This window comes from Urocampus carinirostris, chromosome 3, assembly GCF_059441175.1.
Source record: "Urocampus carinirostris isolate Australia breed hairy pipefish chromosome 3, RoL_Ucar_1.0, whole genome shotgun sequence".
Lineage (NCBI taxonomy): Eukaryota > Metazoa > Chordata > Actinopteri > Syngnathiformes > Syngnathidae > Urocampus > Urocampus carinirostris.
In genome coordinates, this window is record NC_142351.1 from 40,463,820 (window position 1) to 40,535,297 (window position 71,478).

Consider the following 71,478-nt stretch of genomic DNA (forward strand, 5'->3'; position numbering starts at 1 on the left):
CAGGGAAAACATATTCAAATCAAAGCCATAACATAGCACCATTACCAATAGGGGAAAATCTGAAAAACTAACAAATGACATTTCAAAATTACAATTTGAACACAGGACAAAATACCAACAATGGTAAGAGAACAGACATACTGTACATCACGGAGCTAACTAAGACCCTTACAGTACATACTGTGACCGGACTGTTTGTAGAGTAGTTTAAACCCGTGGATTTCTTTGCAGTGTTTCTGTTGTAAACTCAGACTGTTCAAGAGTTTCACACTATGTATAGACACACAAAACCTTCACATGTTGTTTGAATTCTAAGTATTTCAAATTCTCCATGATCTTGCAAATTACAAGCTAACAATGTACACTACTCAATGGCAATAAAGACTATTTTTCTATTCTTGTCTATGAGAGTAAGAGGAAACCAAAGCTAAACAAGACACAGGCAACAACCACACTGCACCACATCAAGAAAAGTCAACTGAGGAATACGCTCTAATACTCAAATCACACTTTTGTTGGGTTTTTTTGTTTTATGTATTAACATACCCTTAATTACTGTGGTAGGATGTGAGGGTTCTGTTGCCCACTTGCGTTGTGGTATGGAACGAGCCATTTCAGTTTGGGGCACAAAATATGGGCATATAGACCGCTACACATGTTTTAGGGAGGAATCCTTCGTAGCATTGCCTGCAAACGGTCAGCTATTAGTCTTGTTGTTCGAATGTAAGTGCAAGTATTGTGTTCTTAATCTTGTATGGGTGCCTATGTGGTAGGGCTGCACGATTTGGAGCAAAACATCATTGTAATTTTTCAGACCAGTATTGTGATTTTTATTGAGATTTTTTATTATAAAAGTTCATTTTCTGTGCTAGTTTGTTTTTTTGTAACTACTACTTAACCCTAGGAAGACCAGTATATACACTCTTCCACGAGTAAAAATACCAAAGGCACAATGTAATAAACATGTTTTCTGAGGAATTATCTTTGAATTGTGTCAATTGTCAGAATTGTCAGAAAAAGATAAGACCAAAGACAAACATTATAAAAAGGCAAAAAAGAAAATAATTTAAACGTGGTGTTTAGAAAAAATAGCAGAAGAAACTGCTTGAGTTATAATAATAATTCAATAAAACAAGAATAGTGCATTGTAACAATATTGGAATAACTATAAGTACAATAACATTTAGCATCAGCAATTAAAAAAAACAATATAATTCCCGAGATATATATATTCAAAGTTTCATGCAATTCTTTTTTTAGTTTCATCTAGCAGCAATAAAAAAAGAAAAACGTAAAAAAGAAAGAGGTAGCAGGTCTTGCAGTTATTTTTTCAGTTGGCGATAAAACTACTTTTGCTACTTATTAGCGCAAATAGAACCTAGTTTGATTAGCATTTCGAAAATAAACACTTATATTGTACTACTTACTATCTTGTTACTAGGTTATTACCAGGTCAACTATTGCAAGTGCAACAAAGAGAAAGAAAAAGAGTGACAGAAAGAGAGAGGGAGAGGGAGAGCGAGAAAGAGAGTAAGAGGAAAGAGAGAGAAAAAGTAACACATAGTAAGAGAGAAAAGAAAGAAAAAGAAATAATAAGATGAAAAGAGAGAGATAAAGGAAAAAGAAAGAGAAACAAAGAATGGAAAGAAGATGAAAGAAAGGAGTGAGATAGAAAAGATAGACAAGAAAAATAGCGAGTAAGAAAGGAAAATGAGAGAGAATTAAGACACCAGGCTGTACTTGCCCAAGACACACCACAACCTACAATCCGTGTGGTTAAGGGATCCAACCAAACAACCAATACATGAACATGAGGGAGGTGCTTTTATTTTTTGATGTAAGTAAAACTTGGTTACAAAATGATTGATCCTAATTGATAGAATTTCATTATGAACAAAATTTGTAATAACGTTTTTATAAACAATTTCAATGATGTTATACTTTTGCTCTCTAGCTTGAAGTATATTAATAAGTATAACAAATGATATGCCCAAATGTTTTATTGCTGTCATATATTCTGTGTAGCATTTCAACCGAAGCTCATTTTTTTATTGATGTATAGAATTGGAAGGGACGTCGACATGCTCCAGTCTACACCAAGAGATATTTCCACAGGGAGAAATTTCATTATAGCAGAAAGTGTATCTCTAACTATGCTTCTTAGCACATTTTTTTAACATAATGAGTCGATACCTTAAATCCGATGAGAAAGTGATAAAGATCATTTCGATGACGTCAGATCAACTCAAGAATTCTTTATAAAATAAATCAATAAATAATAACATGATCAAGTTTTCCCGAATATTGACATACATATTGATTCAAATTACTACAATAGCGTTGATTGCCGCGGTCAAGTATAAACATGATTGGAAGTTAAATCCCCTTATGATTTATAGCCCTTTTAAACCGGAATCACCGGTTGTGTACACGGTGATAAACATCAAGTAGTTTGCTTCACATCATCAGGGCTCCTGTGAAAGGTTTTTGGTTTTGTTTGCTCTCTCTGTTTGCCGACCAGCTAAACCAGTTTTTTCCCCAATGTTTTTACACGAGTAAGATGTGCTGAGGAGGATGCTTTCGTCAGGTTACTCCAAGTCAGTCAGAAAATAGGAAATAACAGAATAAAATAGAATAGTCTTTGTTGCATGGTTATAACGTAATTTACCACAGGATTAGTCATAGGATAAAGATGTAATAGAAGACCTAAAGGGACAGTTTGTGATTTTTAGTGCCTCCAAGTGGTACAAAATCTTTCATTTAGTTAAAAAAAATCATTGGTTTGAAAAGTAGGCAAAAATACATGAACTGTCATACAAATGTTAATTTTTATTCAAATAAAAATCATAGGTCGATAAATTTGTATTTTTTACACAGTAGAGACCCCACTAAAGTATACGTCATGTTTGTGTGGTCGCCACGCTATTCACTATGGCATCGGCCATCAATTGTATCTGGCAACACAGTGGCATGTAGAGGTCAAATATTACACACTGTGGCTTTGAAAAATAAAAAATCCAACGATTAGTAGGTTGGTTAAAGTTTATTTTCATATGTGTTAGCCATAGTACAAAATAAAAGATTTGAGACAAAGGGAAACCAGTTGTGTAGCCTTTGAGGAGCAGACCATTTTAGACCCGTTTGACTCCAAGAGGGAGGGTACCTTGAAATCAAAAACTGATGTTGGGGGACAACCCACAGAAGAGGATGGTGTTCTTATCAATATACAGTAAGTTCTGGGGGATATCTATTTCCGATACACATGAGCTGAGTCAACGAAGCCTTCTTTCATCTCCACCCAACTTGTTAATTTCCTTCCAGATGACATCTGATAAACTTTTGCTATAACTCACGACGTATATACTTCAATATGTATACAGGGTTGTGGTTGTAGACTGGCTAAAACGTATGTGGTTCAGAAAACAAAAGAAAAACAGTGGAATAATATTATCAGCAACTTTGTGCAAAACAAGAATATGTTTGTATGAAAATGTTTCTACATAGGCAAGATATTTTTTTCTCATAGTCTTGTACGCTTGTATAGGTTGGTGATGGCTCTGGGAAAGAAACGGTCTCTGAGTCAGTTAGCCCTTGTGTAGAGGGACTTGTAGCGTATACCAGTAGGCAGCAGGTCACAAAGGTGGGTGGTTCCAATGAGAAAAGTCATTTATAATGTTTTGGCTCTGCTGTGGGAGTGCGAGCCGTCAATGTTACTGCATAGAGAGCAGCCGGTTATTTTCTGGGGTGTGTTGATGACTCCAGAAAACCGTTTGTAGACACGGCATTAGTCGATCAACAATGCAAAAAAACGTTAGGAGAGCCCTGACAGCTTTGGCAAACGCTGCTGGAGATGGGAAAGTAATGACTCAGCCACAGCTCTGTACGGTGTAGTAAAGTGGTTTGGAAAAATCCCATACATTTTAGCATCCCCAAGATAGAGGAAAATAGACCAAAAAGAGACACGATCAGCTAGTTCAGGGGTCAGGAACAATATTGCACTAATGCAAGTATTTCCTGTAGTGTTCCAAATCCGTTAAAAGCAGAATCGAGATTGGAGCGTGCATGACCAACATTGCGCTAAAACTAACTTTGTTCCGGAGCAATATATAAAGGGCACAGTCCTGACTTTGGTTTACAGTTACGGTGTTACACCAGCAAACCCCGTTTTGGCTATACAGTGGAACCTCGGTTCTCGACCATAATCCGTTCCAGAACCCTGTTCGAAAACAGATTTGTTCAATCACCGAAATCCTTTTTTCCAATAAAAGTAATGTAAATTCGTTTTAATCAGTTCCAACACCCTGAATGTTTACCATGAACGTAAACATGAAGCTAACCCAGGCTAATCGTACGTTCGCGTTAGCGTAATCTTCCGTACGAAAGATTACGCTAACATGAACGTGTAAAAATAAAAAAAAGGATTAGGAATAGGATTTCTTAACTTTGTGGTGAACGGTGGGGAGAGAAAAATCATCAAAAGTTTTTCAACCTCTTCCAAAACTTGCGGCAGTTGCTTGCTTATAGCGCTAACTTCCTTAGCCGCATCACTCGATTTCACAGCCTTCTAATTCTTCACTATCGTACTGATAGTAGATTTAGCCATGCTGTATTCACTAGCAAGACCGGAAATTCGTACATCTTTCATATTTAGCTATTATGTCTTTCTTAAAGGCAATAGTTGTACGAACAACTTGTTTTTTTTTAACCTGTCCTGCTTGCACGACCTTCTTCGGAGGCACAATTAGGGGCTAAAACACCCGTACGCCGCTCAGCATCGCACCCTAGCGTACCGGCGTTCGAACTATGAATTTTTGACCGAACAGCGAAGCAAGAATGTCTCGAAATTTTTGGTCGAACACCGATTTGTCCGAACTGAGAGGCGTTCGAAAACCGAGGTTCCACTGTACGTAGCTAAAGAATCCTTCAATTGCAAGGTTATTGATCAATGTATGTTCACTGTTGTGACACTTTTTGATGAAAACCTACGCAACAAACTTTAAACACCAGCCAATTACACCGAGCAAATTGATAAGTTAAGCAGTAGAAGTGGGCGGAGCCATGCACACAGCGCCGTCTGCATCAAAGGTAATTATGCCAGTATTGTTTGCAGTATTTTGTGACATTTTCATAATATCTCTGCTTGCACTTTTTGGGGAAACCATTTTTTATGAAAAAAAAAAAACTAGTCAAAAAGGGCCAAAACAGTCTTAAGTTAACTGCAGGTTAACTTAACTGCAGGTAGGAGACAAGTTTAAAATGGTATTTTTTATATCAAATCTTCTAACGTCACAGTCCAATAAAATGCGCTGAAAAATTTGATTTGGTCTAGAGAGCGGTTTTGCTGAATTTTGTCTTAAAATATACGGTATGGCTCTCAAAAAAAAGCTATTATGGCTCTTTGGGTCAGGAAAGTTTCCCGACCGCTGAGCAAGCTGGATAGAATTTCAAAACCATTTTTTGTTACTGATTTGTGCAAAAGACTAACTGTTAGCTATTTCTAAAATAACACATTTTCATGTTACTACTACATTATATTATTACCAGGTTGCTATTACAGTAATCTCTCGGTTATCGCGGTTAATGGGGACCAAAGCCGCACGCGAAAAGTGAAAATCAGCTAAGTAGCGACGCCCCTTCAAAAATGCTTAAAATTGTTTTTTTTTAAATTATTTTGTTTCATTATTATTTTTTAAACCCAGTTAATGGGGACCAAAACCACCCGCGAAAAGTGAAATCCGCGAAGTAACGACGTCCCTTCAAAAATGCAAAAAAAAAATAATAAAATAAAAAAATAAATATATATATATATATATATATATATATATATTTGAATTATTTTATTTATTTATCATTATTTTTTAGACCCGCGAAGCTCTGAAGCCGCGAAAATGGAACCGCGAAGTAGCGAGGTCCCACTGTATTAGAAGTACAAAATAAGCTAAACCACTAGAAACGGGGGTCTCCAACGTGGTAACCCCTAAGGACAGCTGAGGTGCCTGCGACTTGTTCTGAAAATAGCTCATTAATGCTGGGTCATTGTTATTTACTAGTAAAAATATTTTTTGTTTTTGTTGACACAGTGTACAGAACCCAGCTACCAATAATTAATCTGGTAATAACATATTTTAAAAAGGCATATCAAGTGGGTGGCATTTGAGCTAATTATTAACAAAAAAGTAGCTCTCAGTTTGAAAAAGGTTGACGATCCCTGCACTATAACATCTCCCTTGTAAAAAGGGCAATGAGTGATTCACATACCGGTATATATTTGAGTCATTTTGGAAGAATTGATCATGTATTTAAAGACACGGATCATGTCAAAGATTTCTCATTCCAGTTGGAAATCACATTTCCTAGAAAATCACAATGGCCCCTCATTGGTGGGTTATTTTCAGAACTGATCCACGGGTTAGGTATCACGCCAGTGACCCCCGGTTTAGTGCGAAAAGGATTAATATTGCAAGATGTGTATTTTGAGCCCTTTTTCATTAAGGGCTATAGAAATACATTACGTTGCATGAAATATTTTAATGGTTCATATGTTGAGATGAAACTATTTTTCCTGGCAACCTGGTGTATTATGATTTTCAGGGTAGCGCCTGCAATGAAGTGGCGGAATGTAGTCTATATAAATCGTCTCATTGTGAAAAAAACAACCGGAAGTAGAAGTGATGCTACTACTGTATGCTAAGGGTGATGGGAATGGTGCTCAGGTGAATCAAACGAGTATTGGGTTGCTGCACCTGGTGTCGCATGAATCCTTAAACCCAACAACACGACAAATTGTTTTCTTCAGATTAGATTTCTTCACACGCAAACACTCAGATTGCATTTGCTTTTAATTATTTCCCACATTATACTCGAGTCTTGTGGGTTTTAAAATGAAGATAACAAGGGAGAGTAACAAATCTTTTTTTTGGAGCGAGAGAGAGAGACCAGCTGTCCATAAAAAAGGGTAGAAGAAGAACAAGTTGATAATTCACCAACAGTCTAAATACTCAAGTTTTCTCTTGGAGGGATTTCGAGACGGGTTTTTGGTGGAGGGTCCTGTTCCTTCAGAAGCGTCCTGAGCGTTCTCGATCTCTCGACCGCCGTCTTTCGCGGTCTCGTCGCCGGTCCTTGGAGCGAGAACGTCTGTCCCGGGAGCGTGAACGCGCTCTGTCGCCAGCGAGAGAACCGAATGTTTTAAGGAACGCGAGCGAAAGCAAAACCCTAATCGACAAGTGGTTATCCAAACCTTTTTCGACGGCGACCGTACAGCTCTCGGCGGAGTTCCCTCGATATAGGTTTCAGATGCATGAAGTTGCAAAAGCCCCCTCGGGTGCACTCTCTGAAAGACAGTGTATTTATCACATCAAAGTACATAGTCTCAGGTTAAGGTTGTGTAGTCCAGAATCATCAAAAAATCTAAACGAGGCACGAAGCAAGACATTTAGGTTTAATTTTTGTGGGATTACAGATTGCCTGTCCAACGAATCACAGTAGACCTGCCTAAAATGATATGTAATGTTTTGGCCGTGATCCATTATTCCCAGTCCAGTTTTGTAGAAAGAACAAATTTGTTCATGCGTAGCAGCACTTTCCCTCCTGTTCATTCAACTTAAAAGCAACAGCACCCGTGCAGCAGGAATCATCCTTCCTCCTCACAAATAAAATGTGAAAATACTGATTTCCTTTGGGCTCGGTCCCTTAAATCAAGTTGGGCTCGGGTTGGTCCAGGCTTTTATACCCGCAGGCCTGGTCGGGCTGGCATAGGGTCTCTTATTTCTCCCGTTCATTTCAGCTAAAATTAACAGCACTCGAGAGGCCCGCAATGCATCTTTGGTCCACTATTGATGAAAGAAGTGGCAAGCAGAGCGATTTTTTTCAGTACAGCCCGCTGAATCCTGCCATTGGTACCTGCCTTAAATAAAATGCACTGATTTAAAAGTGATCTATTATCCCTAGTCGACTGTTGTGAATGCAGGAGCCGAGAGAGAAAATATGTTCATGCGTGGAGTTTCCCTCCCCTGTTTTTGGATAAAATGAATGGCACACATGCAGCCACAATCCATTATCCCCAGTTGACAGTTTCTGACAGCAGGGGTGGAGAGAGCAAATTTGTTACAAACTCGCGGCTTTCTCCCCGTTTTTTCGGCCTGAAAGGAACAGCACTTGTGTGGCTGCAATCCATTATCCCCAAATGAATGTTGCTGCAAGGGGGTCTGATAGAGCGCATGTAAGTAATAGGGATGAAGGGAGCCTATTTGTCTGTTTATCTCATATGGTGGAAGTTTTGTCTCCCATTAACCACGATAATCGAGGAATTACAGCATTGCTCTCAAATAGTCAAGAAAATGAAAAGGGTGCTGAAATCTAGCACCTTCAACAAAGGAATGGTATTTTTTCAAATAAAACAAAACCAATTCAAGGCAAATTATCACTCAAAACTTTCCGTACCCCATTTCATACTGGCGGCAGCAAGCTTCCCTGAAGTCCGTGACGGGGGAGAGCTCAGCGTGGACAGGTTGTGCGTTAAACCAGCGGTTGTTCAAGTCCATGACCGCTTTTTCTGCGTCTTCTTCGCGACGGAACTGCGGAAAAAAAATATATCAAGGAATAACGTGACCAATTTTTTTGACAACACTAACAGTCATTCTCCATTTACCTTGACGTAGACGTTGCCCACAAGATGGTCACCCAAGTTGTCGCAGACATTCATCTCCTCCACTTCTCCGTACTTCTCCTCCATCTCGGTGAAGACTTCCTGTGTGAATATATTAGGGTTTCTGCCCTGCTTTCAAATTTTGACACTGCGTGAAGGATGCAAACAGACGATAACTCACCTCAAAAAACTCGTCATAATGCTCCTGCATTTCCACATCGCTTACGGGACCTACAGTGACAAGCCACCATCGTCATGATCCGCAACTTGGAACATAAAATAACAGCAGCTTTGCACATTTATGCTTTTATAGAGAAGACCAAGAAAATAGCCAGGTTGGCTTTCTCCTGGCAAAACATTATTACACATAGACACCAGTCAAGTTCATGATGCACTCACTCCAAACAGAATCTGAGGTCATTGACCCACTTCTGTGGACCGGACATTGTGTGCTCAGTGCAAGACCAGTGCAAAGAAAGAAAGTGTGGAAAGATTGGGCGAAAATTGTGAACTTGGGTAAGCTTTTAGGCATGAATAATCCGTGGAGAGTTTAATATTTGCACATCCTGAGCAACTAAACCAGAGGAAAACCAACCAAAAACAGAAGCTGCTGGGGTCCGACTACAGAGCCACCGTGGAGAGCATACTGGCATGCAGCATCATGCTGTGGTATGCTCGGATCATTGTACCAGAGAGGAGTAACTTATAGACCACTGGTTCTCAACTGGTCTAAGTTGAGGACCCATCATCACACCCTTTTTACGTACATGCCGCAACCCAAATCAAAATTATTTATTGAATGAAATAATTGTAGAGTTTAAACTAAAGATAGGGGAATATAATGAGTTTTTAAATGAGTATGGCCTTTCGTTTGTTTTTTTCTTGCTGCGTGGGGCGGTAGTTTTGCCTGGTGGAGCATTGGGGCTACCGGGTCTGATTTCGGCATTTCCGCGTTTTTGCAACGGCCACTGCCAACGCAGCTTCCGATTGTTCTCCGGTTTGCCTGTTAGCAAACCAGCTAGCGTGGAGGCTACCGTGTCTTATCCCCACCAGCCCTGCGTTGTCACAAAGGCCAATGCCAACGCTGTTTCCAATTATTCCACGGTTTGCCTGCCATCAGGCTAAGTGTTTTTTGTCCGTCTAGTTTCCCATTACATGGAGGCTACAATGTCTAATCCCGGCCGACCATGCGTTGTTGCGACCGCTAGTTGTTTCCCATTTTCCCGCAGTTTGCCTGCTTGGAGGCCGGGTATTTTTTGTTCGACTATCTTCCTGTCAGCTCCGAGGCTACTGCGCCTAATCCTTGTCAGCCCAGCGCTGTCGCTTGGCCGATGCAGGTGCTGTTTCCGTTTATTTTCCGAGTTTCCTGTCTGCAAGCCAGGTGTTTTTTTGTTACAGCCTTCTTCAGGCTTCTGTGTCAGTGTGTGGTTCCGGCCGGCACTACATTGACACTGTGGCTGGGGCTGATGCGGTTTTGTTCACTTCCAGCCGGGCTTGCATTTTCCAGCTGTGGCGGTTGCCCGCTTTTGTTTCTCCGGGTGGGCTTGCTAGCTCGCCGTGTTTACTATTTGGTCAGCTAGCCCTCATCGGCTTAGGGGCTGCCGTGTCCATGTTTTTTTTTCCTGGCCGGCGTCGTGTTGTTGCAATGGCCGCCGCTGTTATGGGGATTTACTGGTAGGCCTGCTTGCTGGGCATGGCTGCTGCCTTCTACTGGTCATTAAGGTTGGTGTCTATTCCCGGCCCCTCCTGGTGGTCGCCGTTCGGGCGCGCGAGTAGCAGTCTTCCATTCCGGCCCGTGGGTGGCGTTTGTCTCGCATTGCCTCGGCTTACTGCGTTTTCATCCTGTTTTGCTATTTGCACTGGAAGCATCCTTCTGCTGTGTTAGCTTGAGCATGTGCCCTGCAGGCAGTTTGGTGGCTTCCAGTGTCTCTTGCCCTGGTGGATGGCTAGTTGCACGTCAGGTCAAGGTGGTGAGGCCTTTTTTGCCTCTGGGACAACGACCCACCATTTTTCGTTGGTCCCTCGCTCGTGGTGGTGGAGCGTCCTTCGGGCCTGGTTGCGCTGTGTCGACCAGCTTGGGCAAGCCATTCTTCCCACTGGGGTGCTGCTATCTGCTCGGTCAGGGGCACTCGGCGGCTTCATCCCTGTGCTCCTCCTTGTTTCCCATCTTGGTGTCTCCGGCTAGTGCCGGATTACCTGTCTGCCTCTCTATGTACCGCTTGCTGATGCAGCCCGTCAGTAGATTCCCTTTGGAGTTGTACTCTTGCTAGCCTAGGCTTCCGCACAGAGCGTTGGCAGAGCATCTTGTCACTTGGAATCCTCATGTTGACGTGAGAGAGCGCACCTGTGCTGAGACTGGAATGTATAGACATGCCTAATAATTTTTGGTATGCATTTTTCAAAACTGCGCGATGGTGAAATTTAGTGCCTGAAGCACCGCCTTTGGAGGTCATACAGGACTCATAGAAAACTTTTGTTTGGCTTTGATCATCAGTAAGTATCAAAGCCCTGGGAATTATTTCAGTATTATATATCACCATTAGATTTCAGGAGTTGCACACACATCAAGGGAACCCCTCTTCCGAGTGTTGCTTTCTTTTTCCAGCAGATCAGAGATTGTGGGCAGCCCCATGTTGCGACTCGGCGTACTGAAGCAGTGTGGTGAGAATAGCAAAGATTTGGATGAACAGTAATAGGCAGTTAAAACTCCTCAACAGAGCTTTTTCCTTACAAAAAAAAGAGGATGAAGTCCCATTGTCATAGTCTTGTCAGAGAGGGGGGGTGCTGTTTTAAGCACGTCCACAGAAAAGCGGGCGCCCGGAGATCACGATCTCCTTAGTGACAGAAAGTTCATGCATCAGTCCAATTGTTGCAAGCAAAGAGCCCTTGTATTTATCAAAATAATTGTTTAAGATATTGGAGGTATCTAAAATGTCAATCATTAGTTCGGGTCTGAACCGGGCTTCTCTCTCACTGACTTAAAAAAAAAAAAAAAGATCCGTCGTTGTTCTAGTTTATTTTTTGGGCTCCATTGCACAAGAGGCGGATGGAATCCATCGAGCGGATCCTTCACAATGAAACAAACTGAGAACAATGACTGTTGGATAATTTTTCAAAAAGTCAACGAGAGACAAGCCCCCCTCCTCACAAAATAAACAAAAGTTCCTAACAAATAAAATATGAAAATTATTGTTTTCTTCGGGTTGGGTCCTTAAATCAATTCATCAATGACCGCGGGCTGTGTCGGTTCAACTAATGAGATAAATATTTGCATGAAACACACAGAGGTTTTTGTCCTCCCTGGTCTTCAAGAGAATAAAATCCATATCTTCTAAATTCTTCTTTACCGGTCTTTTTCTGTGATATGAAATGGTAGGTGTCAACTCATACATGCAGGGCATAGTCGCCATCAATAGTTAAGGAGTATAATTGACCCGCAGTTATTTTCCTGGCAATATTTTGCAAACGCAAAGGCTTGCGACCCAATGAAAATGTTGAGAACAGTTGAGAACCACGTTTATAGAGAACATATGTCATAGTCAAGGCCTACAGGCCACATCCGGCCATTGGAGAAAAGGTTTTCTACGCCCTTCTAAATTCACTATTTATGATGCACTTGCAACTTAGGGCCAGTCAAGCACTACATTGTAAATCCGTCCAAATGATTTTATCTTTTTTTTCTTTAAAGGCTTTTTTACATGTTTATCCTGGAGTACCTTTTCTAATCTCGGAGTGAACAATGAACTACACGCTGTAATTAATGAGAATAAGGACAATTGCAATCTTTATTGTTAATGTCGTATTAGTCTTACACTAGCAAAACCAATTTCTGAAGGTGAGCAGTGTACCCAGTTTCCCAGCACTACTCATATTTCGTCAAAAAAAACTGCAATTTACTCCTGAATGTTAAATTTTATTAAAAAGAAAATGTGCAACACAAGTACAGTCAGCGTCGGTGGGCCCTTGGGAAAAAGAAGAACTTACAGTGCAAACCCTCTGCAGAATTGTGCACAGTTTTCAAGGTTATGAGGGGAAATTTTCAAAGGGAAACGGTCTGAAATACAAAATGTAAACTTGTGTGACATATGAAAATGAGGTATGTGGCGCTGGGGAGACAAAACATGTTAGAATTGTCATAACTTTTCAAATTTTAAAGCTTGGTCGCTTTTTTTAATCACGTTACTCAAAGTTCCTCGTGACAGAGGAAAAAAAACGGTTCAGGGGTCCCAATTTGTCTTTTTGTGCCAAGGTCAGGCGAGCAATCGAAATACTGATAAACGTTTGACAGACTCGACTTAAAACGGTCTTTAAAAAGCTGCGGTGGAAAAAAGTGCAATACAGTTTACACTCCCAGACCAAACATAAAAACACCATCAAATTATTATCTGCTTAACGTCACGTTTTGATTATTGTGCCACAGTGCAGCTCGTGCATTTTTGTATGGGCCACATAAATCTGCAGTTTACTGTTTAACAGCTTAGCCTGGTGTACTTTTTCCCAAACAAATGTTTGCTCTGGGCGTTGCTCCAACTTAAGGCACAAGACCAGACGTGTCGATATTTATTTTCTTGCGTGGTTTTAGCTGTTCCGCACAGTACTGAGCAGCAAGCGCCACCTCACGGGCGGTTACTGCATTTAAAAAAAAGTTGGGTTTCGGGTACTTACAGCGCGACGCGTCAGCCGTCTGTGCGCTGTTCTGAGGATTACGGTAGATGCTTTGTATCAAAATGGTCTGCGAAAAGAACGGGTAGTTAAATATCAAACTGGCAGAAATAATAAAGGGTAAAATAATAAAGAGTAAAATGTTGATCTTACTTGGCTGAAGGTAGGTTTGTTGTGCAATCTCGAGCAGCGGTCTCCATGTCTGCAAGCTCCGATTTTGAAATAAAAGGAGCAGTTGACTCTGAACGAAAGAAAATATGTTTTGGGTTTGCAAAAACTCACGATGTCATATGATGATGGTCGCACGTCTTGTGGCCCAAATAATTTGAAATATAAAGGGAGGACCTTCCACAGTAGAGCGCCGGGTTAAGGCATCCCCACCTTACGGTGCTTTCACTTCATGTAGTAGAAAAAGATGTTTTTTCCCCCACTACACAACATCAACAGTAAATTGTTTTGCGTGCCCTAAAAGTTAAACAATTTAAACTATGCACTGTACTGTATTTATTATCTACGGGACCCAAAGCTTGCAGGGATGCTAAAAAGAGAAGGAAAAACAACTAATAATCATGGAAGAGAACCTTGTGATAATCAATAAATATGAAGAAACACAAGAATCGTTACCCTTGCTAAATTCAACAATAGAGAATATATGCTAGACGTTTTCTCAAATGGAAGTGCCAGTCATTTTGCTGCCAAGTTGACTCATTTTTCAAGGCCTACAGACAATTTAGCTATTTAGCTGTATAAGCATAGGACATATCTAAAGAAAGCTTGATCTTTCTTTATACAAAAAGTGTGTTTCTATCTTTTACCATTGTTTACTAAACCCCTGAAAAAACTTGTTTCGCAAAAAAACTGCTTTTTTTGGAAAGGATGCACTTCAAGCAGAACTTTTACTTCAGCGCTTTTATTTTTTATTTATGATAGTTCCAATATCAAAAGAAATTCTTTCCATAAACACAAGGGCACACTAAAAAAATAATAATACATTTTACTTCAAAGCACCTTTGCTTACAAAATAACATCTTATTGCAAGAACACTGAACTAATGCATGAACTTTTCAGCCTCCAATGTTTCCTGTGACGGCATCACATAACCTGCACGAAACTTCATCCCTCTCTGCCTCACCTATGACGTAGGGACTCTACGTAGGGAATCTTTTTTTTAGAAAGATAAAGCTTTAAAACGTTAACTGTACTTCTATCTTCGCTTTTCTCAAAACTGCTCATTCTCTGCATATAGGCCGCCTTCACACTGCCATTCGATGTCATACAGTAGTGCAGGAAGCAAAACTAGGCAGTAAAGGTGTTGACCAAGATTTGATCAACGCCATTCCTGCCATTTAGTGGTCATTTTTTATACTAAAAAAATTCCCATAGGCTTGAAATTTACTAATTAGCTGCGCAAAACTTCTATAAAAACATTTCAAATCAAAAAACAAAACAAAAAAAACGTATTTTGACAATTTGGCACAGGGACAATGCTTCTGAAATCATATTTATACGTTATGGCACTGCATGACGTAAATGTAATGAGGTGAATAAAGTGATAAAATCTTCTTCAGGCATGATAATTCTTGCAAGTTTTTAAATCATTTAGAATTATAATCGGCTGTTTTCTCCACCCTGTGCATCCACCCAAAATCAGCTCAAGCCACGTCATGTCAAAGGTAAATACAATTTTGTATTTCCTTTACATTATTTATGTTATTGTGTGAGATACACATGTATTACATATTGGTAGTATTTACTATGTACCAGTGGCGTCACCAGACATGAGTCTCAGGGGGAATATCAAATATTTTTAGCCCCCAAATGTTTTTCGTAGCACTAATGCACATTTAACATAACCAACAGCACCTACAGAAACATCTTAAAACAGGCTTCATTATTTAAAACAAAAGGCAGTTCTTGATTAGTCAATAAGCATGTTTTCTACAGATTATGTGTTGTTAGATTCATACTTTGTTCAGCATAATAAAAGGTTAAAAACGTTTTGTATTTTTATGGTTTTTTTTTAAAGTTTAATAGATGTTTCCAGTGTTTTTCAGGAATGTGTTTTAGGGTGGTCCTTAATGGGGGTCGAATTTTTTTTTTTTGAAATATTGGGCTCTGACCCCCCGCATATGTTCTTATATCGATAAAAACACACTGTGTGCAATTTTGAACAATTTGGATAATATTTAGAGGTAGCTCAACGACTTTGAAATTTCCCAAAATGGTAAAATTTTGGCAATTTTCGAGAAAAAACGGAAATCTTAACCCTATGTGTACGGCGTTTTAGAACATCCAATTTCAGTCCATTGCTTATAATTGTAACACAAGAAAAGTTACAAGTAACTTTGTACACTAGGTCTGATATAATGTGCGAAAAATCCTTATTTTTCATACCAAAATTTCAGAGGCCTTGAGCGACCTCTAAATATCCTTTGATTTTGATGAAACTTTGCCTAATTACGTTTTGTATATATTGGAACATATTCAAGGGGTCAGAAAAAAAAGTCGAAAAATAAGGACCACCCTAATGTGTTTTAATGATTAAAAAAATGTTATGTTTATTCTTGTATTTCGTAGTTTATTGGTTGTTGCAATAAAATGTCAATATTTGAAATTGACATTTTGTTGTGTAATGCAGGGATTCCAGTTGTTTGAATTGAAGTTGCTCAGAATAAATAGGTTTGAAGCTTAAATAAATTATTAGTATGATACAATTTAATAGAATAGATAAAAGATATATTTATTGATTTTGTGCAGAATGTTGCAATATTATTGGTAATAGACTGATCAAAGGGAATTCCAAAAACCTGTCGTTCTTTTTTTACTTCTTAATTTCTTGCTTTTTTTTTCCATTTTCCTGCATTTTTTTCTTCTATACATTGCTTTTTTCCTTTTACTTTGTATATTGTGTTTATTTTTTCCCTAGCTTTTAACTTCTTTTTTTTTCTTGCTTTGTTATTTCCATTTTTTATTTTATTCTTTCCTTCGTTACATAATTTCTGTGGTTTGTCTTTTAGTTTCCTTGCATGGCTGACGCCGCTCTCTGTGTGTGAGTGTGTGTGAATGGTTAAGTATGAAGCCCAATGTAAAGCACTTTGGGACGTCTTCAGTCACTTGATACGCGCTATATAAATGCAGACCATTCACAATTTCTTTGCTTTAATTTTTACCCCCTTTTAAGTAATTTTGTGCATAATGTTACTAAATAATTGGCAATGACTGGATTAAAGCAACTACAAAACCTAAAGAGCCGTTTGGTAGCCGAAAGAGCTGGTTCTTTTAAGCGAGTCGAACCAAAAGAGCCACCTCAATTAAAAAAAGAGACGGAATTTCCCACTCTAAAAATGGCAGCACCTCCTCTGACTTGAGGCAGCCTGTCTTTTGGTTCGGACACTTTTCTTCCTTTTCTTGTACAACATCTGGTCTGGTGACCCAGTTTAAGTCACTTGCAAATATATATCCATTGTTTCAATAGATGGAAGCTAGCAAAAATGCTCACTCTCTCATATAGATGTATTCATGTTAATCCAAAATGCACGCTAAATTGAGCGGCAACATTGACATAGCCTCTTGGGTAAGGCCACGTTACTTGGGGACTTGTGGAACGGGGGACAGTCCACGCTAGTGACCGCTGACATACGCAATATCAAATGGATGGGATAGCATATGCGCTGCATTGACTACCCTCATTACTACATCCAGTTTTCTTTGGATGGGTGGACCATGTCCGTGGGTGGGCACTGACCCCCAACCAACCCGCCTCCATGGTTACGCCCCTGCTATGTGCTATTTTGTTGTTTTAATGTTTCAATCTGGGATAGCGGGGGTCAAAACGCTTTAGCTAATTGTTATAGGTTGCAATGCCCCGCCATACGGCAATTTCACTTTGCGATATGCACGTCAACACGGAGTAATTCTTTATCCTGTAAAGCTAGTTAATAGCCTGTAATTATATCATACTATGGACACGATTGTCCATTAGTAATGTTGATGAATGCACAAGTTTGTAGAGAAGGATTTAATATGTATTCATATTGATGTTAAAATACCAAACGTTCGATCTAATATAGAGAATGTGTAGCAAGCAGTAAATGCCATTTTTAATGTGTTACACTGTACATAGGCCATTGTTTAGTGTCGAAGCCAGTATAAAATGGAAATGTGAATATATTAGACAATTGTCGTAAAAATATATATGTTTAATTGAATGTAGAGCTTCTGCAGCTGGCCTGCAGTGAAATGAAACGAAACAATACCGCCAAATTACGATAACTTATTCAAGGTTGAAATAATGCATAAACTGGTCCGACAATTACAAGAAGTAATTTGGAAGGGGAAAGGCAATTTTGGCGCCTTGCTATTGCTCATATTGCAACGTTATTTCCAGTTTCATTCGATGAGTTAGCTCAGCTCATCATCTCTGTTTGGTAATATCAGATGAATTAAATCATTTATGGAAAGAAAAAGCTGAAAGCAGATGCACAATTAATGTCGTTGGCTGTACCGGTGATTTCTGAGTCATTTTCTTCTCGCGCAATGAAATTAAACATTAGAGAAAACTTACTTATCCTTTTCCGTGCCAAAAATGGACGCCAGATATTCGGCCATTGTCGGCTCGTCGTAGACGTAATAATTACGTCATGACGTAAAGTGTTACGCAGGGACGCAAAATAGTGTCGCAAAACCGGAATGTATATTTAATCGGAAATATATCTAATTACACAAACACATATCACAATTCACGGATCCTTTATCCGCATGGGCCGTCGGGTCAACAATGAGAACGCAACTCTGGACAGCTTTCACAACTGTTGACTGTTCTAGCGTCATGGCAACGTTGGCAAAAGTCCATTCATTATTGTTGTCGTCCCAGTTCTGTTTAGTTCTTCCTCTCCTTCACCCCTGAACATCGTTTTTTTCCCGTTGCAAACGAAGCGAGCGGTTTGATGCTACTGTGCGCATGCGTCTGCCGCATTGGGATTTGCCATCATGCATCATTCCGGAAAAATAATATGGTGTACGATTGTTTTGTATTTTGTACGGGAAAATACGACAGTTTGTAAGGGCATGGAGCTGTGAAGGTTGACAGTTATGCATCCCATTTCCATGGCCTGGATCTTTTGCAAGAGTACACGTCTCGCAAGTGTAGAGTAGGAAGGAAGTAACCATCGCTTGCATTAGTCTGATATTTGATTTCACTGCTATTTTCTTGTCCTTCCAGATGGGTTCAAGTTTGTCAAGTTGTTGGGGTTGTCCATTGATTTGATGATGACCATCTTCTTTTATTTGTGAGTCTGCTGACGTTTGAACAGTCCGATCCTGGATTGTGGTCGGAGACTCAGGTAAAAGAGGATACCTGCGCAATGATGGTTTTTAAAGTGGCGTAAGGGGTGCGCTTTCCCCAACGCCACTATCTTGATTGTAAAGAAGATGGTTCCAGTGGCAAGGGAGACCCTAGACGACCAACATCTTTCTACAACTGCAGGCGGCTAACGGGATCCAGGTCTGTAGGAAACCGCCTCAAAGCGTGCCGCCACCAGCTTTTGGGATCACTCTTAGTCTGGACTCTACCCTTCGACCTGTTCGGCTTGGGTAACTCCACCAGGAGTACGAGACTCCCGCCGACATAGCTCTAGGCGTCATGGAGACGCGCAAAGTGCCCCACCACGATAAGGTGGTGATCCGTCTGTCATGTGCGACTGTGTGATGAGCTATCCTGGTCATGATTTCTCGTACTGACCCCTCTTCTGATACGACAGCTCCAATATATTTAAATTTGATGACAGGTTCTAGCCCACTGTGGTTGATGGTGATGTTAGTGGTGAAGATCAGGGGATGGTGTCAAAATAGTCTGTGGTTTGCAATAATCTGTGGTCTGTGCTGCCCTTTGAGACTCCTTGTTATTAAGGGCTATACAAATAAACTTGACTTGACTTAAAATCACATCTTAAAATGCCAGAGAGCCAATGCAGGTTAGCTAAAATTGGGGTAATGTGATCAAACTTTCTTGTCTTAGTTAAAAGCCTAGCTGCAGCATTTTGTACTAGCTGAAGGCTCTTGATTTTGGACTTCGGGAGTAGTGCATTACAGTAATCGAGACGGGAGGTAAAAAACGCATGAATTGTAATCTCCGCATCAGACTGAGAGAGTTTAGGGCGAATTTTAGCAATGTTGCGAAGATGTAAAAAGGCTGTTCTAGTAATATTCTTACGGTGTGTTTGAAACGACAGATTGGGGTCAAATATGATCATTTTTGACTGAGTCACTCTGGGTGATATTACATTTGTCAATGTTCAGAACAGTTTTTGAGAACATGTCACGGCATTTAGATGGACCAATAACTAACATTTCGGTCTTTTATATGTAGAAATATATTGTTCAAACTTCATTTAATACAATATAAGTTGTATAATTCGTAACACAAACGGCTGTCAGTAATTTTAGCCAATTGTTTGTGTCTTTAACATTTACTAATCCAGCATGCTTACCTTTTTATTCTATTTTGAAATCGGTTTCGATATGTCCCATGATATGGAGAGAAATTGTGTTTCTATGACTGAAACCCTCAATACGATACGCAACTAGATTACGAGCATTTTATGCAAAATTATTTTGAATAAAAAAGTCCTTTATTATGTTAAGGATTTTGTTTTGGGGTTTAGTAATGAAGAAACGCCCTTTTTTCTGTGAGGTTTTCCACCATCTTTATTTGTTAGTTTCTGGTTGTCAATGAAGCGTTCATTAAAATAAAATTATTTATTTTGGTTCAAATTTCTCAAATGTGTTTTCTCTTTTTTGCAAAACTTTTGAATAAAAAAACGTTTGCGAATGTTGTTTTTGAAGACTACGCCTCACAAATCAATTTGTAGGATGAAGATTTTGTTAGGGGAAGGTGAGTGGGTCAGTAATCAAGACCACTAAAAAAAACAAGATTTATTTCTGTAATACCAAGAACGACCACACAGTAACGCTGTGGTTGTTTCAAAATGTTACCACTAGTATGTAATACTGTAGTGCTAAATTTATTCTCATGAACACGAACCGTTAAGTGCTGTGATGTGCTCCTGGTATTTGAGGTTTGGAACATTTTGCGAGTTTTAGTCACTTCCATTATCAACTTCTTGTAGATCTAGAGCAAGCAGAGAAAGTGTCTTGATGTAAGAAAAAGATAAAGCAGATTTCTTAATGACTCCTTTTCAAGTGGCTTGCAGGCTTCATCTGTAACTTACATTTCAATGTGTATTTTTATTTTTACTTTTGTAGTTGCAAATAAGCAAAACAATTGAATAAGTGATCCAGAGATAAAAGAAGTCATCAAATAAGGGCTTCTGGTGGGGAATTTGGACCTCATTTTCACTCTTCTCTTAAGAAGTTTGCATCGTCTGAGAAAAAAAGAAACATAAGAGTCTAGAAACAACCATATATATATATATATATATATATATATATATATATATATAAGTGTGTAGACATTTTGCACCCGTCTGTCAGTGTTTACCAGACAGGATGTGGTCCCTCCCCTGCACATCCTGCCAGCTCAGAGAAAAGTAAAATCACAACATTTTTGTGGTTCCAGTCTTGGGATTTCATCCGCCTTGAATGAACCAGAACAGAGCAAATGTAAATCTTGGGTTTTAACAGAATTTTGATTTTTTTTTTTTTGTACTTAGTGTTTTACTGTAAGTCTGCACGAGAATAAAATTCTTGGTCAAGATGAGCTTTTTTTTGGGCAGACCAAGCTATCCACTTAACTCTCCTTCCAATTGTCTTCCTTCCCTTAGGAGAACGTGACCTTCAATTCGGACTAAAGTAGAACATACTCACTATCTTTTCATTACACGATGTTGAATGAGATTGTTTTCCCAGCCACTCGTTTTGGCATTTTCCTCACTACACGACATCAACAACAAAATGTTTTGGGAGCCTAAATAATTAAGATAATTGAAGTTTTGTAGAGTTTGTTTTTATGACTGTGTGAGTTATGTCTCCAAGATGCCTGTTTGCTACAGGTTAACATCATACAACCAGCTTGGTGGCCTTGGGGGTAGGGTGCCCGCCCCGAGACTGGGAGGTCGTTGGTTCAAGCCTCGGCCGAGTCATGCCTAGGACTTACAACATTGGTACTCATTGCCTCCCTGCTTAGCGCTTGGAATTAGGGGTTGGAATTAGGGGGTTAGAACTGGGGGGTTTGGTCACCTAATGATTCCCAACACAGCAGTTGGGTTGAGTGAGGGGGCTGGGAATCCCCTCCTCTGTATCAATCTCCCAGAAAGAGTCGGAAATGTGTTCTTGACTCTAGCCACCTCCCACTTGGGGGATATGGCTCCGGTGTATATATATATATATATATATATATATATATATATATATATATATATATATATATATATATATATATATATATATATATATATATATATATATATATATATACAGTATAAAACATCATACAACATGCTAGTTTGTATCACTTTATCTTAAAAAAACCTAGAGTGCCACAGATTTACCCCCTCCCTGTTTTCTATTTTTTTGGGGGGGCATATTCATCACTTACAAAGGTTTCAACTCAATTGATTTAATGGCTCTGACAGTGGTTCATAGGAGCCCTACAGCCTTTGTTATGCCAGATTAACAGCCTGCAAACCTTCCAAAAAGTTCAATTTTGAACTCATCCGCCCAAAGATTGTTTCTCCAAAATTCTTCGGCAAATATGAGACTACTCTTTGTATTCTTCTGTGACAGCAGTGGTTTTTGCCCGGGAAATCTTCCTAGGATTCCATGTTTAGCCAGTGTCTTTCTAATGGTGCAATGATGAACATTGGCTGAGGTGTTCCTTATGAGTCGTTGCCGCACTCTTGGAGTTATCTTAGTTAGTAATCCTGGGAAGTTTGAACCTTTTTCCCAGTTTTCTCTTTTTGTAGATACTGGATTTGACAGTGGTTCACTGGGCCCCTACAGAGCCTTGGAAATGGCCTTGTGGACTTTTCCAGACTGATAGATGTCAATTACTTTTTTTCTTAATTTCAATTTTCATTGTCTAACAGATGATTTTCTTGATTCAACATAGATGTTGGCAATCAATCTTGGTCGTGGCCTGTGGAATTGAATTCAGCTTTTTCCCAAAACTGTGGCTAGTCAGTTACTTTTTGATTTAACAAGAGGGGCAATTACTTTTTTACCTAGGGCCAGATAGGCCTAACTTGTTTTGTGCCTTAATAAAAAGAAACAACGTTTTAAAACCGCATTTTGTATTTCATTAGGTTGTCTATGTGTGATATTCAAATTGGTTTGATGATCTGATACCTTTGTAATCAATATGCAAAAAAACACTTAAATCATGAGAGGAGCTAATACCATTTACAGCACTTTATATGCTATTGGGTGAAATCCCTCAAACAATGATTTTCTCTCTCTCCTTATTAAGTTTAGAATCGCATGTAATTTGTTAATATGTAATTTTAATTTATTGTGCCAATGGTTCGAGGACTTGCAATGGTGCTAAAGGGAAAAGCAAACACATGATAATAGCCATAGAAATGTTTGGGATTATCATAAAGAGGATGATAACAATGTTAATAAAGCTTAAGATGGTAAAGAAATGGGAAGATAGCACTCATTCTTTCTAGTTTGGCTAGCTAAAAACAGAGCTCTAACCAATCAACGACAATTATTAATATAACAAAATGATTAAAGCAAAAACAAAATCTTCTTAGTTTGAAAATCACTTTTATTTTTAATACATTGATGTCTCCTTCCCCGTTTGCATCCATTTGTTACTCCAATTAACCAGCTTAAGTCACATTAAACACCAAAGTAAATACAATTTCAATTTTCCATTACATGTAGATGTATTTATATTGTTATTCAATCATATGCATGCATATAAGTACAGGGAGTGCAGAATTATTAGGCAAGTTGTATTTTTGAGGATTAATTTTATTATTGAACAACAACCATGTTCTTAATGAACCCAAAAGTCTCATTAATATCAAAGCTGAATATTTTGGAAGTTGGAGTGGGGCTTTTTTAGTTTTAGCTATTTTAGGAGGATATCTGTGTGTGCAGGTGACTATTACTGTGCATAATTATTAGGCAACTTAACAAAAAACAAATGTATACCCATTTCAATTATTTATTTTCATCAGGGAAACCAATATAACAGCTCAACATTCACAAATATACATTTCTGACAAAACAAAATACAAATAAAACAAATACAAATCAGTGACCAATATAGCCACCTTTCTTTGCAAGGACACTCAAAAGCCTGCCATCCATGGATTCTGTCAGTGCTTTGATCTGTTCGCCATCAACATTGCGTGCAGCAGCAACCACAGCATCCCAGACACTGTTCAGAGAGGTGTACTGTTTTCCCTCATTGTAAATCTCACATTTGATGAGGGACCACAGGTTCTCTATGGGGTTCAGATCAGGTGAACAAGGAGGCCATGTCATTAGTTTTTCTTCTTTTGGACCCTTTCCTGCCAGCCACGCTGTGGAGTACTTGGATGCGTGTGATGGAGCGTTGTCCTGCATGAAAATCCTGTTTTTCTTGAAGGATGTGGACTTCTTCCTGGACCACTGTTTGAAGAAGGTGTCTTCCAGAAACTGGCAGTAGGACTGGGAGTTGGGCTTGAGTCCATCCTCAACCCGAAAAGGCCCCACAAGCTCATCTTTGATGATACCAGCCCATACCAGTACCCCACCTCCACCTTGCTGGCGTCTGAGGCGGACTGGAGCTCTCTGCCCTTTACCAATCCAGCCACGGGCCCATCCATCTGGCCCATCAAGACTCACTCTCATTTCATCAGTCCATAAAACCTTAGAAAAATCCGTCTTGAGATTTTTTTTGGCCCAGTCTTGACGTTTCAGCTTGTGTGTCTTGTTCAGTGGTGGTCGTTTTTCAGCCTTTCTTACCTTGGCCATGTCTCTGAGTATTGCACACCTAGTGCTTTTGGGCACTCCAGTGATGTTGCAGCTCTGATATATGGCAAAACTGGTGGCAAGTGGCATCTTGGCAGCTGTACGCTTGACTTTTCTCAGTTCACGGGCAGTTATTTTGCGCCTTGGTTTTTATACACGCTTCTTGCGACCCTGTTGACTATTTTGAATGTAACGCTTGATTGTTCGATGATCACGCTTCAGAAGCTTGGCAATTTTAAGAGTGCTGCATCCCTCTGCAAGATATCTCACTATTTTTGACTTTTCAGAGCCTGTCAAATCCCTCTTCTGACCCATTTTGCCAAAGGAAAGGAAGTTGCCTAATAATTATGCACACCTGATATAGGGTGTTGATGTCATTAAACCACACCCCTTCTCATTACAGAGATGCACATCACCTGATATGCTTAATTGGTAGTAGGCTTTCGAGCCTATACAGCTTGGAGTAAGACAACATGCATAAAGAGGATGATATGGTCAAAATACTCATTTGCCTAATAATTCTGCACTCCCTGTAGTAGTTACTATTTTTATAGTTTTAAAGTTCGATAGTTTGCAGGTTCTTGAGTATCGCAGGGGGTCCTGGTCTCCATTAACAGCGATAAACGAGGGAGTATCTCAAAACAAAAACGACTGTACATAAAACAGCCGACCAACCCCCGTATTGTTTCGACCAAACAAAAAATAAGAGTATAAACTATCAAATAGAATGTAGAACATTTCAATCACACCCACCTCTTGTTCAAAAATCTTTGCCGATGTCGCCGAATATCAATGGTCGATTTTTCTGGAGGAAACCCTTCATAACACTTTTATCTAACAGGAGGGACTTGCTTAAAGTGTAGCCTCAATATGAGGCAGTATTTATGTAACCACATCACAAAAACACATTTCACAATCACAACAAACATGGTCAATATATAACAGGGGTCTTCAACGTGGTGCCCGCAGAAACAAATATATCATGGGTCATCGTGATATTCTAGATAATTGATTTCTAACTAGCATATTGTTTCGTTGTTGACTGAGGTGTTCCACAGGTTCGAGAGCGTTCTCCATGCGGGCACCGGTGATGTGGAATGCTCATCCCCCTGAGATCCGATCTGCAACCTCAGTGGAAATGTCTAAATCTAAGCTTAAAACGCACTTCTACTCTATAGCACATGAATAACCTTTACTTTTTGTGGACAATATATTATTTGTAATTGCAACATCCTTTGCTGTCTGGTAATCCTGAAAGGGGGATACCACATGCGCGGTCCCTTCTCAAGGTTTCTTCATTTTCCTCATGTTGAGGTTTCTGAGTTTTCCTTGCCCTCATGTTGGTTCCAGATCAGGGGATGGTGTAATAATAGTCTGAAATAGTAGTCCGTACAATAACCTGTGCAGCCCTTTGAGACTCTTTGTGATTAAGGGCTAGACAAATAAAAATGACTTGACTTGACTTGAGGCTATTTTAACTTCTAACAAATACAACATTGTAACAACATAGCAATAACATGTTATTTTAGAAATGCATATCATACCGGTAGCCCTTTGAGCTAATCAGTAGCTTCAGAAAGAATGGAGAGCCCTGCTTTACACCATACATAAACATTTAGTGGTCAAATAATACACACTGGCCCTTTAAAGATGTTTCAGTACAGGATTCGTTATAATATTTTAAGACAAACAGAAACTGGTCCTACAAAAAAAAAAACACATCACACTTTGCAGATATAAAAGACATAAACAGAACCAAATCTTTGCTTGCCCTCTGTGTGGAAAGTACTTTTGATAACCTTTGCAACCTCACTAAAACAATATCCTCGTTGGAAGTTTTTTTTTCTCAGTCTATGTTCCTCTCCTTGCAGAGGTTGTGGCCATTTTGTAAGTGGAAGACTTACCGCGAAGATAAACACACAAACAGGCCAGGATCAGGCCTGCCACCAGACTGCACAGCAAACTGACGATGAGCGCGATGAGGTTCGCTGCAGCAGAGAAAAACATCAGAACAAGACTTGATTACAACACATTTAAAAAAAGGAAAATCTGTAGAATAGAATAGACCCCATAATATGAAGTTTCCACAATACGGTGAAGAAAAGGATGTCTTTTAGACCTTTTTTACAGTACCCCACCCCCCCCCCCACATTATGACATCAAAACAAAATTATTTCGCATGCACTAAATCAGGGGAGTCGAAATCATTTTAACTGGGGGGGCCACACGATAGAACAAACATTCTGTCGGGGGCCGGACTAGTAGATTAAAGAGAAAGAAAAGAAAGATAGAGAAATAAAAGATAGAGGGAGGGGAAAGGAGAAAGAGCGGTACCATGAAAGAAAAAAAAAAAGAGAGAGAGAGAGAGAGAGAGAGAGAGAGAGAGAGAGAGAGAGAGAGAGAGAGAGAGAGAGAGAGAGAGAGAGAGAAATTAATACAAGTACAGTGTGATTGCGAGAGGCACCTGGCTTTGGCAACATCAAGTTGACATATTTCAACCTGCAGCTGTTTTTTCTCTTGCGCTTCTCTGAGTGTTGTCTCACGGGCCGGATTCAATCCCTGAGCGGACCTGATCTGGCCCGCGGGCTGCCTGTTTGACACCTGTGCCCTAAATCCTGGTGTTAGTGCATATGAGTCATGTCTCTTAGATACATGTATGAACATGCCCATTTGATCATTTGTATAGTTTTTGAGAGTAAGAATGAGAAAAGAACAATGTCATAAGGTGTAAATATGTTTTCAGAAGCATTGTCTCTGTGTGCCAAAGCTTAGAAATACGTTTTTTTTTGTTTAAAAAAAAGTAAAAGTAAAGCGTTTGGTGCTGCTTATGCGTGACAATCAAGTTTTTGGGGATGATTTAAGTAAGATAAATCAACATTAGATGGCTGGAGTGGCTTTAATCAGATATTTGTCCACACATCAAGGAGGCCCCCACTTGCTAGTATTGCTGTCATGTCCAGCATGGTCGCCGTGGCGACCGGCTGGCCCCGCCCCCCTGGGCACCGGCTGCAGCAGATCGTCTAATTTGCGTGTGGGCTTCTTAAGGGTGGGTTGTGTGTATTGTGGGTTGCTGGTTCATTGCATTTTCTGTTCTGTTCTGCTCTGTCCTGTTTTGTTTGATTCGGAGGAAACCTGTGCATGTTTTGAGTTAAAACCTGTTTTGTGAGTATCCCTAGTCTTAGTTCCTGTTTGCCTGTAAGCGTGTTTTTGTTTTGTTATGTCCCTGAGTGTTGGACGACTTTTATTTCCTTAATAAAAGTATCGGATCGTTAACGCGAATGAGTTCTCCCTTCCTGCCTCCTGCCTCCGTTCTGGTCCGGTCTCGTGACAATTGCTTCCTTTTTCAGGCGAATGAGTGTGTGTAGGCAGCCCCATATGGCAAGTAGGCATAGTAAAACAGTGTTATGAGAGTTGTGAAATACAGACAAATAGTAATAGGCAGTTAACTCCTCAACAGAGCCAATTCTTTTCAAAATATAATATGAACTAGTGTGATCGCGTCACTAGAAACATCGGACGCTGTGAAGTTCTTGCACAGTTCATGCATCAGTTTAGTATTCATGAAAAAAAAAAATTTGCAAGCAAAGTTCCCTTCTGTTTATCGAAAACATTGTTTAGATATGGGAGGTATCAAAAATGCAAAAAAAACAAAAAGCACTGAAGTGAAAGTTCTGCTTGAAATGCAACCTTTCACTAAATCAGTTTTTCTCAGATATTTTAGGGGAAACAAGTTTTTTCAAGAAAGTAAGCAATGTTCAACTGTTGTTTAGTAAATAGTAAAATCTAGAAACATAATGTTTTTCTAATGAGGGTTTAAGCTTTCTTCTGAAATGTTTATGCCAATATAGCTACAGACTACATTTTCTGTAGGCCATAAGTCAAAATGGCAAAAATTGGCTGGCACAGGCTCTTCCCATTTATGAGAAATATCTGGCATTGAATGAATTAAGCAAATTCCAACACAAAGGGCCCAAAGAGCTCACCGGATGTGTTATAGAGGGAAACAAAGATGGGTTCTTCCAGTCCCTGATGGTGTACGACGCATCGGACAGGCCAATCACGTAGCTTCTCTGATGGGACGAGTAGCATACTCGTCACTGTTGTGAGGCCGTCAGAATGAAAAGAAACTATAGAGCCGTTGAGACTTTGGTTTTTGACGCCGGTGTCCCACTTGATCTCTGCCGGGGGCCGCGATCTAGATGTGCAGTTGGCCTTGGAAACACCCAGAGACGAGGTCGCGTACGTAACTTTTACCTCGGGTAAAACTGGAGAGGAAAGTTGGTGACGTTAACATCGGTAGCTGGATTGTGTTCTGAGAAAGCACACGTCAAATTCTTGAGCAGGTTAGGGAGGACTTTGTGTGCTAGGTACGCGTGACACGACTGTGATAGCTAATAGCAAGGCTGCAGGTCCAGCCTACTGCTACGGCTAAGCTAACAACTCTCTTAAGCTACCCCTGCCGAGCCTGTATCTCACCAACATCAGATTTATTATCCATTAATCCGATGACCTGCAGCTACAACTTGTGGGAAACTTTACATTTGGGACAGCTGTATTTTAACCGATGTGGAGAACTTGCTAAACTCTGGTTCCATTTCACCGTGATAAGCGCAGGATCACAGTATAAGACTAGGCACTATTTTAGATAGGACAGACTTCTTTCGCGTCATGCTGAAAAAGGCTCTACAGCTGTGTATCCATCTAATACTTCGAGAATATGCAGGCCGCTGGTTCTTATTTCTAGTATAGCGAGCATTTAACATAAAAGAACCAGGCTAATGTTCAGGCCAAACCTTACAATTAATTGGTGGTGTGACCCTGTGGTCTTATGCTTGTTACGTTTTTTTCTTCTGGACACCATCCTGGGAGAATTTCAACAATTAAACTGGGCCCAAAAACAAGGTGAACAGAATGCTTTCATTTATAGAGAATTATATATATATATATATATATATATATATATATATATATATATATATATATATATATATCGTTGAATTAGTTAGGCAGGGCTCGAAATTGGGAACAATTCACTTGCAAATGCAGCCAAATGCAGCAAAAGGCGAGTTTCATCAAGAAACACAGTATTTGAAAGTCAGTTTACGTGGTTGGTCGCTCATGGCGATGCATGAGATAAAGTAAATGGAAAGAGAAAGGGGGACAGAGAGACATAGGAAAGGGCAGAGAAAGAAAGAGAGAGAGATACAGAGAGAAAGAGAGACAGACATGGATTAGAAACAGGGAGAGAGAATGGAAGAGAAAGAGTTAGAGACTGGGAGAAATACATTGCACGCTATTCATTTACTAAAATGTTTTTTCTACCATATGGCCCCCTAGCTATAATGAGTTTGACGATCCTGTACTATATTGTTATTTTAATGTTTTACTTGGACTACCAGGGTGTTTGGAAGGCATTAGCTAATTATCATAGATTTCTATCCTCCGCTTTATGGCATTTTCACTTCACAATTCCCACCTCAGAAGGGATTCATGTTGAATCCCGAGAGTCTACTGTAATGGACTACTGTATTTCCTAGTTAAGATTTAAAAGACGTGATTGCGTACTTTTAGCCCAACTCACCCATAACTGAAAGGCAAATGGTGCCCCTCCTGGTGCCCTCTGGGAAAGTGTGAAACTCGCAAGTGTAGCAAGCGTCGTCTTCCACTGTGACCGTCCGAAAAAGCAGACAGGTGTGGCCGAGGCTTTCGCTGAGGCTCAGGCGACTCTTCAGCGCCTCATCTACGTTGTAACGACTTTGAGAGTAAGACGCCACGGTGATGTCGTGTCCCTGCGGGGTCTCCTTCTTCCATAGCACTTGAAGCACCCTTGCGGGTATGCTGTACCAGCATGACAGGTTGGTGGGCTTGCCGCTCAGCGCCAACTTGTTGCCGTCTTGATGTACCCTGGCTAGCACATGGAGAATGTGGGAGTGGTCTTGTATGCATAAAATGTGCAGTAAAAGGTTTACATGACAGGGATGTGGCCTCAGGACACACTTGAACAAGGAGGAGGCCACGGAATGGTAGCAGGAAGGGTATGGGGGATTTAACTCTTGTTATCTGAAAAAATCGTTCTGTCTTGACAGATTCTCAAGTCGCCAAAAAAGTACAAACGCTCTTTGTGGAGCGGACAAAGAGGGTATTAAAGGCCAACTTGTTCGACATGGCTGAAGAATGGCCTGAGAGTGAAAACATATGTGAATAATATAAAGAAACTCTGGTCAAACTACAAGATAATGTGTTTTTTTTTACATCTTCCTATCCTGACTGTGATTGAAGCGAGTGGCGCTCTGTTTTAATCAGTTTTACTTAGAGGTAAGATCTAAAGCTCAAACCCTAACCTGGCCCGGGCCTAAAATGTCAATCTTTGGATCAGGCTTCGGGCAAGGTTCCTCTCTCGCTGCAGTGTTTAATTTTGTTGTGGAAATGCATTTATCATATTCATAAAATGTAATTATGATTTGAAGCCGCTATTACGTTGAAGACCAAAAATTCACATTCAACTGTTGTCTTTCTTTAGAGCAAACAATAACTTCAAAATCCGATATTATCGTACAACATTGAGAAGCCATTGTGCCATGATTTGCATTATGACTTTAAAACTATGTCCTTAGATTTAATAAAGTATTTTAGAAATATATGATATAGAGGATTCATATCAAAGGTTTCGTCGAGTATTAAATGTGTTAGGAGTCTCTAGCAGCAATATTGCATTTCTATCTATCTATCTATCTATCTATCTATCTATCTATCTATCTATCTATCTATCTATCTATCTATCTATCTATCTATCTATCTATCTATCTATCTATCTATCTATCTATCTATCTATCTATCTATCTATCTATCTATCTATCTATCTATCTATCTATCTATCTATCTATCTATCTATCTATCTATCTATCTATCTATCTATCTATCTATCTATCTATCTATCTATCTATCTATCTACCTTGGTCATATCCCTTAAGAGTGGTGACCGACAGCAAGACAAACACATACAATAACAAAAAAAAAAAAGAAATAATAGCAAAGAACACACACAAACATTTTTGGACCATGGCCAACCCAAATGACCAAACACCCAAACAAGTTAGGCCCCTCGGCACCCAAGTTGGTCATGCTTTTGTCCCTCCAGATGAAACGGGACACAAGAAAGCAGCCATGTCACTCGGGTCAGGGTGACACACCACACTCTTTTGTTCAACAGTAGGGCCCGACAGCTTTCACTGGTTTACCCCTGCCGCATCATACAGGTGCCCTACCCATCCCTTAGAACGTGTCCAAACATCCCCCTTTCCTTTTACGACACCTCTCCACTCATTCCTATCACCAACAAGAGCTCTAGCTTCCACTAGACTTAGACCTCTTTCCTGCAGTGCACTCATAACACCATTCATCTACGTCAATCACGGCCTTCCTCTTGGTCTCCTTCCATTTACTTCTCTTCTGTAGATCCTCTTCAACATTCGCTCCTCATCCATCCTCTCCATGTGTCCAGACCAACCGAGTACTCTCTTATCCATACGCTTGCGCAGTTCCACTACTACTCCAGTTCTGTCTCTCAAAATTTCATTTCTCAATCCATCCAATCTTGTCACCCCTAACATACTCCTCAAACACTTCATCACAAAAACATTTAATTTCCTTCTCAAATCTGCGTTGAGGCTCCAATTTTCTGCATCATACAACACAGTCGGCACAATCACACTCTCATACAGTCCCCTCTTAACATCCATACTCATACTCTTGATGCTCATCACTCTCCTCAGAGCACCGAAAACCTTGCTTCCTCGATTCACTCTGTGCAATACCTCAGAGTCCATTCCACCAACTGCAGCCACATCACAACACAAGTACCTAAAGCCTTCAACTTCTTCCAGCACCTGTCCATGCAACCTTATTTCTAACGACATGCCCACTCCATCAAGTGAACACTTCACCTTACTCTTCTCAACATTCACACATAACTTACGCCTAATTCCATTTCTGAAACGCCTTTTTTGTGGGGTAAGGTTTTGTTTTCTTGTTTTCATTTGAATACAAATGGGATATGCATAAGCAGTAAAATCTTCTGCTTCGGCCTACTCTCTTTGAGTCTATGTTTATGTATTATATAATTGTATTGTACAGCTGTTTTTGTGCAAATATCTATAATTATTGGTTCACATTGTTGTTTTTGTGCGGTGCCTGGATAAAAAGCCACAAAAAATAAAAATAAAATAACAAATGCAAAAATGATAAATAAACAAACAAAACATACCATAATATACTGTAATTCCTCATTTATCGCTGTTAAGGGGCCGGTCACACAGCCGTTTGCGGCTGAATCATGGCTAAAATTTTGCGGGTTTTTTTTGCCCGTGGTTGCCCGCGATGGAAAATGCGCAAAATTGGCCAAACCGCTGTTCATTGGTGGTATGCCCGCAAAACAGACGCCGGCGACTGTTCCGCTTCCTCATCGCGTCATTTCCGCGTCATTTTCTCCTGTGGACCACGGGTATAAAAGCTCCCGACCGGTGTTGTGCCCAAATCCGACTCCTACGCAACACCGCCACCCCCCCAACCCCTCGCGTGAACGCGCATTCTGCTGCGATCGCTTTTGTTGGAAGCGTGCATTGAAGTTGGTGACTTTTTCATCCGCGTTAACAAACGCATTTTGTAGAATACGATCACACTTTATTGTTTAAATAAACGCGTTATATAGACTACGATCTCCCAATTGTTATAATTAGCTCGCTTTATTGTTTTAATAAGCGTTTTATATAGAATACGATCGCTTTTGTTGGAAGCGCAGCAGAATGCGCGTTCACGCGAGGGGGGGAGGATTTTATATACTGTGTGCATTACCGTTTGATTACGTTCACAACAAAAACAAAGACGGAATGGTTTAAGTTGTATTACATTCCCAACAAATGCAAGACAAAGTGGTTTTGGTTATATGTTCGCCATTACATTCCCTAAAAGTGAGATAAAACGAGGTAAAAGTGGTTGTAGTAGCGAGGGCATGCAGATCTCGGCAGGGATGCATTTCTCGGATAACACCGGGCTGTAGAAATCATAACCGCTCAAGACACAGTCCCGTGAAGATCAAGATTTCAAGCTATGGCATCATTTTTATTTTATTATCTTGAAAAGAAATGTCAAGAAATAAAAATGGATTAAGACGAGGTCACTACGCTGACGAGGATCAATGTTCGCCCCCTTGACGTCTCGAGCAATGCTGTATCTCGTCTGTATGGCGATCTCAAAGCGTCCAATAGCGTCCGCCTCACAGGCAGAAATTTCTGGCCGTGATTCAGCCTCAAATGTCTGTGTGACCGGCCCCTAAGGGGGAATAGAACCGCCCGTGGTATGCAAATTTACGCCGAGTAGCCTCCACATCCCAAAACAATAGTCACAAAGGAAAATGGAAAAAATGGCCCCTGCTCTCAGCAATAGTTAATCAGGTTAATGGATCTTAACCAAAACCTTTTATTTCATTTTAGGCGAGCCAGAGTTGCTGGCCACCTGGCAATAGTGTCTTCTGCCAGTCCCCACTTGCAGCAAGACGGGATAATAGATCGTGGCTGAACGAGTGCAGTTCAATTTTTGATGGACAGAACAGAAAAAAATCCTCCAGACCCAACAAAAAATGTACTCTGCCTGCCCTTGCATAAATCTACATGCAATTGCCGATAAAGAATCAGGGAATAATTTTCAAACCGAGATGCACTAAGGACCCAAAGTATAAGCGTGAAGTAGCCCTCAATTACATAACTGTATTACAGTATACATTTAATTAATATTAATGAAGAAGAAAAATCGTCCTTGAAATAAGGAAAATTACATGTAGCAGACAGTAGATCAATTTGCCCGTTTTGAAAAATTTTCCCTACCCACAATAAAATAATGCATCTAAAGCTAGACAGGATGATTTTGCTTGTTTAAGTATGAATGTTCTTATTTTAATAAAAAAAGAAAGAAAAAAATTGGACCAATTTTAGATATTCTATTTATTTATTATTTTTTCACAATTTTTTAAACATATTTGGTTTAGTTGTTTTTATTTTCACCTTTACTAACATCTCATCTCATCTCATCAGCTGCACCGCTTATCCTCATTAGGGTCGCGGGGGTGCTGTAGCCCATCCCAGCAATCATCGGGCAGTGGGCAGGGGACACCCTAAACTGGTTGCCAGCCAATCACAGGGCACACGGGGACAGACAACTCGCTCGCTCATTAACACCTAGGAACAATGTGGACCGGCCAATCCACCTGAAATGCATGTCTTTGGAATGTGGGAGGAAACTGGAGTGCCGGGAGGAAACCCACGCAAGCACGGGGAGAGCATACAAACTCCGCACAGGAAGTCCGGTAGCTGGTTTCGAACCCACACAGGAGGTTCCAAGACCTTAGAACTGTGCCGCACACGTGCTAACCACTGCGCTGCCGTGCTCCCCCTATATATATATATATATGTAACGGGTGTAATAATAACTTTTATTTTATTGAAATTCCTGCTAAAATATGTGTATAGTTTTTGGTAAATGTCCTGCAATGCTGAGTCCAACAGTGCCATCTGCTGGTATGGGGTGGGGTTTGGTTTTGGCTTCTAACATGTGACCAGGAGGCGGGGTTTTGTCAGTTTAACCAGAGTACTACAAAGGTAAGACATATCTTTTGGTGCTCCACAAAATAAGTTAATTTTAAACATTATAACCCCAGCTGACAAATCTCTCACCATGCATAGTAATGTGATTGATATTGTCAAGCTGTTTTGATTTATTTTCGTTTTGTTTCTGTTTTACTAAATATTAATTCCCCTTGTAGAGATCAAAGAGATCAAACCCAGCAGAAAAAGCTAATGTTGTGACTCATCCATTTGCAGGTAAATTGTACCCATTTTTATACTCATTATTGTTTTTATTCCTATTTTTTCATATACATTAAAAAAAGGATGATGTTGGTTAAAATTCAGAGTAAAGAAAAACATGTTGAATTCATTGTAAACGTTAAAAATCCACTATACGATCTCTTGTTAAAAGTATCTTGTTAAAATGCAAAGATTTATAAATGTATTGTGATATTCTAAAATGTATTTTCTGTAATGTGAAAAGACAGCTCTTTGATATGCTTTGTTGTCAGTTTAACCAGAGTACTACAAAGAGATCAAAGAGATCAAACCCAGCAGAAAAAGCTAATGTTGTGACTCATCCATTTGCAGAAACTGTAATAATAAAAACCTCATCATCCAGTCCAGCGTGAATGTGGATCTTTGGTGGGACACGTACAACGCGGTTACATTGGTGCCGTGACCCGTGACTTCTATCAAGCTCTCCGAACCGAGGACTGTCCTACCTGCCACATCATTTCATAAAGCCATCAGCTCACAGTATTTAAAACTGCTATACAGTGACGTGTTACGCAGGCGATTTTGACTTATTTACATCTTTGAAACATGTTTACTCAGAGCACAAGTGACGTTTCTGAGGGTGTAGCTGATCAGATGACAAATATTATTCAGGAGATAGGACATAAATTGGCTGATAGCATATTCACAAATATACAGTCACGTAATATAGTAGCACCTAACGCTGCTGCCACACAAGATGAAGCAAACAGATTGAGTCAGGTGGTAACGCAGAGAAAGGTTAAGGAACCGCCGTCATTTATTGGGGATGGCTCAGACTCAATAACAATACATGAGTGGGAAGATCTAATGAGGACATTTATAAAAAGGAGTGATGTGAGACTTGAAGAGCAAGCAGAGGAAATCCTTATACATTTGAGAGGAAAAGCTAAAGATGTAGTTAGGTTTAGCATTAGAAACAGTAATATAGACGTCTATACCCGCCCTGACATGATTTATAGTCTTCTCAGGAAATACTTTAGCTGTACCAAGTACTCTGCTGTCCCTTTAGCTGACTTTTATTCAACTTTGCCCAAAGACCAGGAAGACCCCTATGACTACTGGCTGAGACTAAACAGAGCAGCTGACCTTTCCTCTGAGTGCTTGAGTGAGCAGGGCAAAACATTTGACAACCCTGAAATAGAGGTTACTCGCATGTTTATTCGGAACTGCCCATGCAAGGAACTGGCACTCACTTACAGATCAAAAACCATCGAAAAGTGGTCAGCATGTGAGGTACTAGAGGTGCTGAATGAATACCACGCTGAGAAGAGCTACAAAGCAGATTCCCTACAACAACCTGCGAATAGAGCGGAAATTGCCGTACACAAAGCTGAGGTGAACCATGGTCCAACCCTCGTGCACGAGCCACCTCAGACTTCGAGCCCACAGTATGTCTCTCTAACGGACGTTATTAGTATGTTGGAGAAAGTTCTGATACGTGTTACTTCGAACCAGTTTCAAGAGAGAGGGGGAGCTCCAACCAGGCGACCTGGAGCCAGAATAAATGGTTTCACTGCCAAGCCATGTATCATTTGCAAAGAAGTCGAACACAGTGCTCTCTCTCATTGCCGAGACAAAAACCTTTGCTTTCACTGCCATGCCCCAGGGCATTCTCGACGTGATTGTCCAGTGACGAAAGTTGTCCCGCTGCCTCAGGGAAACTAACTGATCTGCGCTTAGGGGAGAACAGTGCAGATCAACTGAGTAAACCTCCCACCACTAATGTGAAGCCTGACATGCAAGACAATAAATCAATTTATGAGTTGTATAGCAACAAGATACCTCCATCGAAGAAGCTGATCTTTCAGGGGTTTCAGAGAATAGCGGAGACTGACGAACTGTTTTACACACCTGTACTTGTGCAAGAAGGCCCCACTTTCAGAGCGCTGTTGGACAGCGGGTCGATGGCTTGTACAGTAAGTGAGGACACGGCTAAGTCCCTCCTGCAGCAATTCCCTGATATGATGAGTTACACGGCCGATGATTATGTCATTGTAGGCTGCGGTGGACACCAAGTTTCTCCCAGAGATATGTACGACATTCACGTCACAGTTTACGGGTGCCAAATGATAATACCAGTAATGGTTGTGCCAGGCCAGACCGAACAGATGATCCTTGGCAGCAATGCCATCAAATATATTTTGACTCAATTGAAAAGTACTGATGGCTACTGGAGATTAGTTTCCACTCCTGACAACGGTCTGTCCGATAACCACAGTCAATTCCTGTCAATGCTTTCTAACACAGAGAGATGGAGAGGTGACTGCATTCCAGACAAAGTAGGGACAGTAAAAATCAAGAGTTGCGTGACGCTGAATCCACGGACCGAGTACGTTATTTGGGGCAAGTTATCTGAGTTGGCCGGGACGTCTGTGGGCAGCACAGTGGTCGTTGAGCCAACCCAATCAAAGGCTGCGCCCAGACAAGTCCTTGTCGGACGAGTTGTTACTCCACTCTGGGGAGATGGATGGGTGCCTGTTAAAGTCTTTAATCCCACGGACAGAGTTGTGGTGCTGAGAAGAAACAGGAAAATTGCAGATGTGTCTCCTTGTATCGCAGCGGAAGACCTGCCCAATGCAGAGGAGGTCAAGTGCAACGTGCAGAGTGTACAGAGCAAAGAGGTCCGACCCAGGTCAGAAGAGGACATGATGCGTGCATTGGAAGCTCTGGGACTGCAAGACATTGACCTGAAGTCATGTGAGGTTTCGCTGCAGTGTAAAGACAAGCTCCTTCATATCATCGAACAATTCGAGTCAATCTTTTCTCGCCATAAGATGGACTGTGGAGAGGCCAAAGAGTTTGTACATCGTATCCACCTTGTTGATGATAAGCCGTTCCGTCTACCCTACAGACGTATACCACCAAGTCAGTATGAAAAACTGAGGACGACTCTGAACGAGATGGAAGAGAAAGGAATTATTCAGAAGTCGACTAGCGACTATGCATCTGCGCTTGTTCTCATATGGAAGCGGAATGGAGAACTAAGGGTATGTACTGATTTCAGAAGGCTTAATGCAAGAACCATAAAGGATGCCTACCCACTACCGCATCAAGCTGATGCTTTGGCCGCACTTGGGGGAAATGCCTTTTTCTCCACAATGGATCTGACGTCAGGCTACTACAATGTCCCCTTGCACCCTGACGACAAAAAGTACACGGCATTCTCCTCACCATTCGGCCTTCACGAGTACAACCGGCTCCCTCAGGGACTTTGCAACAGCCCAGCAACATTTATGAGGATGATGATGTCAATATTTGGTGATCAGAATTTCATGAGCCTATTATGTTACCTCGACGATCTGATGGTGTTTGCCCCCACAGAGGAAGTTGCACTCCAACGCCTGCAGATGGTGTTTACTCGCCTTAAGGAACACAACCTCAAGCTCGCACCCAAAAAGTGTTTTTTCCTCAGACGGACTGTGAAATTTCTTGGGCATGTCATCAGTGAGGATGGAATTCGGACTGACCCCGAGAAAGTGAGAGCGATAAATGACGTACAAGTCACTGATCTAATGGAGTCGGATGGCAAGACGCCATGCCCTAGTAAAATCAGATCTTTTCTAGGCATGGTGATGTATTTCCAAAGCTTCATTGAAGCATGTTCTGCGAAGGCAAAACCTCTGTTCAGGCTCACATCTGAATCTGGTGACAAGCATAAGCGCAAGAGAGCCCGCAAGAAAGGTCAAGTGAAGCTGACGCCTGCAGATTGGTCCGATGCATGCCAGAACGCCTTTGAAACACTGAAGCACGACCTTGTGACAGGTGTCACTCTGGCCCACCCAGATTTTGATGCGCCGTTTATTCTGGCTGTCGACGCATCCTTTGATGGGATTGGAGCAGTCCTGTCACAGCTGCCACCTGGTGGAAAAGTAGCCAGACCAGTCGCCTTTGCAAGTAAGACGCTCTCTCGCTCCCAGCTCAACTACCCTGCACACAGGCTCGAATTTCTTGCCTTGAAATGGGCGGTATGTGATAAATTCAGCCATTGGTTGAAAGGAAGACACTTTACCACGTGGACCGACAATAACCCACTTACATACATTTTGACCAAACCAAGACTTGATGCGTGTGAACAGCGGTGGGTAGCGAAGCTAGCTGCATACAATTTTGACCTGAAGTACATTCCTGGACCAAAGAACATCGTAGCCGACGCTCTGAGCCGTGAGCCATTTGTACGGTCATGTGTGGGTCATCGCCTTGTTACCGAGCCCTATACTTCGCTCTTGGACCAAGTCAACAGGGTGAACAACAGTACTGTGCAAGAGGTGTTCAGAGTATCCAACAATTGTCACGCTGTTGTAGACGAGAGTGCTGGGACATCAGACGAGTCAGTAAAAAGGGCAATTCCATCAGGCTCCAATGGTTCTGTGACATCAGAAGAGGTTGCTGCTGTCTTCAGTGCTCAGTCCACTGGTGGCGTGGGTCAAGTGATGGGAACAGACGCCAACTTCAATCTTCTGCGGAAGGGAGATCAGTCAACGGCACTCCCACAGAGTCAGCTTGTTGGTTTACAAGAACAGGACAACACAATAAGCAGGACCATGTACTTTGTGCATAGACACAAGAGACCTACCAGGCGTGAGAGAGCTGTCGAGTCGCCTAGTGTGATGAAACTACTGAAGCATTGGAGCAGACTCACCATACAGAATGGCATGCTCTACAAAATAAGGAAAGATCCTCACATGGCCAAGAAAATCTTCCAGTTTGTGGTGCCTGATTCATTGAAACAGAAAGTCCTTCAAGGTTTACATGACTCAGCAGGTCACCAAGGCCAGAACCGTACTTTGTCTCTGGTGAGGCAACGATTCTTCTGGAATGGCATGGAACGTGATGTTGTGAATTATGTCAAATCCTGTCAGCGCTGTGTAGTAGGGAAAACACCGGAACCACACAACCGTGCACCACTCAAGAACATAGTCACCTCTGAGCCTATGGAGTTGGTCTGTATAGACTTTTGGACTGCTGAGCAAGAGAACAAGTCTGTAGATGTCCTGGTCGTAACTGATCATTTCTCCAAGATGGCGCACGCCTTCCCTTGCAGAAATCAAACCGCCAAACAAGTTGCTCGCCGTCTGTGGCAGGATTTCTTCCTTGTCTATGGTTTCCCACGGCGTATCCACTCTGATCAGGGAGCTAATTTTGAGAGCAAACTGATCAAAGAGCTTCTAGAGATGGCAGGGGTGCAGAAATCCCATACCACTCCGTACCACCCCATGGGAAATGGCATCGCAGAACGATTCAACCGAACATTGGGAGATATGATCAGAACCCTTCCCCCTCAGCCCAAAGCAAAGTGGCCACAAATGCTGCAGCAGCTCACATTCTGCTATAACTGCACAGAGCATGAGACAACAGGGTTTGCACCGTTTTACCTAGTGTTTGGTAGGATCCCTCGTCTCCCTGTCGATGTCATGTTTCAACATGCTAATACCAATGATGCTGTTGTCAGCTACTCTGACTTTGTACGCCATCTGAAGAAAGATCTACATGAAGCTGCTCAGATTGTACAGAGGAATACTCTCAGAGAACAGACTCGTCATGCCAAGCTGTACAACCGTAGGGCCAAAGGATCACCTCTCGTCGTGGGAGACCGGGTGTTGATCGCCAACAGAGGTGTCCCGGGGAAACGCAAAGTTGCAGACAAGTGGGAGTCAACCCCGTATGAAGTCATATCAGTCAAGCCTGATCTCAATGTCTACAGAGTCAAGGATTGTCTGACGGGCAAAGAGAAGGTAGTTCACAGGAATTTGCTGCTCTCTGTTAGCTTCTTGCCCTGTGAGGATGATCTGGCCAGCGAATCTGAACACTCAGAGTCTGACGCTGCTATGCATGGAAGTGATGTATGCCCTGATTTACCTGACGCGGTTGAAGACAGTGATGTCCGTACAGTAAACTGGGTGATACAGGCAGATGAAGAGCAAGTTCATCCAGAGGTAGAGGATAACTCACTAGACAGCAGATCTGATGCCCAGTCCGACTCTCGCAGTGTTGATACATCCAGCCGAGGAAGTCAGCACATCCCCGAACAAGATGTTGACCATACTTCAAGTGACAATACGGAAAGCCCATCACAGTGCTCTGAAAACATGATCCCTTTGGGTATGGGTCTCCCAGACGAGACCCCATTGAACACTGACCATCTGGACGCAGACTCCCCTGATACTGACTGTTTAGACTTGACTGCCCCAGACCTTCAAGCTCAGGTTATTTGTGCTCAACCTAACCGTTATGGTCTTAGGGTCCGCCAGTCCATCAGGCCTCCTAGTCGTCTTATTTGTCAGATGAATGACCATGTGGTAGGTGACAATCATCTGTCCGCAATATCTGCAAGTTCCTAGTTTAAGTTCAGTAGAGATGCACTTTCAGTTTGAGTAACAAAGCTTGAGTAAGAAACAAGAATTGTGCCTATGTGAGCACTTACAACTACAGGAACAATGTTTGATATTTCAGAGATGTAACAGGCATCTTTGAGTCTGTGCTTAGTTAGGAGTTTGCTCGCCTCCTTTCTTTTCACACTCCTTTTTGGGAGAGTTTTAGAACTGACATGCACTTCAGTTTGTTCCTTGTAATACTGTACCAGTTTTCGTGTCCTCTTTTTCATCAGTATTTGCCTTTTTGGCATGTGATTTTTTTTCTTTTTAGTGTAGCACTCCCATATTTAGCAGAATTTCAGGGGGGTGTATGTAACGGGTGTAATAATAACTTTTATTTTATTGAAATTCCTGCTAAAATATGTGTATAGTTTTTGGTAAATGTCCTGCAATGCTGAGTCCAACAGTGCCATCTGCTGGTATGGGGTGGGGTTTGGTTTTGGCTTCTAACATGTGACCAGGAGGCGGGGTTTTGTCAGTTTAACCAGAGTACTACAAAGGTAAGACATATCTTTTGGTGCTCCACAAAATAAGTTAATTTTAAACATTATAACCCCAGCTGACAAATCTCTCACCATGCATAGTAATGTGATTGATATTGTCAAGCTGTTTTGATTTATTTTCGTTTTGTTTCTGTTTTACTAAATATTAATTCCCCTTGTAGAGATCAAAGAGATCAAACCCAGCAGAAAAAGCTAATGTTGTGACTCATCCATTTGCAGGTAAATTGTACCCATTTTTATACTCATTATTGTTTTTATTCCTATTTTTTCATATACATTAAAAAAAGGATGATGTTGGTTAAAATTCAGAGTAAAGAAAAACATGTTGAATTCATTGTAAACGTTAAAAATCCACTATACGATCTCTTGTTAAAAGTATCTTGTTAAAATGCAAAGATTTATAAATGTATTGTGATATTCTAAAATGTATTTTCTGTAATGTGAAAAGACAGCTCTTTGATATGCTTTGTTGTCAGTTTAACCAGAGTACTACAAAGAGATCAAAGAGATCAAACCCAGCAGAAAAAGCTAATGTTGTGACTCATCCATTTGCAGAAACTGTAATAATAAAAACCTCATCATCCAGTCCAGCGTGAATGTGGATCTTTGGTGGGACACGTACAACGCGGTTACATATATATATATATATATATATATATATATATATATATATATATATATATATATTTTTTTTTTTTTTTTTTTTTCATAGTTTTGTTATGTGTTTTACTGTCGGATATCGTTTTTAATGTACATGTATACATTTATTGCATTTTTTAAAATAGATTCCATATTTAGTGATTCATTTTGGGCACTGTCAGTCCTCTATGCATGTTGCCAATACAGTAACCCCTCGCTTTTACGCGGCTCACCGTTCACAGTTTCACGACTAAACAGATTTGTATTGGTGTTGTGTTCTGCAATCTGATTGGCTAAAGAGTTTCTTAGCTTACTATTATTTGGCTTATCTAGATTTGTATTAGATAAACAAATGCTTGAGCTTGTAAAAAGGGTTTGTTCTTTAGTTTCAGTGTGTAATTGAGTATTTCATTGTATATAGATTTTGCCTATCATGGACTCCGTGATAAACGAAGGATTACTGTATCTAAAAATCTCTGCAAGCTAAAAAGAAACCTCACCCGTGACGCTGACGCACGTGATACCTTCTTGAGAGCCGGTAGGAAAAATGTCAAAGATGCAGCGGTAGCATCCCTCGTCCTCGGGTTGCACGTTTTCCATGAGGACGGAGCTGGAGTCATTTTGCGATGCGGCTAGTTGTAAGTTAGCCTCTCTGTGACTGACATGGACGGTTCGCTTGTGTTGGTAAGCTAGCAGGAGCTTATTATGCTCATCCAGCCATCGCACTTGAAGGATGCTGTCGCCGGTTGCCGTGGTAATATTGCAGCCCAAAAAAAGCGGTTGGCCAGCCTCGATGCTCACATGGGCAGAAGTTAAGACCTCGCCTGAAGGATCACAATGTGACATTAACTTTTGAAGCCAGCGATTGATGTGAAAGTCAAATGCTAATGTCGACTATGCTCCATGCTCGAAAAACATTTCTTATCTTAGCAATATATTTTAGTCTGAAGGAGTTCTGAGCACCGGGCTTGAACTGGAAGTCAGTAAGAGCTTTTTATTACTTAACACCTACCTGCAAGTATTGATCTTGAAAGTTTTGCAAAATCATATTTTTTTTGTAATTATTTTCCTCATTCTGCTATGTTCTTATCCTGTTACAATTCTGACACTTGCACGCAAATTGCCCCCACCTGCGCTCACTCCTCAGGCCCCGGCTGCCACTCGTTTCTTAATTATCCCTCTCCCTATTTAAACACTTCCTTCTCTGTCACTCTTTGTTAGTCCGTCAGCGAACCTCAGCACATGCAGGGCAGAGCACTTTTTGACTCTGGCTCCCATTTTGATCCCGACGTGTTCCACCATCCTGCCTGATTCCGTCCCCAGTTTCCTGTAACGATCCCCTGTCCCTGGCTCCCCGATCATCTGCGGTTACCTGAATTACTTCCGATCCCGGACCACGCTTCGTTCTCCTGTCCCGGCTACCCGACTTGCTTCCGATTCCCAACCATACTTCGTTCTCCTGTCCTGGCTACCGGACACCGGCCGCGAGGGCTTCCTGCTTCTCCAGTCCAGCGAGCACAAGATAGCTGTCTTTTTCCTCTCACCCTGACTTTCCCGATCCTTTAATAAAGCATTGTGTGAAACGTTACCCATTTGGTTTCACTTCTTGCTCCGGTCGGGACATATCCCTTATTCTTTAAATAAATAAATGATCCTGTTACATTTGCAGATACGTGTTTTTTAAGTTTTATTTCTACAATATATTTCGAAAATTATTTTATTTGTTTGATCATATTTTTGCCCTTCAATCTACAGATTTTTAATTTAAAATATTATTTTTCTGTATTATACAGTATATATCTAAAATTAAATAAAACCTGTTATGGTATTATTTATATATATATATATATATATATATATATATATATTCCTTATTTTATCCGACTATTCCCTCAATTTTTAGATGGATGCAGTCTGGAGCTGTAATTTTCCTCTTAAATGTTCAATGTTTTTCAGTTCAGATTTAGTTATCGGGGAGTGTCCCAATATGTTTTGTCTAAAGTAATGAACAAATCTGCAATAAAAGACTAGGAAGTCATAGTCAAAGGATATGTTAAAATTTGACCCCACTTTACCCTTAACGGGTCTCTTTATTTTTTTAGGCGTTCCGTTTCATTCCCGAGGAACTGACCTTGTGTTCCGCTTCTTCTTCCAATCCAGAGAAACAAAATAAAACGCAGTCCAAACATGTCTTCACAGAGTCGGCTCCTCCAAATATGCAGCCAAAAAAATATTGCCACTGATCTGAAGAAACATGGTAAAGATGACCTTAACCGGACTTTTTTTCCTCTATTGGCGACGAGAACACAGCTTTCACTTACGCCCTTCCGCAAAGTTACTTGTGGGATCCTTTTGAGCACCCTTCACTTCACGCACAGTAGCAATTACCAGTAAACAGGGACTGGGAAAAAAGAGTCACATTTGTTAAGCAAAGTCATTCATTTTTATCTGGAACCTTTTAGGTTTTGAGTTTTGGGGGTGCTGAGCACCCAGAGTGTCTGGCTGGCTGAAACTTTCTTTAAATTTCACCTAAATGAGCTAGGCAGATTATTCGGGGTTCCTTCACCTTTTTCATGGCCAAACTCAAGCATTTTTCAAGCACTGTCAAAGCCAATTTTTCCATTATTCCAGTGCCTTCAAAGGAAGGAATCCAGCGCCGATCTAATATTTTTTTTGATGACTTTGATGACTAAAATAAACTCATTAACTTGCTGCTAGCAGATACTTTCTGCTTTTTTGAGCTGTTCCTATCTATGATCTACGATCTTTTTGTGTCAACGGGCTGCAACAAACTGACGTGAATTTTGTCATTCTGCTTTAACAATACACGCACAGCTTGACTACATCACATTGGTTTACAAAGAAAGAACGGGATCTGTAGAGCTTAGGTAATAATTGAGTTCAACAAGAAGACAAAAAAAGAAAGTACTGTATGCATAGAGAGCATAAAAATGAGCCAAATATGGACTCATTTTAATGATATTGATTGCTCTGAAGCAGAGTGCATTTAATCTTTCAATGGACTGTTAAAATTGATGGCTTTTACGTTCACTTATTTTGATTAATCTTTTTGCATGTTTTTAAGAGGATCTGTGTCTAAATTGGTTAAAATAGAATTGAATTGTGTTTTTTTTTGCATTTTATCATTGATTTATTGTCATAATTGCCCTATTTGGAACACCTGTGGCAGCTTGATTGGGGCCAACAGCCCGGACAAGCTGATTGGTGGCCAGACCCTTCTTAAGCCCCCGACTTCAGTTGAAACTTTGTCAGATCGTTGCAAGCTGTTATGTTTCACTCAGTGAGCGTTCCCGTCCGACTTTGTCCCTGTTAAAACCTGTTTCCTGCCTGATTCCCGTTTTTTCGACCCGTTTCTGAACCTGACTACGTCTGTTTTGCCTGCCGCCTGCCTACGACTACAATTACGAACTCGACATCGCCTCTGATCTCCAGCCCTGGTCAAACGACGTGCCATTCCCGCCTGCCTCTTCCAACACGGAAGTGTCACCCCCGCCTTGCTTGATCCCGCTCTCTGCCAGTCTTCAGATCAAGCAATCAAGGAAGCCTTACTCTCACTCTCTTTCAATAAAATCTGAGAAACGCATGTAATTGAGTCCTGTGTCCGTTCTGGTCTGTGGCATTTATAACACTGAAAAGTTAATGTTTTTAATTTTATTATATTGTTTTGCATTTTCAGGGATTAAAAAAAAAATCTTTATATATTGCATGGTCTATAAAGTCAGCCTGCCAACATGGCAATGGCAAGAATTGTAAGCATTTTCGAGCACCCAAAATTCGAGCATTTTTTGGCCTTGAAAAAACAACAGTAAAGAAAACAAAGTTTAAGGATTTCAACTTACAACCTGTGCCATCCCTTAATATTGTTGCATTTAATTCAATACATTTTAACAGAAGACAAATATTTGTTGATAATATTTTGGTGGTGAAATAGTTGTTCAATGTAACCACTATATAACATAATCTCACAGTAATATATCGGAGCCTCCACAGACTCTGCCGCTTATGCCGCAAGTGAGACAAGCCGGGCAAAAAAGAAGCGGGGACGGGGGCGAGAGCAGTGCTTGGAATCAAATAGACTGAACCATTTTGAGGCAGTGGAGTATTTCTGTTGCTGCACTGGACACATTCTCAAGCTTGAGCACCCCCAAAAATGGGCTGATTGATTTAAGTATTTTTTTGTAAATAAGAAACACTATATACTGTAAACACCTGGTACTTTGCACTTCATACTTCGAGACATAGTTTGTTTGAAATGTTTTCTACAATCCATTATACCCCATCTCATATTGCAGTGATCGGGGACCAGCAGTGCGCACTTTTGTGAGTCCCGGCGGCTCTTTTTTTGCCGTTACTGTGTTTCCGCCTAAAATGAACTGCACTCATGCGACAGCGATCTAATATTATCCCCTATCCCGCAATTCAGCGAGCAGGTATCAGCAGAAAGTCGCGAGGTGTGCTGTTCTGACCTGCCAGAAATGAAATGCGAGGTTGTGGCCACAATCCATTATCCTCGGGCAACCATAATAGAGAGCAAAGACCTGGAAAGTAAATTTGTGTTATGCGCGGCGGATTTTTTTCTTTTCTTCCCGAAATGTAACTACACCTATATGGCCATGAACCATTGTCCCCAGTTGACTATCACTGTGAGTGAGGGCTGGCAGAGTACATGTTAAAAATTTGTGTTGCTTCTTTCCCGGGGCCATCACCACCCTAAATGAGCGCACAAAACTGTGAAAACATATCTTGTGACTTTGAGGGGGTTTTTATTTTTTGTTACTGCTAAATGTTATTACAAGAAACTGTGAAAATATATACCTTGTGGATTTTTTTTGGGTGGGGGTGTTACTGCTAAATGTTATTTTACTTATTTTCATTGCTTTATTGTTACAATACACTATTTTTTTTTATTCATAAACATTGCACTATTATTATAACTTGGCAATACTGTATATTGTGAACACTTTTTCTCCCTTTCATCCTGATAGTATTTTTTCTCTTTGAAATCGTTATTACATTTTTACCCTGGAGTGTCATGTCCGGGCTCTTTGCATACAATATGTCACAACGTTGACATTAAAGAAGAAAACAAATCAATTCTATTATCCAGATTTAAACATATTACGGGTGAAGGGTTGCTGGTCCCCAAATGCGATAAACCAGAACTAAAGTAGAAGACCCTCGGGATATGGCGACCCCGCCTTACGATGTTTTCACTTTACGTGGTGAAAAAAGATGCCTGGCCTTCCTATACAGTATACAACACCTACAACCTATTATTTAATGTGGCAAAAACATCTAAAAACCAACCAAAAAAAAGGTTTTGAAATGTCTGTGTATGACAAGTTACGTCTCTAAGATGCCTGGCTGCTATTGGTTGACTTCATACGAAAGATTGTTTTGCTCTTGGCTTGCCTTATGGCATCATGAAAATGCAGCTATTGTTTGGGCTGAAAAATCTCCTATAATGCCTTTTTCTTCATTGAGTTCAGAATTTCGTATAATTTAAATAGACTTGGCAAGTCGTCAACACTATTCTGTATTTTCTGCAATGTACTTATTTGTTATAAGTCCCCAGGTTTTCAGTGACAAAAAAGGGGAAGCAATAAAATTATTACCATGGAAAAAAAGAAAGCAATTATCAAGAAATTCAAAGATGGTACACTGGTCGCTACCCCCACTAAATTGCATTTTAGTGCCCAATCGACAATCAGGATTATTATTAGAAATAATAAGAATAATCTTCTAAGGACATGACAAGCCTCAGAAACGGAAGATTTTAAATCAGCTGTCTCCTTCCGCTGCATCCATTTGCAACTCCACTCGACTAACTCAGTGATATTTCATTTTTCTTTTACATTTCTGTTTATTGTTATTTAATCATATACATGTTTATGAGACATCAGTATATTTTACTATGTATTTGTTTTGTTATTGTCATGTTAAAATGTGGGATACTGGGGCTTCAGAATGCATGAGCTACACATTATCATAGGTTTCTATTCCCCGCTACACGTCAATTTCTTTTTGCGATACTCGCCAGGTATGAATAAATGTCATATCCCGAGGGTCCACTCCACAGGGAATAAATATTTAAGGTGAGGCGCGTAACCGGGGGATTCGTTGTTTGCAGCAATATGCTGGTGTCATGATTTTTGGTGCAAAAAGAAAAAAAATCATTTTATTTCATGTTTTTATAATATTAGAGGATTACAAAACTGATTTGGTTAACACTAAGAAATACATAACGGTCAAGCACAGGAATGGATACTTTTATAATTATAGCCTGCTTTCTCAAACAGTGTCTTTGAGTGATGGTTGAGCAGAAACACAGAAATCAGTAAGGGGCCCCACTGATCTTCTAAACCTTTCACATTTCAGGCAACGGACATAAAGAATTTGTTTTTGTTACGAATCAAAAACAAGTGGGACACAATTGTGAAGTGGCGTTAAACTCATTGTATAAGTTATACTTTTTTTTTTAAACATAAACCTGAAAATAGCAGGCATGGATGCTGACTCAGCACATCAGCCTCAAAGATCAGAGGTCCCGCGTTCAATTCCAGTTACCAGCCTCCCTGTGTGGAGTTTGCATGTTCTCCCACTGCATTGTCACCAGGGACTTTGGCTTACTCCCACATTGCAAAAACTTGCATGGCAGGTTGATTGGAAGGTGTAAATTGTCCTTTAGTATGAGTGAGTGTATGAGTTGTTCCCCTAAAATTCGATCTGCAACCTCAGTGGAACTATTTAAATCTAAGCATAAAACACACTTCTAATCTATCGCATACGAATAATGAATATTTTATGTTGACAATATCTATGTATTATTTGTTATTGCAACATCCATTGCAGTTTACAATAATCTGTGGTCAGTGCAGCCCTTTGAGGCTCCTTGTTATTAAGGTATATACAATTAAACATGATTTGACTTGAGTGTTTTCCACCCTGCCATTTCCTAACAATTTACCAACAAAGTTTAATTTTTAAAGATATATTGCTCACAAACACATACTAGATGCAGTAGCTCAGGAGGTAGAGCGCTCGTCTTGGGATCAAGGCATCCCAGTTCGAATCCCGGCTCGTGCGTGTTACATGTCGAAGTGTCCTTGGGTAAGACACTGAACCCCTAATACCCCCAATAAGCAGGTTAGCGCCTTACATGGCTGCAAGGCCGCTATTGGGAAATGTGGAGCACATTGTAAAGCGCTTTGGGAAGTCATTGACTTGAAAAGCGCTATATAAATGCAGATCATTTCATTTCATATGAAAGTATCTATTTTATTGTATTAATAATATAGATTATAGACCTAATCCCAATACAAAACAATATTTAAACGCATTTTATTTAGAGTTAAATTATTGCAAACACTTAAAGTGAATATTTAAAGTCCCCTTAAACATTTTGCAGAATTTAGAGGAAAATAAAGATAAGAGAAATTTGCGGATCTGAAATGTCGCGACAGAGAATTTCAAACAACACAGAAGACCAAAACACGTAAAAATGCACATTAACTGTAAATTACACTCGTCCTTTAGCATTTACCCTGTAAAGATTTAAAGAAAAAGCTAGTAAAGAGCAAAAGCTAGTCAAAGAATTGTTCTCAAGCACATAAATTGAGGCGATAAAATGATACTCAACTCACCGACGGTGTTGTATTCAAATTTCATTATCAGGATTTTTATTGTGAGAGTGAAGTCGAAAAGCGCGACCACTACCTGGAAGAGTTTCAGCAACAAGTGAATCAGGACAATCCCCAAATTTAGATTCCCGAAAGTGCATTCAAAAAGGAAAGTGCGACCTCTAGAGGCTGTTTTTGCGTACGCAACGAGCCAAGATTCCGCTTGTCAAATCGAGTGGGCCTTCAAAATAAAACATCAGAAAGTAGTTTATCCGATCTGAACAAACTAGTTTTCTTTTTGTGAATAAGGATCTAGTATCAGTATTGTCACACGCCGTGAAGGTCGATGCTGCGATCTGGCTTATTTCTGAAAAGCATGATCATGCTTTACATGAAACATCAACGTGGACCAGATGGGTTTTTTTTTCCACAATCTGGTGCGGAGTGCGTTGCGTCTCCACACACATGTCCCAAATCATCTTAGCCCATCATATATACGACTAGTTGAACCCCATTTTTTGTTGGGTCAGTGTCACTTCATTCAATCACCACGCCGGATTTTTGTTTTTTCTTCCGGTGTTTCTACGTTACTTTGCTCATTGCAGTTTCCATGTCCAGTTTTGGTGGTTGTTTCTAGTATGAGCCTTGTCAGGTTTGGCTTTTGTTTCTGGATTCTTGTTTGGAGATGTTGTTAATTGCGTTGTGCCCAGTTCTTCCTTTGCTACTTTTTTCTACGTGTTGTAAATAAATACCGTCCTTGTTTTGAGTACCCTGTTTCTAGTTTCTTTTCCCCACAAATTAGTCCATCACCTTTCCAAAATATGAACACGTTTCTCCTGCTACTGGTAACAATTGGAAACTAGTACCATAAATTTTATGAGGGGGAGCATCCAAGCAGAACCCTATCAGCCAGAATTTGGCCAAAAAAAGGACCCCCCCCCTCCCTACCCAAAAAAAAAGACACTCAATAGGCCATTCAGATTCAGATTTACTTTATTGTCATTTGTGTACACGTGTATACAGAACGAAATGTCGATACATCTGACCCGCACAGGTTCTTTGAACGTCAGCCGGGATAGATAAGATTAACCCTTCGTCAGAATTTTAGCGCAGCAGTTCGTCATCTCGCGGTCCCCCCCAAAAACATTTTCAAGCTAAAAGCTCTACACAACATCACTCTAAATACTGCTGTGTTGAGGCAAAGTAGTGACATCTGATGATCATATTGAATAGTTAAGTACTTGAGGATGTATCCTTCTCCATGCATTGGTGGCCACCACATTAAAGGGACCTATTTTTCTACAAACAAGCCTGCAATGAAGGAAAAACAAAACAAGTCATGTTTATTTGTATAGCCCTAGATCCCAAGCAGTCTCAAAGGACTGCACAGACCACAGTCTATTGCAGACTACAGACTATTATTAAACCTTCCCCTGATCTAAAACCTACACGAGGGCAAGGAAAAACTCAAAAACCTCAACATGAGGAAAATGAAGAAACTATGAGGAGGGACCGCAAGAACAACATTAGATCATTCATTACTTTGATAAATCAAGGTGTACCTTTTTCTAAGGTGAATGAAACGGATTATATGTGTGATACAAAACCAATTATGAAGTGACTGGCCTTCCTGTAATCAGCATTAATCACAAAATATGGGAGCAATTTGCTTATGTCGATATTATCGATGATTTTTCATCAACGAAAGCCAGAAAGTCAGAGTTTAGTTTGTTTTCTTTTCATCATACAACTACATTTTCTTTAATGTGTGTTATTGTGTGATTTGCTGTATAAGAATAGTAATCAGTTTTATTATTTCATATAATTGTTCTTTTCAGTGTTCTGGATAAATATTTAACATTTTTATGTCCACAGTATATTTGTTTTTCGAATTTCAGTATTTTTTGATAAATATTTGCCAATTTTATGTATATTGCGAATTTATAATTATCATTTGAGAATTTATGCAATTAACAAATATATGTACCTCTTTTAAATTTGTGTTAAATTTGTGTCTTGGCAATTTTTCGGTGGGGAAAGGGAGCACTTGGAGGTAGTCTCACCCAGGGAGTAACTATTATTTACTTAAGTGTGTTATTGTGAAATGGTTAACGTCACAGGACTTGACTTCAAAGTTATAATTAAAAGGAAAAAAGAAATGCTGCAAATACGTGCGAACCTATGAGCAAAAGTTGACAATCATCCCAACTCTTGTTAACACAAGTCATTCATCGCAGGCCAAGCCGCTCATGGAAGATTAGTAATGCGCAATTACTAAGGCGTGTGATTGGCATGATGTTGTTGTTTTTGCCAGCACATCAACATCCCTGTAAAGTGAAACTAAAACTTTTTACAGCAGATGACAGTATAAATGTTACAAATATTTGCATGATTATAAATGAAGGATTCTACATTTTGAGCACAGCTAATACATACCTGTCAACCTGTACGGTTTTGTACGACGTACAAGGAAATCTGTACGGAAAAACGCAAATTTGTCAATGATGGGTACCATCCGGTAAACACCGACTATCACGAAACAGCAAATCAATCAAATCAAAGGAGTTCGCCGCAGAAGCCTCAATCTCGGTATCGTTTTTTCGTTGCAAAAGAAGTGAGCGGTTTGATGCTACTCTGCGCATGCACCTGCCGCCTGGGTATTTCCCATCATGCATCATTCCGACAAAGAAAAATACATGGTGGACGATTATTTTGTATTTTGTACGGGAAAATACGACAGTTTGTACGGGCATGGAGCCGTGGAGGTTGACAGGTATGCTAATACTTTAAAAAGCATGTGTACCCAGCATATGGCAGCCCCCTCTTCAGACCTTTTAATTATACAGTAGGGCTGCACGATTAACTGAAATCTAATCGATATAGCGATGTGACGGTGTGTGACAGTGTAATCGCAAACCAATGCGTTTTTTTTTTCAAGGATTCACGTTATTAAATTGATTGACCGAGTGTTTGGCCAACAAGAATTGTCACATAACAGAGTTTAACATCGCCGGCCAATCGGAAGCAGGTTTTAATGGCACCACCCAATAGAGGCGAGGCAAAGTTTGCAAGATGTGTGTGCACGACTTTGATAAACTGGTGTAAAGCTGCCAGTCAGCCAAACATTGCGTACACAAATGGCCACCAAAACAAACGGCACCGTTTGTAGCTTTACCGTCTCGTTACATTGAAAATAAATTCATTAATTAAATAGGATTCCGAGGAAAGTCAGAAAAGCGGGTGCCTGGATTTTAATGACGTCTGGGAATTGACTGAGGCGGCGTCAGATGGCAAAGCTAACAGCTAGCCTAAAAACTCTTAAACCACAACTGCTGAACGTTGCTAGTCACCAACACCAGATCTATTACCAATAAAATGGATGACTTGGACTTTTTGGAAGGTGTGCAGCCCGCTACATCTGGCATAAAAGTGGCACAGCATTTGACAAAAAAAAAACCAAGATGCCAACAGCCTCAGGACAACTTGCAGTGGTTGACGAAATAACAGTGTTTATCAGAAGATCCTGAAGGAGAACGTCCAGCCTTCAGTTCGTGTCGCCAAATTCAAGCGTGCTAGGATCGTGTAGCAGGACAACTATCCAAAACACATCTACAAATCCACCTCTGAATGTCCCCCCCAAAAAATCAAAACGAATTTTAGATTGTGTGACCTTAAACGGGCAGTTCATGCTCGAAACCCTCCAACCTGGCAGATTTGAAACAGTTTTGCAAAGAAAATTGGGCAAAAATTCCTCCACAGATTACCAATAATCGTAGAAGTTTGATATCTTTTATCACTGTCAAAGGTAGATTCAGGGGGAGATGACTTCACAGAGTAGCAGATAGGTCTAGATTTACGGGCTCCTTCATAATTCAAATCAACAAAAATTGATTTTGTATTTCTTTGGGTTATTGCTGTGTGAAAATTAATATTGGTTAGATGATCTGAAACATTTTTGGGTGATAAATATGCAAAAAATACACAGAAATTAGGGGGGGGGGGCAAATACTTTTTCATGGCACAGTTTATATTATATATATTTTTTTCTTTTTAATTGAGCATCAATGTGCTCTGAAACTGTCCCTTTAAGAGATACAGTAGCCCCGAAACTCCCGCATGCTAGATAAGAGTATGGAAATTTACGATTTCCTCTGAAATGCAATATGATTCTGCTACAACATTAGACGTAAAGTGATGGAAAACAGAAAATTACTGTCATTACTCACTTTTCCTGAGCTCTTGCGGTTTGAATCGCTATCATCATCACAATCAGCACAATAACCACACCGACAACAGGAAGGGTTATTCCTGTTTCAGACAGTCGCCCAACTGTAAAAAAAAAAACAAAATAGAGGGGACTTTTATCATGTTTTTGTTTCATTGGTAACGCTGGACAATTCTGTCGAAAACAATTGTCGGAAGATAAAGTCTGATTTACAGTCTTTTATGGAAAATTATTTAGTCTTTACAGGTCAACTGTTTATGATCAAATTAAGGATTTATTCCCCCCCTCCAAAAAAGCATGGAACATTTTTTCTGCCTTATTGCCCCGCGCTACACAAAAGGTATACAACTCAAGCTCTTTTAAGGTGTGTACATGTAATTTCATACAGTATTATTATTCAAAACACACAGCAAGATTGAAAGAGAAAGAGAAAGACTTTCACTTTCTTTCTTACTAGAATTTGAGGCGGTTGAGTAATAGGCCAGTAACAGATAAGAAATTGCTGTATTTGAAAACTTAATTGTCTGTTTTAATATTCAAAACATATTTGAGGTCATGGCTACTTAAAGTCCTCAAATGATTGCTGCTCGCCAACGATAAGAAATCTCTCTGATATCTTTCCTTTTTTTTTTTAAATCACATGTCAGAGATTGAAATTCCACCAGCTCAAGTCAGGTCACACTTAAGGGAAACAAAAAAATGTTTTCCTTTTACATGCATATTTAGTTCTAACATTATTTAATCATATACAAGCATATTACACATAAGTAATACTTACTATATAGTATTTTGTTATAATAATGTTTTTATTCTGGGTACTGGTGGTTCAAAACAAAATAATTAAATAAGTCAGGTTTCCATCTCTTTCTATACAGCAATTTCACTTTGCGATCCCCACGTTAGAACGGATTGAAGTTGTATCCTGGGGGGCTACGGTTTTATTTAAGTCCAGTTTTATTTCTTGGTAGAATTTCCATTATTGACCTGAAATGACACTGCGGGCTAAATGCCAAAGACTTCTGCGGCTCATTTCAGAATTCAAAATTATGAATATTTATTGTCATTGTCAATGCAGCTCAGGATGGGCACCACCAAGCTGTGCTTGTCCAAAACACACCACAGGATGAATAAAAAAGTGTGCGCATAATGTCACCCTCAAATAAGCTAGTGCGGCCAAAAGTGATGAAGTGCTAGGCAGGAAATACACTTCTAATGGACTTCCTTAATGGAATTATTGAGGAATTAACATTCCTTAATTGAATCATTTCCTCACTCTTAACTTGCACGTGAAATAGAAAGAAAGTAGATGAACAAGACAAAGCGAAAGGGGAAGTAATGGGTTTGGGCTTTAATCTCTGTAGTTTGTGCTAATGAACCAAATTGCCCCCTAAAAAAAATTCAGCATCCGTGAGCCTTGTTTCAAAGACAATACACAAGTAATGGACATAAACTGAAAATGTTTGTTTAAATCTGCTTTGAATTCAGACCGAAGCAACATACGTACCAATCTCTTCATCCTCTATCATTTTCTCCATGCCAGGATCCCAAGTAAAGGGAACCGTCTGCCTTTGTTCTCGATAACTGCTGTACTGCACCACACAGTCAGCATGCCCGCTCCAACTCCCGGACACATACAACGTGGCACTCTGACTGCTGGTGAATGTGCCGTCCGGGTTTGCCAACGTGTCCGTCGGCGTGTGGTGAAAAGCCGTATCGTTTGGTGTTAAGTACCACTGCATGGTGGCTGCCGGTTTCCCTGTGGCGGAGCAGCTGAAGACGACGGACGCGGTTTTGTTGGTGAACCTACTATCGGGGCGGCTTACCGTTGCTTTCATTGCAGATATGCCTACAACAGAGCGACGTGCAGTCAGGGGAGGCAGGTGAGACACATGGACTAGAAGGTGCACATAAAAACCCCAAATTGGCCAGAAATTTGAAAGTACGGCTTGTAATAAGTGCGCCTTATGTACTACAAAACACAGTGGATAAGATTGGAAATGCATACAGTATTCATATGTGTAGTAACTACACAAGGTTTTGAGGTAGTATACTACTGTTTTTGAGCAATGATTGATCAATCAAAAAACATCGCTGACCAAAATAGCAAAACATTGTATGCGACAAAAGTCGAACAAGGTCACTGCGGTGAGAGCACCGACTCTTAACCGCAAGACAACCAGTGATACAGATGACCAAATGAAGAAAACAGAAATTGCGTCCTAAAAAAATAAATAAACGCAAAGTATGATTTATCATCAGATACACCAAAGAGTTGTTTCTCTTATCATCCTTTTTGGCGTTTGATTATATTTTTCAGGACAACTTTCTGTTTTCTCCATTCCCTAACATTTGTTTCTGGCACTGTGAGTAAAAATAATGTAGTGTGGTAATGAGGTCAAATCGAATGTCTTTTCGTATGTCTTCTGCATCGTAAGTAGGTCTAGCGGTTAGGTTGCGGTGCACTTGCTGCCACAACACGGGTTCAATCCCTATTGCAGACAAACAAATGTGACTTAACATGATGTATATTTGTAGGTATTTATTTATGTATACATGCATTTCTACATATGGCAGGATTGGTCCTCCGTAACTGTGCCATACTAGTCATGAACCTCACTGCACGTCACTGCTACAACCTATGGCGAATGACTCTGGTCTAAAAAGGAACATCAAACATAGTCTCTTTGCCTAACGTGTTACCTCGTACTGTGAGGCAGCTCTCCTTTCTTCTAGAGCCCTTCGGGTACCTGTTGAAAATACAGATGTAGCAACATTCATCTGCCCAAGTTGCGTTCTTAAGGGTGAGGGACGCCGAGCTGAGCGATTTCTCATGGAGAACCACCTTCCCCTGGTAAGGCTGGTTGATGTGCTGTCCATACTGATTGCTGTAGGACGCTATATTCTCAAAGGAATTATTCCGCAGACGCTTCTGCCATGTGACCTGAAGCACATCTGAGGCAAAATCAAGACATTAGGGCAAAATCAGCTGATTTTCTTGAGAGATAAACTAAATGTTGTTGGGGAAGTTTCCATTTAAGCAAATGTCCAAGATTCAAATCGCAATAGTTAAATGAGCTTGGGCGTCGGCAACTGGCGGTTTAGGAGCTATACAGAGGCTCTTATTGCTGGGGAGTGGATCCATGAAACTGGTTTACAAATTGAAAAAGGTGGGGGAGGGAAATGTATTTGTTGTTTCGCTCTCTCTCTGGTATTGTGTTGTAAAAACACAGGATACTGGTGGTCGCCTCGAGCGCAGCATTTTCATACATTGTGATGAGAAGTTGTGCTCTCAGGCTTGAACTCCTGCCTAGAGCACTAAGTTAGTTATTTGTTATATATAAGTAGCAATGCTAAACTACAGGGCTGCTCGCCTCTACTTATTTTCCTCTCTCCACTGTCCGGTGTTCAAAGAGCTTTGCGGCCCAAGCTCCACCGCTTTCAAATGGGGCAGTGTCACAAGCTGCTGTTTTTTTGCACTATTTTCTATCACCCAGCTACTAGTGAATGTGAATGAATGAATAATGTGAATTTCCCTTAGGGCACATATGTCAAAGTCAAGGCCCGCGGGCCACATCAGGCCCGCGAGAGGGTTTTACCTGGCCCGCGTGACGATATCAATATATTATTAGATCCGGCCCGCAGGCCGCTGCAAGCCAGCAGCCCGCAGTACGCATGAATACTACATTTCCCACAATGCAACGGGGACGCGCCGAGCGGGAAGAAAACGGGGGGGCGGTTTGATTTATTCAGCAGTGGATAAGCAACAGTCATTAGCAAACAGCAAAAATGGCTAAACGGAAGGTGGACAATGAAAACTGGGGCTTTCAAACAAGGTGGGAGTTGGAGTACATGTTCACGGAGGTAGCTGGAAAACCTGTGTGTCTGCTAAGTGGAGAAAGTGTGGCGGTGATGAAAGAGTTTAATATTAGACGGCATCATGAAACAAAACACACGCCTCAAACAAGTAATGTAGAGTTGTAGTAATACAGTACTGTATATAAATGTATGTAAATACAGTAATAATACAGTAATGTTTCCCGTGCAATTACACATTTGAAGTTTTTACTCCGTTCAAGTTTAAAAGTTAAATATGCACATAAAGAAGGTCTTGTTTTTTGTTGTTGCCCTCGGGAATTTTAAAGCTTTAATTGTCTATGTTGACTATGTTGTTTTTGTTTGCCGACTCTGTCCTGGGAGTGTTTTTCGGCTTTTCATGGAAAATAGATCTTGATGTCTTTTGATGAAATTGTCTCCTATTTAGCAGAGAAAATGACTTTTGATTGTTATTATTTGATAATCAGTAATTCCTTTTTTTCACACTAACCCAGAGAAAGCACAGAAAGGAAAGTCAATGTACATTTGAACAGGACAGATGAGGTCCAGTGTGTTGATTGCTATTGGTTTTAAGTAACAAGAGATTTTTGCACTTTATTTTATTGTATTTCGAGGCAATATTTCCTTTTAATAATTTCAGATGATTGAATGATAGAAAATGGTTATGAGTTGTTGTTATGAGATATGTTACGAGTTTTTTATATAAAGAACATTTGTATTTTGTGCCTGCTGAAATTAAAAATGACTGACAGAGTCATAAGAAAATATTGCTTTATTTATCCAATCATATTGTAATATATTTGTTGTGTTTTCAGTAGGTTAAATCTTGGTTTCAGTAAAGATTGGACAGTCCGGCCCTCGGCATGTAGCCAAATGTTTTATTTGGCCCTCGGTCCATTTGACTTTGACACCCCTGCCTTAGGGGATGAATAAAGTATCTATCTATCTATCTATCTATCTATCTATCTATCTATCTATCTATCTATCTATCTAGTATCATTATGCATGTTCACCTTTGTTCTTTTTCGAATCCTCAAAATAAAAATCATATCAAAATTAGATGTCTTTATTGCATTTCTTTAATTTTATCAACGCAATATAACATACTGTAATTCATTACTATTTCTAGGACCCAAAGCACTGTGTGACTCGTAAAACAGAGATTAATTATACATGCAGACTTAGGCTTACTTCATATAAAACACTCATGTGAAGAGTTTGATTTCTTCCTTGAAGTTTTATTTTCTGCCCCACTGCAAAAGTGGCAAGTCCTAATATAGTTGTAAAGTTGTATTCATCCATATGTAGTGTACGTCTAAGCTTCTGGCAAGCCATACTCACACGACAAACACGCAGCGCTGAAGCAGAGGGAACAAGGACGGTAATTTGTTGAATTTGGTAAGTAACATGAAATTCTCCTCTATTTAATGGTAAAAGTTAAAATTTGGAAACGACTCGTATTTGCATAATAAAGTAATTCTCCTTTTGCCTGCATACCGGTAATCGTAATACGGTACTCGCAAATGCCAGTAGCTCGGATTGCTTTAAAATTCAAATGTTCAGTATTCAATCAAATTATTTCTTGGATGTAAATGTAGTCGTTATTATCGCACACAGAGCTGTCAAATATTGCAAAGAGAATTTTAGATTTGGTGAAAAATTCCCACTAGCTTTAAGAGAGACATTTGGTCTTTGCCGCTTACCTTTCTGGTCCGGTAACTCACATTTGTAGTAGGCGTCTTCGCCATATAGTACGTCTTTGTCCCCATAACCTGTTATCTGCGAGCTGGTGATGGCTGCAACAAACAAAAGTAGTGGTGACTAAAAATACTCTACTAAGCAATCCAGTAATGCACAAACAAAAGTTAGTTAAATAAGACAAATACAAACTATGTCGATTTTGTGTGTGCAAGGCTTTTGCTCACCCATTAAGATACTGCAACTGACGAGAAACAAATGCCACATCTTTCTGCAGACTGTTTGAATTTTACATCAAAACGAAACCAAAAGCCTAAGGCAAAGCATGGCCCAGATTTAACGTCTCTATTCTCTCACTTGCTTACCATTAACGATATCTTAATGCATGACAAAAATATAGAAATGCATCTTGTCTGTATACCCCACGCCAGATTTATACAGTCAATTTGTGACTATTACAGTATTTAATTGCGACATTTTGTAATTAAATGCGCATGCAAGTCAAAAACATTCATTCCATAACCACGGGGTAGCGCTGACGAGCCTTTTTTGGTTTTACAAAGGCTGCTGGGAGATGGTGTCCCAAATACGGTAACGACGAACTATTCATAAATTATGAAATGAAAACGAGTTATTCAACAGAAACGTACCTTTTACACCTTTATTAAGTAATAAAACTGAGCTAAAACCAGGGTATTTTGTGTGTGAGGTGTTTAGGAGCGCCCTGTCTTTGTATGGGAACTGCTATCTGGTTGCTACTCTGTTAAGCTAGCGACCAATACTAGCTTCAGTAGTTGCTAATCTATTTGGCTTCCAGTCTAACGTTGAATTTGAAAAAAAAAGAACCTACAGCTATACATGATACTCATTAAAATTACATTGATGACTTACCATAAAATATATCCAAATGTATCTAACAAAATATGTCAAGCAAATTCAAACTCGGATTTTGGAAAATAAAACAATGCAAATCTCAGGTCGATTGATGGCTTCAACTGGACTGATATAATATTGGTCGACTCTAGTTGACTAAAATGAAAAGTTTAGCTAGAATAATCGACCAAACATACCCCCAAGCAATTCAAAACAGTGGTTAGCACATTGTGCGAATGGTTCCCGGTTCGAAACTCGGTGGAAACATTTGGCCTGGATAGGGATGGGTGCCACCAGGCTGTACTTGCCCAAGATACACCACAGTAAATGGTGCCCTTACGATCCGTGTGGTTAAGGGATTTATCCAACCACAGCAGCATCCATGCTAACCTGCTCCGCGTCTTACACATTTATTTATCTTCGTTTGCCTGTTGCTCACGTTACTTTCGCATATCTCCTCAGATCCTGCTCGTTGCTGTTGATGTTGTGATGCATTGAAGAGCACACATGGTAAGTGCTGCTATGTGATTTTGCAAGTTGTGCGTGGCTTTGATTGCCCTTCTCCAAAAACAAACACATTAAATAGATGTTATAATCTATCCATCCCTGCACCCTTATCCTCAGTAGAGTCACTGGGGTGCTTGAGCCCATCTCAGCCATCTTCAGGCAGTGGACAAGGGACATCCTGAACTGGTTGCCAGTCACAGGGCACACTAGGGACAACTTGGAGCGGCCAATCAACATGACATGCATATTTTGGGGAATGTGGGAGGAAACCGGAGTGCCCGGAAGAAACCCACTCAGGCACAGGGAGGCAGCGTTAGCTGGACTTGAACCCTGAACCCTCCGTACTGTAGGGCTGCGTGCCAACCACCCACCCACCGTGCTGCCTATTTTATAATCGTTACTGGTTACTAGGCAGGACAAATGCCACAGGGGCTATTCGGGAAAAACTGGATGTTTACGGAACGGCTGGTGTTCTGCCATGTTTTCCTGCTCGGGCGAATTTTCCTACCAGATGCTGATTTGACTACACCGTAACAGTAAAATAACATTTTCATCATTTGCGTGTATTTTATATATCATATATTCAAAAACACGTATTTAATAATCTCGCCCTAGTAGCAAGGAAGGGTAGAACACGGCGGCATTTTTGCAAAGAAAGAAATTTTGCGAGCCTCAAAATTGACGTTTTTGCCTCTTATACAACGCTGGTCCATATAGTTAATGAACAAAATGCTTTTTTTTTTTTTTTTTTTTTTTTTTTTTTTTAATGAAAGCAAGTAAATCTGGATGAAAATAGTGGCTCATCTGACCAGTTCACATTTATAGTAGCTTAATTCCCACATACTTTTTCAGATTCAGATCTACTTTATTGTCATTCTAGTACGCGTGTATACAGAACGAAATGTCGATGCATCTGACCCCCACAGTTTCCTTGAATGTACAGATATAAATAAAGTTGTATTTCACATATGTCAGAGTCAAGGCCCGCGGGCCAAATCAGGCCCGCGAGAGGGTTTTACCTGGCCCGCGTGACGATATCAATATATTATTAGATCCGGCCCGCAGGCCGCTGCAAGCCAGCCGCCCGCAGTACGCATGAATACTACATTTCCCACAATGCAACGCGGACGCGCCGAGCGGAAGCAAAGCGGGAGGCGGTTTGATTTATTCAGCAGTCGATCAGCTGCTAATGAGCATAACAGCATAAATTAGCCCACAGATAACCATTACCAATGGCTAAACGGAAGGTGGACACTGAAAACCGGGGCTTTCAAACAAGGTTGGAGTTGGAGTACATGTTCACGGAGGTAGCTGGAAAACTTGTGTGTCTGCTATGTGGAGAAAGTGTGGGGGTGATGAAAGAGTATAATATTAGACGGCATCATGAAACTAAACACACGCCTCAAACAAGTAATGTAGAGTTGTAGTAATACAGTACTGTATATAAATGTATGTAAATACAGTAATAATACAGTAATGTTTCCTGTGCAATTACACATTTGAAGTTTTTACTCCGTTCAAGTTTAAAAGTTAAATATGCACATAAAGAAGGTCTTGTTTTTTGTTGTTCCCCTCGGGAATTTTAAAGCTCTATTGTCTATGTTGACTATGTTGTTTTTGTTTGCCGACTCTGTCCTGGGAGTGTTTCTTGTTTTTCGGCTTTTCATGGAAAATAGATCTTGATGTGGACAACAGTCTTTTGATAAAATTGTCTCCTATTTAGCAGAGAAAATGACTTTTGATTGTTATTATTTGTTAATCAGTAATTCCTTTTTTTCACACTAACCCAGAAAAAGCCCAGAAAGGAAAGCCAATGTACATTTGAGCAGGACAGATGAGGTCTAGTGTGTTGATTGCTATTGGTTTTAAGTAACAAGAGAATTTTGCACTTTATTTTATTGTATTTCGAGGCAATATTTCCTTTTAATAATTTCAGATGATTGAATGATAGAAAATGGTTATGAGTTGTTGTTATGAGTTTTTTATATAAAGGACATTTGTATTTCGTGCCTGCTGAAATTAAAATGACTGACAGAGTCATAAGAAAATATGGCTTTATTTATCCAATCATATTGTAATATATTTGTTGTGTTTTCAGTAGGTTAAATCTTGGTTTCAGTAAAGATTGGTCAGTCCGGCCCTCGGCTTGTAGCCAAATGTTTTATTCGGCCCTCCGTCCATTTGACTTTGACACCCCTGTTGTATTGTATTTTGGCTACGTATAGTATTTTACCATAGTGCAGATAGTGCAAGAAGAGTAGCTAACCAGATGTGCAAAATGGGCAGTCAGGTTAACAAGTCAGGTACACAGTAACATTAACACTGTAACAATAACGCTGTAATTACAATAGTGCAGAGAGCAATGTGCAAGGAGTGGCAAGCTATAAAAAAAACTGCCAGTAGTGCTAAAAGTCAGATTAGCAGCCGTTTAGATTTAAGTTAACTATATGTTAGATTGACCATTTAACAGTCTAATGGCCAGGGGGACTAGACTATTGCGGAGCCTGGTGGTCCTGCACCGCACACTGCAGTACCTCTTCCCAGAGGCTAGCAGAGTGAACAGTCCATGATGGGGGTGAAAGGGGTCCCCGGTAATGTTCTTAGCATGGGATAGGCAGCGCTTCTGGCCAATGTCCTGAATGGAGTACTGTACTGTAACTTAAATTTTAGAAGCATTGATTTTCCATTGCTTGCACACACTTTGAATACTGTGTTATTAATATTAAACCCATCGACACTAACAATTTTTATTAAATATGTGTTATTGAATATGTATTATATAAAATACACGCAAATAATGAAAATGTTATATTTCGGTTATAGTCGAATCAGCCTCCGCCAGGCCGTTTTGCCCAAGTAGGAAATTATGGCAGAACTCCAGCTCATGTCAAGGTGGATTTTGGGTTTTGCTTAGTAGGATTTTGATGTTTTAAGTAGCCGACTTAAAATGTGTGTAGTGAAGCTACTTCATAAGAATTATAAGGGTTTAGTGTAAAGTCTAACAATCTGTTGGGAAGGGAAATGCAACTTTGTTTTCAAATGACCGATACTGTACATAGGTAAAAAGGTTTTCATATATATAAGAATATTTTTTCTCCTCCTTGGCAAAGTGGGCCTGACTTTGGTTAGTAAACTCCCGGACTAACAAAGGGACAAGACATTTTATACCAGGTTCTGACCACATTCACAAGAATACACAGAGGGGAAGAGGCAGGGGTGTTACATGTCAGCACATTTAATGGTGCAAGGGACTGAAAGGGCAGACAAGTTAGCAAAAAGGACTGAAATTAAAGGAATCATTGGTAAGGCGAAAACAAGAAGTGTAAGTAACTCATTTAATCCCAGATGTTTCTCTCAAATGGGAAGAGCCGGTGCCAGCTAATTTTTCCTTTTTTGACAAAGTTTTGAAGGTCTAAAGAAAATGTAGTTTTGTAGCCATAAAGGCATATGGCATATAAAAAGAACTTGAACCCCCTATGTCATTAGGACAAAAGGATGTTCCTAGCTTTTACCAAGAACAGTTTAACATTATTTAATTAAGTTTCCTGAAAATACTCGTTTTCAAGAAAATTCCTGAAAAAACGACTTTTCGTGAAAGCATGCATTTCAATCAGAACATTCACTTCAGTGATTTTTTTTTTTTTACATATGTGATACATGCAATATTGAAACAATATTTTCCACAAGGGACTTTGCTTGCAAAATATGATTGTATTGCAAGAACACTGAACCTATGCAAGAACTTTTCAGTGCCTGATGTTTCTGGTGACGTGATCACACTGTCGGTCACCATTGCAATCGTGTTCCTCACGATGTGCACGAAACATCATCCCTCTCCGCTCCAAAGATTAAAAGGAACTTTGTCATCATTTTTAGAAGGAAAAAAAAGTTTTGTTGACACGTTAACTGTCTGTACTTGTCAATATCTTTGCTACTCTCACCACACTGCTTCACTATGCTTACTTGCCATATGGGCCGACACACACACTCATTTCCCGAAAAAAGAAAGCAACACTAGGAAGTGGGGGCTTCCTTTTTTGTTGACAAAGATCTGATCAAAGCTACTCCTGCCATATAATGGTGATTTATAATATTTATAATTCCCATAGGCTTTATACTTACTGATGAGCAGTGCCAACCCCTCTATAATGTTATTCTTTTTTAAAAATAAAACAAGAAAAATGTATTTTTAAGTTTTAGCACTCATGGACTATGCTTCTTAAAACATTTATATGTTATAGCATCGAATGAGTTAAGGGAAAAACAAGTATAAATGGCATCACATGTGGGACAAGAAGCACAGAGGATGGCACCTGTAAAAATTTAACAAAATGTTTGGACAACAAGGGTTGAAGGCAAAAACAGAAGCAAGGAGACTAATGACAAAACTAAGGATTGTATACAATGCTTATACAAAACATTAAAACTGATAGGGAAACATAACACTGAATTGTGTGAAGACTGACAGAAATATGAATCAGTAGAGCATTTAATAATGGACTGCACAAGGTATAAGAAGATGAATAAGTGGCATTTAGAAGAAGGTGTAAAGAAAAAAATCCCTGAAAAGGTTATTGGACATGACAGAGTAGCACAAGTAGATTAATTTTGTCATTTTTTGGTAACTACAAGCTTTGTCTCCTTAATGATCATGTTTTTTTCTTCTCATTTTAGCATCATACAAGCTTTAACCCATAACGAATAAATACAGGGAAAATAAGGTATTGGACCGACTCATAAAGTCTTTACAAAGAACAAAAGATTCTGAATGAGAAAAGAATTGTTAGAGCTAGTTCAGGAAATAGCATTGCCATGATGTCCTGACGGAAACCAATTACAGGCCAGCCTTTTATTTGATGCTCACTAATATCAGACAGGTATCTTAGAGATGTAATTTGCATTTAACGAAAAAAAAAAATTTTGAAAAAGTCCCCCCAAAGAAGGCCCCTAACCAAAATGACTGAAAAATGATGTCAAAAATGACCGAAAAAATTGAATGAAAAACGACAAAGACACAAATCACAGATAAAGAAATGACCCACAAACAAAAATAAACAACAAAACCTGAAAAACTTCAGAAAATGGACCAGAAAACAACTTTAAAAAAAACACCCCCCAAAACCCACCGAAAACTGACCCAAAAGTGCTTGCTTGGGGTTGTCCATCGATTCGATGATGACCATCTTCTTTTAATTGTGAGTCTGCTGATGTTTGAAGAGTCCGATAGCAAGCACTGGATACTCCATCGCCGCCAGACTTTTGTGGTCGGGGACTCAGGTAAAAGAAGATACCTGCGCAATGATGGTTTTTAAAGTGGCGTAAGGGGTGCGCTTTCCCCAACGCCACTATCTTGATTGTAGAGAAGACGGTTCCAGTGGCAAGGGAGACCCTAGACGACCGGCATCTTCCTACAACTGCAGACGGCTGCCGGGATCCAGGTCTGTGGGAAACCGCCTCAAAGCGTGCCGCCACCAGCTTTTTGGGATCACTCTTAGTCTGGACTCTACCCTTCGACCTGTTCGGCTTGGGTAACCCTGCCAGGAGTACGAGACTCCCGCCGACATAGCTCTAGGGGTCATTGAGACGCGCAAAGTGCCCCACCACGATAAGGTGGTGATCCGTCGGGGCACAAACCCAAAAGTAACTCGCAGTCAAACGCACAAACACCGCAAACTTTTGGGCAAGCAAACTAATTAGTTGTTTTTCTTGTAAAGTAACATAAATGCCATAAAGAGGGACCAAAAGAACATCTTGCTCCACAGCGTAAAGTTTAAATGTCATAATGTGGGCACTCCATATCCTGGGGTCTACATTCTCAAGTCATTTTTTTTCTTCGCAGGAGGCAACAAATACTCAACTGCCCTGGTTTTCCAAACCCGTGTATGGTCGATACTGGCAGCACTACCATCAGGCGATGGCTTGGCACGTGCGGCACAGGCGAGCCTACCAAAAGGCCTTGGAGGCTGCTCACGGCCCCGCATATCCCTGCCAGCGAGCGCGCTACGCCGACTGGCACGCCAGCCAAAACGACAGCACAGAAACGGAAAGTAGCTCCGACGACGACATTGAATGCGACGTCAGTAACATGGAAATCAGCGAGGAGCTCCGGGAGTATTTTGCCCAAACTGAGAAACACAGAGAGGAATTGAGTAGGTGGATGTTCTTCATTAGGGATGAGCAATTCCAAATAGATGCATATTAAGATGCCGGGGGTTGGTGGGAATATTTTTCAAACAGAGATTTGAATATACTGTAATTGTAGAGGAGGGAAAATGTTATTAATTTGTGTGTTTTACCAACTACAGTGGTACTTCTTCTTACGAACTTCGTTCCAGGATCGTGCTCTTTACTCAAATTGCTCATGATATTTCCCCAATATTAAATCATTAAAAACTAATTGGATCGCCACCCAAAAGCATACAAGCAAACCCTAAATAGTTATAAAACCCATCTTCCTTAGCTCCAAAAATGATTCAAATATTAATTGGACATACAAAATATAGTGATAAGATAAATTAGATATTAAATAAAATACAAATTTATCATGAGGACCGTAACAAAAGTCTCCACTTGTTGCGGAGGAAGAGAGGACCTGGTGCAGGAAGAGTCACAGATATCGGATACGTGTCAACGTTTGAGTTTTCCTCGTATTTTATACGTTTTTTGATCATTTCACATTGTAAAGGCCATATAACAATTTTTTTATACGGCAATTAAAAAAAGAAAAGACCAATCACGTCTAATCCAAATCGTTTCTATCATTGTGGATTGCTAATATTTCCTTGGTATTCTACAAAGTCTGTGTTGCTGTGAGTAAACCGGTGTTGCGTTGTAAGGTTTGTTATCATTTAAAAAGGAGGATTTGGAATCATTAACAAGTGGGGTAATTGGTGGTGGTTGACATCTTTTTTGCTTCTGCTTTTAGCATCACTGCACACCTTGGTACCCACAGCAAATAAAGACAATATCAAATACAGTATTGTATTGACCAGTTTGTCTTCATGAAGCATACCAGATTCTGAACTTAAATAAAAAAGGTAAGGGCATTGTGGGATGTAGTTCTACTAATAGCATTTTATAATGCAGTGACGCAAACCAATAGCAGACCAGCATTTTATTCCGGTAGCAGATGACAACGGCATTGTAAATTGCTAATATTATCGCCGTAGTCTATCTTGTGGTCAGTAAATAGGTGCCGTGTTGTGTTTACAAGGTTTAATAAGGAGTATTTGTAATCATTTACAAAAGGACCATTCGGCTGAAGTTGAAAGGTATCGGATAGAGAGACTGTTGATGACACGTAAACATTTACCGTACAATTTAAATTAAAGTTACTGTGACTTTAAATGGACATTTGCACCCTAAAAAATGACAGCATTTTGTCTTTCATAGCCGGTACTAGTTTGCATGCGCAAACTGGACGAGCTGATGCCGGCAGTGATTGATCTCGGTGGTAACCTTTGTGGCTGCTCGTGAACTGGATTTTCTTACGTATAACATCAAGTTTTATGCAAAAAAGACAAATTTTTCGTCTTTAGAGGCGCTCGTATACAGCGGTACCACTTTATAGGTTAGTCTGGGACGCGTCCCACAATTCATTACACTTTCCCCGTAGGACGGCAGCAACAACTGGAAGCCGAGCAACAGGACAATTACGTTTTAGCCGATCGGGATTTACGCAGCGCTCCATGGCAAGCTAGCGTGAACCCGCCCAGCGAGCGGCCGGGAGAGAGGCGGGTTGCCGAGATGAAGAAGCTTTATGGTGAGGATGCCGCCAAAATCTTGGCCATGGAGACGGCCATGCAGCTCACTTTCGACCGCAATTGTGACATCAAGCAACCCAAGTACTGGCCTGTCATTCCCCTCAAACTTTAGCGGTATATTTCATCACCGTATAAGAACGAATAGAGGCTTTATTTTCCCCAATAAGAAATTTCAAGATAAGTGCTAGTCCCAAGTTTGATCATGTTGCAGTCTTAAATACCCTTATTTAAGCAATACTGTGTATTTTGACTATCAATTGTCTTTCTAATAAAAACAATTTTGGATAGAATCTTTTGTGATTCTTTGCCCCCTTTTATCATTTGGTTTTAGTGACGTGCGCCAAAGCAATCCAAATTAAAAAAGAAAAGCACTCTACAGTAATCCCCCAGGTTACAGTGTCCCTGCCTTATACCCTTTTCACTTTACAGGTGCTTCTTATGATCTTTATTTGGCCCCACATAACCGCAACCTCCCCACTATACGACAACAACAAATAATTTCACATGTAAAATGTACCAAATTCAAATTTTGCTATTTTCCTACATGTGAGTATGTGAGTTAAATGCCTTATATGTTGATAAAGTAGCTTGTCAAGACATCATGAAACGCTGATCTGCTATTGGCTGAATTACCTCCCACAACACCTTTCTCATTCTTCATTTAGTGCATAATCCAGTGCGCTTTTTAGGTATTTTGGAAGTTTCAATTCTGTTTTTTTGCAATTAATTATTCGCTATGGGTCAAACACCTTCAGTAATGCTAAAAGGAAAAGCAAAAACATGGTCACCATGAAAATGAAGCTTGCTATTATTATTAAATGCCAGGGCACACGAATCACTGCCCCTCATAAAGTTGCATGGCCGTAACCAATCATCGATCTGGATTGTTATTATAACTCGGGATGCGTGTAAAGGATGAAAATGGAATGGCATGAAAACCCTTGCAAGCCAAAACTTTAATATCAGTTTTTATTTTAGTCCGCCATGTCCTGGCTCTGCATCCATCCGCTACTCCAATCGACCAGCTCAAGTCACATCACATGAATTTAATTAAAATCTAATCTTTCATTTACGTGTATGATTTACAATGTTATTTAATCGTATGCAAGTATATTACACATAATTAGTACTTAATATATAATATTTTGTTATTCTCCTGTTTTTATCCAGCGTACCAGATTTTCAGAACACATTGGCTTAGGTTTCTCTCTCCCACTATTTATCAATTTCACTTTGCCATCTCCACTTCAAAATCGACTAATGTTGTATACTGAGTTTTACTGTAGCTTATAAACAATGAAATATTTGCAAGCAAATGTTAAAGATTTAATCAAAAAGGTTCGTCAGTATTTCTCTACTGTTACACAATTTAAAATAGAAATATCCAGGGTTTGTACACTCTTTTCATGTCCAGAGTAAAGCACTTTTTAAGGACTTTTAAAGTCAATTTTCAGGCACTGTACCATTGAAAAAATAGATCCGGTGTGAATCATGAAATTTTTTTCAAATTTATGTGATATTTAGATATGCAATTTTTAATCTTGCGTGTGCATTTATCAAGACATGTTTAGATCTTGAGTAAATCGCAAATATATTTGTTTTGGAGTGAAAAAGATAGTAATGTGTAGCTTACATTTTCAGTTGCAGAAAGTTCTATCAATTACAATTGAGCACTGCGAAATGCTACCTCGATTTTTGCATGGCCCATAATAAGTCTCCATAATGGATACTTAATCCTTGCATTAAAACACATTTCATCATTTCATAGTGCATGTAATTGATCCCTAATCTTTGCACTTATACACATTTCATAGTCCCCTGTTTAGGTGCAACATCTACCAGTCCTCTCTGGCGTGACCTTAGGGGGCGATGACGCTTCAGAGGACAAAGGCATACAAACTAATAACACCCGCTGTTAATCACAAGGGAAGGAATGAAGTTGAAGAGCGAAGGCACCAGAGACCAGCGTCACTGTCATTTTTAAGCAGGTTTGTTGTGAAATGTGGCAACAATTTCAAGCATTTCTGAGCACTTCCCCCAGATTTCAAACACTTTTTAAATCTTTAAAACACAACAGTATGATTCAAGCATTTCCAAGGATTTTAAGCACAGATCCAAAATCTGAAAATTATTTCTGGCTTAAAATTTCAATCTACGATAGTATTTCAGAATGAATTAACTGGGCAGCACGGCGGCGCAGTGGTTAGCGCTTGTGCGGCACAGTTCATGTCATGTCAAATCCAGCTCCAGACTTCCTGTGCGGAGTTTGTATGTTCTCCCCGTGCTTGCGTGGGTTTCCTC

At 40.1% G+C, this 71,478-nt stretch overlaps 4 protein-coding genes across 8 annotated transcripts; 1 reads left to right on the forward strand and 3 right to left on the reverse strand.

The window, feature by feature from the left end:
* Window positions 1-5,863: 5,863 nt before the first annotated feature.
* Window positions 5,864-18,015, reverse strand: LOC148369698 (splicing factor U2AF 35 kDa subunit-like). The gene is made up of 8 exons (XM_088331826.1): window positions 17,871-18,015; window positions 13,460-13,547; window positions 13,310-13,376; window positions 8,826-8,875; window positions 8,648-8,746; window positions 8,440-8,573; window positions 7,238-7,330; window positions 5,864-7,158 (listed from the first exon to the last, which is right to left on the reverse strand). Exons 1-8 carry the CDS (start codon window positions 17,912-17,914, stop codon window positions 7,056-7,058), a joined length of 678 nt encoding a protein of 225 aa, XP_088187952.1. The 5' UTR covers window positions 17,915-18,015; the 3' UTR covers window positions 5,864-7,055.
* A 6,752-nt stretch (window positions 18,016-24,767) lies between these two features.
* LOC148369699 (OX-2 membrane glycoprotein-like) lies at window positions 24,768-50,426 on the reverse strand. Of its 3 annotated transcripts, XR_015850035.1 has the most exons (8): window positions 50,302-50,426; window positions 44,959-45,038; window positions 44,769-44,881; window positions 43,138-43,461; window positions 29,811-30,137; window positions 28,401-28,494; window positions 28,213-28,326; window positions 26,079-26,217 (listed from the first exon to the last, which is right to left on the reverse strand). XR_015850035.1 is itself a non-coding variant. In XM_088331827.1 (7 exons), exons 3-7 carry the CDS (start codon window positions 44,824-44,826, stop codon window positions 26,081-26,083), a joined length of 1,128 nt encoding a protein of 375 aa, XP_088187953.1. In that variant the 5' UTR covers window positions 44,827-44,881; window positions 44,959-45,038; window positions 50,302-50,426; the 3' UTR covers window positions 24,768-26,080. The 3 variants fall into 3 exon arrangements, 2 of the variants coding, with proteins under 2 accessions (XP_088187953.1, XP_088187954.1); XM_088331827.1 differs by having other exon boundaries at window positions 24,768-26,217; window positions 28,213-28,494; XM_088331828.1 differs by lacking the exons at window positions 28,213-28,326; window positions 28,401-28,494 and having other exon boundaries at window positions 24,768-26,217.
* An 826-nt stretch (window positions 50,427-51,252) lies between these two features.
* On the reverse strand, window positions 51,253-60,549 carry LOC148369700 (OX-2 membrane glycoprotein-like). 2 transcript variants are annotated; one of them, XM_088331829.1, is made up of 6 exons: window positions 60,262-60,547; window positions 60,040-60,132; window positions 57,203-57,454; window positions 56,007-56,348; window positions 54,504-54,606; window positions 51,253-51,588 (listed from the first exon to the last, which is right to left on the reverse strand). In XM_088331829.1, exons 1-6 carry the CDS (start codon window positions 60,299-60,301, stop codon window positions 51,498-51,500), a joined length of 921 nt encoding a protein of 306 aa, XP_088187955.1. In that variant the 5' UTR covers window positions 60,302-60,547; the 3' UTR covers window positions 51,253-51,497. The 2 variants fall into 2 exon arrangements, with proteins under 2 accessions (XP_088187955.1, XP_088187956.1); XM_088331830.1 differs by lacking the exon at window positions 51,253-51,588 and adding an exon at window positions 51,612-52,752 and having other exon boundaries at window positions 60,262-60,549.
* Window positions 59,652-69,467, forward strand: gemin8 (gem (nuclear organelle) associated protein 8). 2 transcript variants are annotated; one of them, XM_088331833.1, is made up of 4 exons: window positions 59,652-59,734; window positions 61,370-61,417; window positions 67,254-67,563; window positions 69,030-69,467. In XM_088331833.1, exons 2-4 carry the CDS (start codon window positions 61,415-61,417, stop codon window positions 69,287-69,289), a joined length of 573 nt encoding a protein of 190 aa, XP_088187959.1. In that variant the 5' UTR covers window positions 59,652-59,734; window positions 61,370-61,414; the 3' UTR covers window positions 69,290-69,467. The 2 variants fall into 2 exon arrangements, with proteins under 2 accessions (XP_088187959.1, XP_088187957.1); XM_088331831.1 differs by lacking the exon at window positions 59,652-59,734 and adding an exon at window positions 60,539-60,625.
* Window positions 69,468-71,478: the final 2,011 nt, after the last annotated feature.

Coding starts and splice junctions, on each gene's coding strand:
- gemin8 (XM_088331833.1), top strand. Junction 67,564..69,029: donor GAAACACAGAGAGGAATTGA/GTAGGTGGATGT, acceptor CTTTCCCCGTAG/GACGGCAGCAACAACTGGAA.
- LOC148369698 (XM_088331826.1), bottom strand. CDS start 17,914: ATGGCCGAATATCTGGCGTCCATTTTTGGCACGGAAAAGGATAA. Junction 13,548..17,870: donor TTTGGCACGGAAAAGGATAA/GTAAGTTTTCTC, acceptor TCTTTCGTTCAG/AGTCAACTGCTCCTTTTATT. Junction 13,377..13,459: donor ACAAACCTACCTTCAGCCAA/GTAAGATCAACA, acceptor TTCTTTTCGCAG/ACCATTTTGATACAAAGCAT.
- LOC148369700 (XM_088331829.1), bottom strand. CDS start 60,301: ATGTGGCATTTGTTTCTCGTCAGTTGCAGTATCTTAATGG. Junction 60,133..60,261: donor CAGTTGCAGTATCTTAATGG/GTGAGCAAAAGC, acceptor TGTTTGTTGCAG/CCATCACCAGCTCGCAGATA. Junction 57,455..60,039: donor TGAGTTACCGGACCAGAAAG/GTAAGCGGCAAA, acceptor ATTTTGCCTCAG/ATGTGCTTCAGGTCACATGG.
- LOC148369699 (XM_088331827.1), bottom strand. CDS start 44,826: ATGTTTGGACTGCGTTTTATTTTGTTTCTCTGGATTGGAAGAAGAAGC. Junction 43,462..44,768: donor AAGAAGAAGCGGAACACAAG/GTCAGTTCCTCG, acceptor GTGATCCTTCAG/GCGAGGTCTTAACTTCTGCC. Junction 30,138..43,137: donor CACGTGCGTCAGCGTCACGG/GTGAGGTTTCTT, acceptor TCCATGTGCTAG/CCAGGGTACATCAAGACGGC.